This window comes from Lacerta agilis, chromosome 6 (genome assembly GCF_009819535.1).
Source record: "Lacerta agilis isolate rLacAgi1 chromosome 6, rLacAgi1.pri, whole genome shotgun sequence".
Classification (NCBI taxonomy): domain Eukaryota; kingdom Metazoa; phylum Chordata; class Lepidosauria; order Squamata; family Lacertidae; genus Lacerta; species Lacerta agilis.
Genome location: NC_046317.1, coordinates 55,874,782 through 55,946,671, shown reverse-complemented (window position 1 = coordinate 55,946,671; position 71,890 = coordinate 55,874,782). Strand labels below are relative to the sequence as shown.

The window sequence follows — 71,890 nt, the reverse complement described above, 5'->3', positions numbered from 1 at the left end:
ATTGATTCCGTAATAAGATGTGCGTACACAGCCTTTAATGTGCAATTTGAAAAACGCTGTTTCGAGTGAACTCAGCAAATGTGATCAAATCATCATCAAAGCAGATCTGGCAAGAATGTTATCTCCTTCAGTGCTGAAAATATATTATCCATAAATCAAAGCATATGACTGCTTTAGTCAACCTGGAAGTACACAATGATGGCAATCTCACCAAGCATAGTGGGACGTTAGGTTGTGTTGCAATGGTCAGATCTGATCAGATGTTTTTAAATTGATTTTGAATGTTACAAAAAGTCTCTCTCTCACACACTGCAAAACTCAAAAACGTTCCATGCAGCTTATTTACACAAGGCACCAGAGAAACCACAGATTAATAGCTGGAAGAAAGCACAGCTAGGTCTCAACCATCTTTGCAGCTCTGATGGGGTCTGTGTCAGCTTGGCAGCCTTACATGCAATCACCTCAAAATTTTCAGCCATAGACCCTGGGAGCTGCAGCCTACTGTCTTGTGTGGGGTTGGGATAGCACACATTTTCCCCACCTGGGGCATGCACACTCCTGTTATAATTCTGACACCAGAGGTCTTATCAACTGTTACTGATTGACTATTAATGATTTTTTTTCCCTTTCCCTCTCCTGACACTCATGCAAAACAAAAGACCCAGTGTAGTGCCTCTTGTTATGGGATATTATGCCGCTCTTCCATTTCAAGTTCAGCAAACCTGCATGGCCTTCTCAAGGCATATCTGCATGTCTCTTATATTGGTGATTAGATATGCTCAGACAAGACCTCTGATCTTGTAAACGATGAGATTTGAATCTAGCAGCTCAAGTTCTACAAGGTGTATCTAGGCTCAAGAGCTGAGTTCGTCAGACAGAATCAAGGCACCATCATTTGCATTTTTAAAAATAGATTGGCTAAGCCTCTGCCAGAGGTGGTTTTGGGTCTAATTAACCCTCCGTGCAGACACAGAGACTAGAAAACCTTTAACGCTTAAACAATTCTCGCATTAAAACCCAGCCTTTTCACCTGTCTGTTCCTCTATGAACAGAGCAAAGATTAGATCTGTTTGGGTATGGCAGACATATTTCACCCATTGCAACACTGCTGGCAGGGAACGACGTGTGCATGATGCAAGGCATGTGATTGCTCCGTTAAAATAAAAAAGGCAGGCAGAAGGCAGAGGTTAAGAATGCAGTTGGGGGGAGTGCAGTGCTGAAAAGCTAAAGGCCTGATCTCCCATGAGGTGAAGGTAAATCCCACAAGCAGCTTTTCATTCTTCGGCAACTCTATGCAGAGGTGCTAGGCATCTTTCCAGAATCAATAACATGTTAGCCAGGGGAGCAGCTTTACTTGAGTGCCTGATAAAGGTCTGGGACTTACGCAACAATCCCATCTCTATTCAAAAACAAACGTCTGCCACTTCCGTGTTTGAGTTGCAGGATTCTTTTTCCTGAACAGAAATGGCTTTTCAGAGTCCTGTGATTGACCTTTTAATATTTCCTTCACAGCTTCTGGGGATCTTGTATTCTAGTGCTTTTGGGTCATAGTGATGACTGTGGCTCCTTCCATCCTCACTGAGGTGAGTTCTGCTGGAGCACATTTCATGGCCAGAGACATATGGGAAGTCAGCTCAGCTCAGCTCTGGTCAATCCATGTTTGTCCTTCAATGAAATGGTTGTTTGGCATTCTGTGAAAGTTTATAGTAGGCCCTTGGAAATCTAAAAAGGAAGCAGCCTTTCCCAGTGGAGCCCAACCAGCCCCTAGGTATGTTTGGGAATGCAGGTCCCCCTTGATTATGTGGGGCTTACCATGTCTGAGCAGACAGCAAGCAGGAGGCGAAACAAGCAGTGGACCTGTTTCCATATTAGAGAGAGAGCCATTCTGACCTCTGTCCTATGATCCAAGTTCAGCAGTTGGTATTCTGAGCTGAAAAGCTGTATCTACATCGTGATAAATAAGGGTGAGAAATGCTTTAGTAACAATTTCTATTGCATGAAGCAGACTTTAGTCAATGAAAGCTTTTAGCATAACAACAACAGTACCACAAAACTCTGTTGTTTTGGGGAGGTGGTGTTTTTTTATTTGACTTTAATTGACCCAAGTTACTCCATGACACAGGGATCCTTGGTTTTACTGCAAGGTGTTCTGCCCAAGGTATGGGTCACTTTTTGAACATGTACAAAACCCTCACACCATTGGTATTAATTAAATTTATATACCACCTTTCTCTTCCAAGGTTCTCAAGGTGGTGTACTGTACATGGTTCTTATTCCTCCCCATTTCATCCTCACAACAACCCTAAGAGGTAGGTTAGGCTAAGAGGTGGTGACTAGGCTTTGCACCCACCCTGTATGATTCAGAGCGGCCCCTCCCTTTGATCCCCACTTCAGCTGTCATGTAGGGATGATTTGACCATAGCTGTCAACCTTCCTTTTTCTTGCATTAGGAAATGGCGCTGGAATAAGGGAATTTCCTGCAAAAAAGGGAAAGTTGACAGCTATGGATTTGACACCCCCTCCCCTTCCAAATAATCACTCACCCTTCTTCCCTGGCTGGGGGCCGGCACCATTTTGTGGTTCGCCTCAGGTGCCAAAATGTCTTGGTCCAGCTCTGCCTACATGTATGTATCAATGTGAGCACTGTTTATAATGGAAAAGCAGATTCACTCTGCCACAGAGTTTAGGTTTTAAGAACTACCAGTCCTTTTTTCATCTCGCTTTGCTCAGTTCTTCAGTTTCACTCATCGGCTTAGAGTGGCCCTCCATCTCCTACCCACTCCCCTTTCAAAATCTGCCACCTCAGTTGCACCAATTGATTGCGCCATGGGTGTTTCCAGAAGACCTGTTTATTGAGCATTCATCCTGATTTGTTTGCAGGGAGACTAGGTGATGTTGCCTTAAGCAAGCGTTAAATTGCGTAGTTGAGCGTTTGCTAGGCAAGCTCTCTCAATCAACTAACACTGCAAACCTGCATTGTTCAGCACCTGATTGAATTCCACCCCAAAATAGTGAGAGCCTGGAAGCATCCCAAATGATCTCTAGCAGATTTTGGGGGGTGGGGAGTGTTAAATCACGGGTGCAGTGTCTATACGATTTCAGCTCTTCATGTAATCAGCTCTGCGTAGTGATTCAGCATGCTAGCAAGGATATGCTAGGAGTCAAGTCTAACAAGAACAATCTCCTTTATCGCAGTAGGAACTTGACTGACTGGAGGGAAAGGGCGAGCTCCTTTTATACTCTCAGGAACAGGAGTTGGGGAAAGGATACATTTAGATTTTGGCGGGACCCAATCAGTGTAAGGATCCAAATTGTGCCAACAAGTTAACCAATAGCAACTGTCACGGCGCCCGTTTGAATCACCCTGGAGTGGGAAAGGTAGTTACAGAACTAGCAGTGAAACTCATGTATGCATATTAAACCAATACATAACAGGGAGCATTGTCCCTTTTTAGCATGTTGCTCAACAGTCCTATTATTCCAACATGGTAAGGCTGCTGTTCTAAAGGCATTTACTTAGTGGGGTGCTATCCCCGTTGAACAGAACAGAGCTTACTTCGAAGTAAAACTAGTTTGGGATTGTACTGTGAGAAAGATAAAAGAGGAGATCTTTGACAGGGCCAACCCTGGTCTATTAAGCATGAGTTGCAAAGGAAGTAGAATGCCCCCGTATTATTAATGAATAGCTTGAAATCGGAGCCGTCAGCCATCTCCCTCTGGGCAACGCCAAATCTGAAACGTAATCCAATTAATAAAGTCTAGCCGGCAGAGACCTTCTTTGTTCTTTGAGCAATCAGGTGAGAAACCTCAGCCCGCATTTACTTTCCCCCTTCCTCTGAATCTTTTTCGTCAGCTAGAGCTGATCCGGTAAGATCCAATCATCTTTAATTAGCCCTTTTGTTAACCAATGATTTTTTAAAAAATGATTAAATAATAATAATCAAACCGAAGGAGATCCATAGGGATGTCTTTATGTTACAAATGTAAAGAATTACAGAGTGGGAGTCAAAGGGAGTCAAATTCTCTTGGAAGAAGAATAAGCGGGTACTTGTTAACATGCTGAAGGTGAGAGACAATGAGGGCAGAGTCCTGGGACTGGAAGCATTTGCAAGAAACCCACAATCGGCTGACCCAGAAAGAGAAAAGATTCCCCTGAGATCAGTTCAATATGGCGGCAGTCCCTGCAGAGCCAGGCTGGGAACAACTCCGTACAAATGGCTCCGCTATGAATAAAGACACGGTGTAATGGAACACCATAATTTGTGCCACAAAAAGAAAGTCATAGGGGTGTTCCTTTTTTCGTTTCTCCCTAAACATCCAAGACGAGGCACTTTTCAGCCTGGCAGTGATCCAGCAGCAGTTAATTTGCCTCCCAGGGAAAGCCCAGCTCTAACCTTTCCCTTGACAATAAGTGCCAACAGTTGCATTTCTGTGGTTCCCTGGAGGTCTCCCCAGTTCTGCTTGGCCCGGTGCCAATCTAGGGTTTAAAGGGCACGAGGCATGCTGGTGACTGCAATGAGATTTGCATCCTTCTGTGTCAGAAACTTCACCTAGGAACTAGTAAAAAGTCATCACAGGTTCTTCTGTTTTTCCATAATTCTCTGGATGAGGCCTGATAACTGCAGGAGAGGCGTTTACATACTGTATCTTTAAAGCACATTTGAAGCACTTTCTTTCCCTCACAGAATTCTGGGCCCTGTAGCTTACTCCTCACAGAGTTACAATTCCCAGCAACCCTGAGTAAACTACAGCGTCCAGAATTCTTTGAGGGGCAAATGTACTTTGAATGTGCTTTCGAGGTATAGTATGTACCGTTATGTAACTCAGCGCTTTTCAGCTTCTTTCACTGAATAGATATGTACTGCAAAAAAAGCTCTCAATTCTCAAGCTGGCTTTTCTGACTCATTGAAATTAATAAACACAACTAAGTTAGGACCATTAATTACAGTGGGCCTACTCTGAGTGGAACTTAGATGACTGTCACCCATAGGGCCAGTTTGAGAAAGCAATTGGGCCGGATCCGGCCCACGGGCCTTAGGTTGCCTACCCCTGCTTTGCACCCTCAACCCTTACTTGTGTAGTCTCCTCTGCCCTGCATTGTGTTTGAGCAGGGGTCCCCAAACTAAGGCCCGGGGGCCAGATGCAGCCCAATCGCCTTCTAAATCCGGCCTGCGGACGGTCCAGGAATCAGCATGTTTTTACATGAGTAGAATGTGTCCTTTTATTTAAAATGCATCTCTGGGTTATTTGTGGGGCATAGGAATTTGTTCATATTTTTTTTCAAAATATAGTCCGTCCGTCCCCACAAGGTCTGAGGGACAGTGGACCTGCCCCCTGCTGAAAAAGTTTGCTCACCCCTGTGTTTGAGGAAGAACACAAGATAAAGGGATTTAAAAAGCAAACACAACCACTCCAAAATAAGTCATTGGGAGTCTACTTCAAATTTAATGTTTTATTCCCCACCCCACAGTATTGTTATTTGTAGCTCTTCTGAGAACCAGATTTGTAGGTTACATGGTGTTGTCAATAAAACGGTACATAGAGAAGAGGCAAGTTTAAGGTTTTCCCTGACATTTATTCTCCCATGCCTTTAGAAAATCTGGAAAAACTAGTCAGTGAGCCATTTAAACAAATGCCACATTGATGGCATGCAAATATGTGCAGAAAGCGCACATAAAGTCCCCATATCTGGAGATTTTGGATCTGGCAGTCCTTTTCCGGAAGGTGATGTAACTTGCCTTCATTCTCCAAGATCCTTGTGATTCACAGCAATAATGATAGGTTGGGGCATATAAGTGGTTGCCATGTGGCTAGTGTAATAGAGGCCTAACTGTTTTTAAAGTGTTGCTTATTTTTTTGCCTCTTGGCTGTTTTTCTAGCTCTGCCCCAGTCTAGTATGTACATTTTCAATGAATTGTGTGCAAATGAGTTGTGGTCTTGTGGGCTTTCCCCTCTTGCCCTTAGGTACCTTATGGGTATGTGTCAATTTTAGAGTCATTGCTGCACAGAAGTTAGAGTTTTGTGGGCCTTCCAGACTGGCTTAAAAAAAAAACACGTTTTTTGTGTGTGAGTTGGTGTATTCTACAACATGTCATTTACTCAATAAGAAATAGAATGCTCACCGGGAGGTACATATCCTTAAAAACAGCCCCCAAGCTGAATTGTCTTTCGATGACAGACTGCAAGAAGAAGAAGAAGAGTTTGGATTTGATATCCCGCTTTATCACTACCCGAAGGAGTCTCAAAGCGGCTAACATTCTCCTTTCCCTTCCTCCCCCACAACAAACACTCTGTGAGGTGAGTGGGGCTGAGAGACTTCAAAGAAGTGTGACTAGCCCAAGGTCACCCAGCAGCTGCATGTGGAGGAGCGGAGATGCGAACCCGGTTCACCAGATTACGAGTCTATCGCTCTTAACCACTACACCACACTGGCTCTCCAGATATTGTTGGACTACAATCCCCACCATCTCTGACCACTGGCCATTCTGGCTCCTGCACACCTTATCTGACCTATGGTAGCATGTGCACAGAATATGCATGGTGTACAGTAGTTACACCCAAGCACACCCTAAGTGCCCACACAGCAAAGGCAACTTGCACGATGTGATCCTTGTTCCACCCAAACCACTTCCATTCCTTCAGAGGACAAGTGGTATTGCTGTCCTGCGCTGCTTATAGGGGTCCCCGTCTCCAAGGAAGGTGCCGTTGTTTCCGGCACGACGGATTTCAACATAAAATAATTGTTTACATGAATTTGACTCCGAGTTCCCTTATCTGGGCGTCCTCTTCTGCAGATGTATAAGAATGGAGCAGCCACACTCACTAGCTCCAAGTGCCTTTCTGGCTCCCATGCCTCTCAACTGACACATTTAGGCAGAAGTTATTTCAGGGAACAGCTTTTTTCCTCACTGTCAGGGTGTGGCTTGCTGTTCCAACTCTAGTCTTTTGTCTCCCAAAACCTTAGTTTTTCTTCTCTCCATTCGCAGGTCGGTTTGCATTGAAAGACTGCTTAGGAAAAAAACCCAACTTTAAAAAAATGACTGGCTACTCTCTAGTTCTGCTGGGAGATTCCCACTGCTGCAAAGCATATATTTAATTTTTAATCTTTTGTATACTGCTTTGAATTGAGAATGATGTGGAGGGCAGTATAAAAAGTCTTACTTTTACTACTACTATTTATTTATTTATTTTTCTTCTATTATTATTATTATTATTATTATTATTATTATTATTATTATTATTATTATTATTATTAGCTGCAAGCTGTTCTGAGTTGCCCTGCAGGGTAAACCTGCTTCTGCAGCTGGCCCTACCATTAGGCAGAATGAGACGACTGCCTCAGGCAGCATATGCTGGGAGGTGGTGGTGCCCCTCAGCTCCCTCTCTCCTGAGCACCCTGACCATACTATTCTGTTGGTGAAGAGGGTATGCTATGCCCTCCATCTTTATAACTACCCTGCTGATCTCCCTCAGGGTTTGCCCTATAGAACTGAAGTAGGATTCAGCAGCCAGTTCAGTTTACTTTGTGTGGGTAGGTGTGCATGTGTGCCATTTTGTTCTTTGCCTCAGGCAGTGAAGTGTCTTGAGCCAGCCTTGTGTACATGTCAGTACATCAAATGCTGGATCAATGAGTTTCTCAGTCCTTAGACTTGCTCCTTCCTTCTTACAGCAAGTAGACTTTAGATAAGAGGCACATGTGTTTCTGCCTATGATGTATGTTGTGTGTGTGTGTGTGTGTGTGTGTGTGTGTGTGTGTGTGTGTGTATTCGTCAATGCCCATCATTGCCACATCCCAATCCCCAGAGAAATTATATATATTTATTTCCTGTTTCAAAATATATTTCCTGTTTCAAATTTATTTCTAATTTCTCTGGGGATGGGTGTGCCTGTTGGGCACTGACAAATAGGCACCCACAGAGGAATAGTTTTTTTCTGCTGCTCAACTTGAAACCAAACCAAAAGCTTGCAGATTCATCCCCCCCCCCCCCGCCCCAAACTTGCTCCAAAGATACATATGTGTTTTGAGGGCAGAAAAGGTACCGGTACTTTGAAATATTACATTGGTCTTCACTCATCCTGTATGACTGCTGCAAAACCATATACTGCAATTTACAAAGGATCTTCATTGGGGTGGGGGACCTGTGGTCTTCCAGGCGTTGCTGGACTACAACTCCCTTCATCCCTGACTGTTGCCCGTGCTGGCTGGGGCTGATGGGATTTGGAGTCTTCACAACATCTGAAGGGCCACAGGTCCTGTCCCATCCCTGATCTAGAGCCTATTGGGCTAAAATTCAGGAGAAGGGTCATTAGGCCTTGAGTTTTGTTTTCTAAAAAGACCTGTTAATTGATTTGCTGGCTGACCTTGATCAAGAGACTTAATTTCTTCTGGCTTTCTTACTCCTTGGTCAGCATTTGTATAGCAAGCTTCTCTGCTGTTTCCGATCACCATTGGTTCTTGGATCTCATTGCTGACACACTGACACACCACTCTGTCTTTGATGTTTGGGGCTGCAGTTCTGCGCACATTTACCTGGGAGCAAGTCCCACCGAATACGGTGGGACTTACTCCTGAGTAAACATGCACAGACTGGCACTGTGGGTGAAGGACGGCTCCTAGATTTAGCAGTGGACATAAGGCTTGCCTTTTGGGTTCTCAGTACTTTAAAAAGGAGCTTAAAAGTTCTCTAGTTAGTAAATCTGGGAAGAGGGAGGTTCAACTAGCATAATAACAGTGCTTCAGTCTCGGTTATAACCTTTAGTAGTGAAGCACTGATGTCTAAAAATAGGCTTCCAAACACATACTTAGGCTCCTGAATCAGTGCCCTAATTTTTCATAGCACCCAACAATCTTCACTGACTTGATTAGTAGCCTGTAGATTTTGCTACTTTTGGAGGAGATGGGAGTTCAGTATTAGTCTTCCCTTGATTTTTGGGTATTCTTGTCTCCTGATTACTCATTTTATGGGTGGGCTGTTTGAATTGAATTCGTCTGGAGACGAAGGGAAGTTAAGTCCAAGAGACACATGCATTGACAGTGTCAAGGACCTGGCTTTCTAAGTTCTGGGGGCATTTACAAATATCTTATTCTAATCTTTTAAGATGTTACGATGTACAGCAATTCTGAACCACAGTCATTAATTTGCTTTCCAATATTTACTAGAAACCAACTGGGGATCCAGAGTAAATGCAAGCCAGAATATTGTGTTCTCTGGGTGGTAGCTGACTTGAGTCATACTCCGTTCTTGACTGACTGATTGATTTCATAAGATTTATACACCGCTTGATTACTAATGACCTCAAAGCGGTTTACAAAAAAGATAATAAAATCAAGAAGAATTCACAACCATACTTTAGAACATACAAAATATAATATACAGTACTAAAACAGATTAAAATTACCCCAACCTTCCAAGCATCTGGGAAGGCTTTATTAAAGAAGAATGTTTACAGCAGGCGCAAAAAAGAGTTCAGTGAAAGTTCCTGCTTGATCTCAATAGGCAGATGCTGCCACACTAAACGATCTGAGTTCTTACAAATGTGGAACGGGTATTATGTGGCATCTGCAGTAGTGCCAGTTCTGCCATTCAAAGTGGTTGAGTGGGCACATGAGGAATAAGGCCCTCTTGTTAAGGGCTTTATATGCCAATAGCAGTGGCGGAGCTTCATGCTCCGGCACCGGGGGCGGGAAGCAGGTGGGGGCGTGGCTGGCGTGCGTTCTGGGGGCGTGGCGCACAGCACGGGGGGGGGGGGCAGCCGAGATGGAACCCTGCTGGGATCACGCTGCCCGGGGCGCCCTGCCCCCTACACCCCACCCTTCTTACGCCAGTGGCTAATAGTAACAGTTAGTTGTGAATAACATAAGGCATTGGAAATTTGTGATCAGATTTCCATCTCTGTACATTTCTGGTAACAAAAAACCCCCCAAAACCCTACCTGTATGTGTCTGTGTCTGAAATCTGCTTATCACAAAGAAAGGGACCACATTATGGCAGTTTGGTGACTGCAGCTTGCTGGGGCATGTCATTGTTAGATAATAGGGTAAATATGTGAAGACATCTAATCAGATGAGGAAACTGATGTGACCGTTACACTTCCTCTTCCTTGACTTCTTAGGCAGTTACAACTGTATTGTTTCTGACCACTGAAACGGCATTTTCCATAAATGTATACACGATAAGCACAATATTTCTGTTGTATTTTGCTTAGAATATGAAAGTCAGTAAACACAAAACTCCAAATGGAGACTTAAATGTTGAATCATAGAATTTTAGGGTTTAAAGGGATCCCAAGGGCCATCTAGTCCAACCCCTTGCAATGCAGGAATCACAGCTAATAACTATCCATGCAATGGAAAACACTCTGTGCTGGTTGAGCTTGGATGTTAGTGGCTATGAATGATCCAGTGTAATGATTCAAGGTTGATTTCAGTGTGACTTGTGCACATGCAACATGGCACTGGGCTGTGGCCATTAGGCTTGAAGCAAGTGGTTAAAATGTATGTCAGGCCATTAACAATATGGAATATGAGACCTTCGCTGTTGTCATGTGGAAACTCCTAACAGCTCAGGGTTTCCAGCCAACCATGTCCCTCCTTCAGGATATTCCATTCTGTTCCCCCTGCCCCTTTCCCAACATTCCATGAGTACTGGGCATGCTCATTTATCAGTGAGCTGGTTTCCTGGAGGGGTTGGGTTTTTTGCTAATACCTCCCCCATGTTTCTCAGTGGCTCTATTTTTTGGAGCACCACTCCTATGGGCACACACCACCTCAGTTTGTTATTAGAAGGGGTGATGGGTATTTTTCAGTAGAGTATAGCTGGGAAAATCTAATATATGGCCTGTAGACTGTCTTTAGAATCTTATTTTAACTGGTTTAGTAACAACTGAAAAGGAAGACAATTATTCAATAGCAGCAGCCCTTAAATAAGTCTTACAGCTTAAGTTTCTACTCATTCTTATTTCCATTCTGTCACTTACTCTTTCACCCTTGTGAGAATGTGTTCATGTTAGTAATTCCTTGCAGGTGGGCATTTTTAGACTTGGCTCACTGAAAAAATGCAAACTCCATCTGGAACTCAAAGTGCAGGAAAAGCAACTAACATCAACATTTATCTAACTACTTTTCTCTCACACAAAACAAATGATGCTTCCTGGTTAGAAATCTCTCCACACCAGTTTTGAACTCCTGTTATTTTTACAAATAGAATCGTGGTTTTTTTGTTTTTGGTTTTTTACAATTGCACAATGAGCAAGCACTTGGAGCTTCTAAAGGAAACAGTGCTGGCTTTTTGCACCCTTCAGTTGCCTACAAGGGCCATGCCAATGGATTTGTTCCCATTGGTTCAAGTGACTCTGAGTGCAGGTGTTCCACATGCTTTTTCCCATGCAGTGCGGGTTCCAGTCTGCAAGCAATTTGGACGGAACAGCTGTCCGGCATGGAAAACAAGGCGACTGTTGTGCAATCAATCCAAAATTAAATTAAAAGTGCAAGGGATGAGATGGTAAGTGAAGAGGAGGAGGCAATGATATCTTGCATTTGCAATATTTTAACTGTCCTTCATTTAGTGGGTACTACATTTGGCTAAAGTCCTGGCCCAGTCACAAGCGAGAATAAATTGGCTCAGCTCCACTGAATTGTATACTGTATATGTAAATGCTTGTCTAATTGGAGAACAGATGTTACCCTACCCCCAAATGCGTCTGTGCCTCTGTTTGCAAGCATTTGCGCAAACATCTACTTGGCCACACATATGTTCAGGGAATGTCCACGCAAATTTACATGGAGTTGCAACAAATTGCCCCTGTAGCATTCACAAATGATGCATGAGTGGCAGAAGATTGACAGGGCATTGCTCCATTCAAAGATGATTTTGCTGAACAGGCTGCTCGCCACCTCCCAAGGCGGTCTGTTGAACGCTTGAGCAGCTCTTACCATAAGGAAATTTCTTCCAATGTTTAGCCAAAATAGTGATGATATCATATCTAGCTAACAGCATTTCATTTGGCTGCCCAAAGTAACTTTGTGACACCAGTGCCATGGGCAACATCCTATGCAGGAAGGGGCATGGGCATCACAGAGAGAGAAACCCTATGCTCAGTGGGCCTTACTCCAAGGTAAATGTGCATAGTATTACTATCCTGATCCCCACTCTACTAGAATGGGCTTAAAATGGAGATAAGATACAAGGAATCTCCACTCACATACAGTGAGGGGGGAAAGTATTTGATCCCCTGCTAAATTTGCCCAAGATTTGACACTACACGGTCCCATCCACCGTCCCTTCAATGCAGTGAAGGTGTCCTGTCCTGTCCCCTTAGCAGAAAATCACCCCCATGTTTGATGGTGGGGATGGTGTTCTTGGGGTCATAGGCAGCATTCCTCCTCCTCCAAACACGGTGAGTTGAGTTGATGACAAAGAGCTCGATTTTGGTCTCATCTGACCACAACACTTTCACCCAGTTCTCCTCTGGGTCATTCAGATGTGCATTGGCAAACTGCAGACGGGCCTGTACATGTGCTGTCTTGAGCAAGGGGACCTTGCAGGCTCTGCAAGATTTCAGTCCTTCACGGCGTAGTGTGTTACCAACTGTTTTCATGGTGACTATGGTCCCAGCTGCCCTGAGATCATTGACAAGTTCCCCCCCGTGTAGTTCTGGGCTGCTTCATCACCATTCTCATGATCATTGCAACTCCACGAGATGAGATCTTGCATGGAGCCCCAGACCGAGGGAGGTTAACAGTTATTTTGTGTTTCTTCCATTTGTGAATTATTGCACCAACTGTTGCCACCTTCTCACCAAGCTGCTTGGCAATAGTCTTGTAGCCCAGTCCAGCCTTGTGCAGGTCTACAGTCTTGTCCCTGACATCCTTGGACAGCTCTTTAGTCTTGGTCATGGTGGCTACTTTGGAATCTGCTGGATTGATTGCTTCTGTCGACAGGTACTATAACAAGCTGGGATTACAGGTAAACCTCTCCCTTACAGCAGGTGCTTCTAATCTCAGCTCGTTACATACAGTGAAGATACCAGGTAGCCTGACATCTGGTTGGTTGATAGGGGAGCAAATACTTATTTCACTCATTATAATGCACATCAATCTCTGACTTTAATCTTCTGGGTTTCTGGGGTTTTTCCTGTTGTTATTCCATCTCTCACAGCTACAATAAACCTACCATTAAAATGATGGACTGGTCATTTCTTTGTCAGAGGACAAACGGGCAAATTTAGCAGGGGATCAGATACTTTCCCCCCTCACTGTCACTGGGTTAGAAAGTTCTTTCTCTACAGTATAGTAACCATCCACCTCACATCTTTAAGAAGGTGGATCCAGTCCATTGAGTTATTAAGAGAGTTATTAAGAGAGGCCATATGCTGGTTGTAGATTCCAAAGGAGGGAAGGACAGAAATGTTTGTGGTGCAGCAGCTCTCTTTACTTTCTCCTTCAATACCTGAACATCCAAAGGTTGAGTGATTTGCAAGTAATAAATAATCAACATCGTGTATGTTTGGAGACAATAGTTTAGCCTGTGAGAGAAGGCCATTTGAGATCCACTTAATCCAGGTGAAATTTGAATCCAGTGGTGTTTTTAAAATAAATGACACACTTTTTCTATTAAGTAATTCTGTCTATTTTCATTTAGGTTTTGGGCAGAGTGAAGAAAGTGGAGAAATTGCTCCCCTACCCCCATTTGTACAAGTAAGTTCCACTGAAATCAACCTTAGCTTTTCCCATCTGCCCCCTCCTTTCCATCAAGGAAATCTTTCACACTTTTCCTACGGGGTAGAATTGGGTGGCTGTAGTTGTAGTTGCCGTTAACAACTAATATTTGAAGGTCATCGTTCTGGGTCAAACCCTCTGGCTTCCAAAACCACCCCCAAAAGTAATAATAAAATGCTGGCAACCCTCATGCTAACAACAAAACATTAAGCCCAACATATCCTTAAATATCATGTTAAGTGAAGCTAGGGATTGCATCGCACTCTCATCCTACCTAGACCCATCGAAATGAATGGGTGTGGCTAACTCTGCTCCACTGATTTCAGTGGGTCTACTCGGAGTATAACTTAGTTGACCACCATAACGCTTGGATCGCAGCGCGTGTTCGGGGCGGGGCTGTTTAGCTACTGCAAAGTAGCTTCATTGAAACGAGTGGAAACTTCCTACGTTTCCCTCGACAGATGTATGTGTATATAATCTCGGTCTTTCCTTCCCTCCAGAAAACATCGCCGAACGCTCTCGGTCGCCGCGTCTCTTCCAATCGCCGCCTGGAAGCGTAGAGCCGGTAGGACCGGAGGAGAAGCCCCCGCCCTGCCCCGCCCCGCCCCCTCGACGATGCCTTGGGGTCGGGAGAAGCCCTTCTTCCGAACCCGACCAAATCCAACCTCACTCCACCCTGGCGGCCTTGGCGCATGCGCCTTGGGGCTGGCCAATTTAAAAGGCGGCAGAGCGACACACTGGCGGGTATTGAGCGCCTCTGCACAAATCCCGGCGCGGAGGGGGCCGAAGCGGAGAGGCGGCTTCGCCGGGGAAGGAGACATGCCGGCGGCGGCGGCGGCGCTGCTTCTATGCCAGGTACGCGAGGAGCACGTGCGCCTGTCTGGGCCGAGCCCCCTCCTGCCAAGTCCATGGGCATTCCCCACCACTTTTAAAGGCTGCAAAGCATCTTCTCCAGAAGTAGATACTGTAGTTGTCTTTGCCCTTGAATTGGAGGGGGGGGGAGGAGGTGGAAATCTCCGGGGATGCTAATTGCAGAGGGAGGGGGCGAGTGCAGAAGGGCAGCCCGGCGCTTCTCCGGAGTTTGGCGGGACGGGTCGGCTGCAGCCTGCAGGCGCTCCGCGTTTTCTCCGCGGTGGGCGGGCGGCTGCGTGGAGGGCGCGCCGGGAGAGGAGCAGCCGGCTCGGCCCGGGAGCCCAAGGCGGCCCAAGGCACGCAGCGCCTGCTCTGCAGAAGCCGCGAGGTTCTTGGGCGTGATAATGCCGGATCTCTCTTTTGGGAAATCTTCGTCTCCGGAAAAAGTTGAGATGGGGGCGGTGGGGGAGGAGGCGTGAGTCACACATTGAACCGCCGGGTGTTTATTTTGGTTGAACTCGCGGCAGCCTTCCCTGGTGACGGACGCGTCAAAGATTCCCTGCTATGCTGCTCCGATTTCCTGGTTGCCTTTAACCTGGAGCAGGTGGGGCTGAAGGGCGCCTCGTTCGAGCGGGGCGGGGCGGGGTGGCCCCCACCACCCCGTCGATGGGGATGTCGCCGGTGCCTGCTTTGCTCCTTTGACTGCTTAATAAGAGCCGGTCTGCTGGCTGGCCGATGGATCACCGTCTGCTCCGGATAAGCGGATCAACAAGCGAACTTCACCCTCCTAAGTCTTCCAGCCTTTCTGGAGCACGTGCGCTGCCAGCGGATCGACTTCTCTAAACAAGAAGTCAGGCTTGTGGGATGAGTTATCCCGGGAGCAGCGATAGGGCCGCTGAAGCTCGTCACTTGAGAGAGCCATGAGTTGATACAACCCAGTTGCCGGCTGTCCCGTATAGTCCAAACACCACGCTTTTAATAAGCTTGGCATGTGTCAAGGGAGAGAGTACAGATCCTTCATTCATTGGCAGCATATCCCTTACTCCCTACTCTGCAACACTGGTGATGCTGTTAAGGTTTCTGGGTGCAGAATGGGTAGCAACACAATGGTAGGATTTGGGGGGCCCTGGGTCCCGTCCCCCCCAACAATTGATGGACACAAAGCAGTGCTGGGCAGCTGGTGGTTTAAATTTTCCAGAGCGACTTTATGTCAGAGGAACTATGGGAAATTTAAATAGCAGCTAGCATTGGAGCCAAGTCTTAGGGGCTGAGGTCCTTTCCCCCCTCCAATAAAATATCTGAGGGGGTGCCCCCCAAGTTAATGGGCATTACCGTTCAGATGGTGTGTGCTCGCTGTGACTTGTGATCGATTATGCTGGGTGGGGCTTACCTGCCTCCCTCAATATTTTATTCAAGTTGGCATCCCTGGCAGCTGTAACCTACCGCCTAGTGTGCTGCTTGAAGCACTGAACTGATATCCGCCCCCCCCAAGTGGGAGGAAGGTAGGTGTTAGCATTGGGCCTTGCCACAGATTCCTGCATTGCAGGGGGTTGGACTAGATTACCCTTGGGGTCCCCTCCAACTTTATAATTCTAGGGTGCTGGGCCCCCAGCATCGGGCCAAAGATGCTAGGTGCTGGCACCAGTGCTGTGTATAACTGAAGTAACATCACTTACTATTTTGGGCCGTGTTTCCCCACTGCGCTTTTGAAAACTGTTTGAAAGCAGCTTTGGAACTGTGAATGGAATCTGAACGTGCCTTGTGCGAAGGCACCCATGTCCAGGGTGGGGGCGCAAGGGCAGGAATGGACCCTTGAATCATGAGGAACACATGTTGGCTGCGGAGGAACCCCACCTCACTTTTTTATTTACAAAGTCAAGGTCTGAGCACATCCTGCCAGGCAAAAGATTGCCACACAATGGGAACTGGCTGTTGACTATTTCTCTAGTTGATTACCCATGTTTCTCTGTCAAACACAAAACTCCTGGGAGGATTTCATCATGTTTGTACCACAGACAGACAACATGTAGCTCAGATTATGCAACTTGTCCTGCTGTTAAGATCCTTTTCCTAATAGTTAATCAAACTCTTATCTTGACATAACTTGTGTTCCCATAGGCAATGAGTAAGCAACTGTTCTCTGTCTTTTTGAAACAGAACAGCTATTGACTGTAGAGAATAAGAATAATTCAGCTGTGCACTTTTTATGTAGTATTACAAGCTTTTGCAATTTCTGTGCTCCCTTTTTCACCTTTGCCTGTAGAATACCACTGTGTAAATCAAGTTTGCACTCTCCAGTATCAGTCAAAGCTAATCCAATAAAAGCTATTGCCTTAATTTCCTTCTTTTTCTAGCTTTGGGGAGCCTGAGTAATAGATTCTAAGTAGCACTAAGCCTTTATGACAGGATGGGATATAACCCTAGTGTTTTAGTTAGGATTATCTGAGATACGGCGCACCTGCTAACGCAAGCACAGAGCAGTAGTTTAGTGCAATGATGATGGAAAGTGCAAATATTTGAGTAATGGGTAAGCTTACATGTTTAGTTCAGAACCAGTGTGCTGATGTTCTATTTGACTCCCTCGTAAAACTCCTTTCTTTGCAGTTCTTCAATATCTGTGCACTTCCTCTTCTGGGTGAAGTACAGAAACTCTTGGAAACTACAGTAGCCTGAGTAACGGCTGTGGTTCCTGGTTCCTAACACACTCTGAGGGACAAATTCATTGATGATGAATGCAAAGGAAGTTCAGGCATGCTGCCACATCAGCACCCCTTTGTGTGGTGCGCATGGAATTGCTGTGCTTTTTCCACATGTGATACTCCTCTCCACACACCCCTCCCTTTTCTGTAGGGAAACTTTATATAGGGACTAGCAGTTTTGCTTTGTTTAAATTCTGTGGTTCCGTTCTCCTTTCAGAAGCTAGTGCATAACGTATTCTATGTGTGTGCGTTTTGGGGTGGGGGAACATGATCAAAAGGAGATTGTACTGCTATAGCTGTAAGGGATTGTTGAGAGAGCACTCTGAAATAGGCTGAGAAAGAGTGTTTTCAAGAAAGCTGCATGAATAGTTAAGAGCAGGTATTATTAAAATATTACTTCCCTGAGCCTCAGGATTAGTATTCCACATGTCAACATGGTATATTTTGTGCCTAGTGGTCAACTAAGAGACATTGGATTGAGGTTATAGTGATGTGCTCTAGGTGCTCATTACCGGTAATTAAGAAAATAAAATAAATTTTAATAATTATTAAATGTATATACCACTGTTCATCTGGGGATCACAGGGCGGTTTATAGTATATCATGCCCTTTGATGCTTATATATCCTTTGTCATTCTACAAATCTTCAGAAAATGTGACAGACAGCAGGACAGAATATGGAGACGTTTGAATAAGTGGTTTGATAAGGGTCCTCTTTCTTACCATGTGTGGCACAGTGTTTAACACAGCCCAGCTTATTTCTGACTGCTGTATTCTGTTACAAGTCTTAGTTTGCTTCAAAACAGGTAAAAAACCTAATGGTTAGCAGCTTTAGGACATACTCACAAAGCAGTCAGTTTAGAGCAAAATGCAGTTGTACATCTGTCTATAAAGGTGGCAAGCCTTTGATCACTGGTAATGTCTGTTCTATGATCAAGGCATAGTCTAGCATGATGTTTAAAGAGAGATTGTCCTTAAGACACAGCACGCCAGTATTTGTTTTAAAATCTGAAACATTTCTCATGTTTTGATAGAGGCTCAAGCTGCCTCGTCCCCTAGATATGTAAATACTTTTAATAAAGCAAGCATAGTTGGATAAAGTACCGGTAGCCTTGAAGGGCATTCTGTAGAATACATAGTTGCCACCACCCTAGTTGCATCTGGATTGGCTTCCTCTGACACACTTTACATGGAGTTGCCTTTGAAGAGTTGTAAGCAAGCTTCAGATGGTGCAGAGTGCAGCAGTTGGAGGTTTTGCTAGTTCTTTTGGAGCATGTGACTCCATTACTGTCTGTATCCATTGCTGGCTCCAGTCTTTTTCCAGACCTGTTTAAGGCCTTTATCCTCTGTGGCTCATAACCAGGATTCTTACAGGTTCACTTCTTCCTACCTAAACTTGCCCATCTAGTCAGGTGATTGGGAGCAGAGCCTTCTCCATATCTCCTGCCATAAGAAGCTGGGCTGTTGGTGATGCAAACGAGGGGCTTTTTCCAACATCATGGAACTTCCTGCCTAAGGAACTCTGCTTGGCTCCTTCACTGATAGCATTCAGTCGCCACCTAAAGACCATTTTAAATTTTCTGCAAGCCTGTGGCCTCACTTCCAGATTTTGTCTTCTGTCCTTTGTGTTTTTCTCCTCCTTCAGATTGTTTTATTTGCTGTGCCCTTGTTATTAGTTGTTGTTTTCAAGTTGCTGCTGTTGATCCTTGTATCTCATGTTAGTCGAAAGGGTCATGAGCTGGACAAGTGGGCTGTACATGCTTTAAATAAAATAAATAAATGGCAGGCAAGGGCCAGAAATCTGAATAGCCTCTATGATGCAATATGTAGCAAGATGCAGCTGTCTACCATGTTAAGACAACACCTTCATGAGAGCCTGGAAGCTTCCACTTAAAGTAAAGGACAAGTTGCCGCTGCCATGCTTGTGGGCAGAAACAAGAGGTGTGAGTGCTGTTTTCCAGCAGCTAGATATTAGGACCTGGTTCTTGCCCCTTCCTCCTTTTCTGCCTCATTGACTCCACTTCTCCTGTGCCAATGATTCATGCAAGGATTCCTCATTTTCTTCTTGCTTATGCAGCCTGTTCTCTGCCAAATTTCTAAATAAGCAAAATTTCAAATCTACTTCCCAGAATCAAGTACTGTATGCACTTTCCTGCAGCTATTGCTCAGTTGACTTCTCTGGTTGCTGCATTTGAGTTTTTAATTTTGAATGCGGCAGCCCCTCATTGTAGACATTTACACAAAGCCTGCTTATCAGCAGTATTTTAAGGTATTTTTCACACGTGAGGTACCTATAATGCACCTCAGATTTTGTCTAGAAGTTCCATTTTATTTATGGTTACTGTTTTAGAATATTGTGGTGATGGGCATAAATAGCATGGTGCAGAGCTCTTTTCCAGAGCATTGTATGTTAACAATCTTAAGTTCCAGTGGCCTCTCTTACTATTGCAAAAACTTCTTATATACAAGCAAAGCGAAGCTAATTTTTTTCTTGGTTTTTCAATGCCCGAGTTAGCAATATAATCTTGTAGGTTGCTTAACTTTTGACCACTGCTATAATGCAAGTAAACAAAATTCAGACTTCCTTACGTAAACTTCTAATTTGAAAGATGAAGAGATTGTCAAATGGCTGGAAGGCTCAGTTTCCTTCCTTGATGGTATTTGTTTCACTGCCATGGAGCTCTGCTGGGGCTGAATGTAGTATGTTTCATGCACTGCATTACTCCTGGTTGAATCTTGTCTGGGGGGGGGGGTCTGATCAGTTGACCCAATTGGATCAGTGAGGCTTTCCTCGTAGCTAAACTCAACCTGAGTTCTTCTGAAGCAGGGTTGAAAAAACACTTGTACAGTTTCCAAAGGGGAAGCCACATTAAGTCTGTGGTTGCAAAAACTATGATGATTCTTATGGCACCTTTAAGACTAGGGATGGGGAAGGGGATTGAATTCATGTCTCATTTAAAGCTGAATTTATCACATTCGCTTTTTTCAAAACAATATGCAAACGAAAAGAGAGCGCTATATCAAATTTCATGCTCATCCAAATTATGCTATGCAGTTTGCCAACTAAACAATGCTTACAAAAATGCATGCATTAAAGGAAAGTGTGCATAATTTTTTTACCTTATTTATTTGGTTTTTCAAATTAAAATTAAAAAGTGTGCATAAGAATTAATAATTTGGCAAAAATAGCACACAACAATGCATTATATTAGGGGAAATAGCTTGCAAAAATGTGTATGTTAGTCAAAACTGCACATAAAAATGTGCTTATTAGGAGGAATTCAGACCAAAATGCTGCTGAATTTTCATTAGGATTTAAAAATAATAATAATTCTCATATTGCTGCAAAATGTCATGGAGAACTAAATTTTAGTTCAGAAAGATGAGAACTGAATTTGACAGATGTGTCCATCCCTATTCAAGCCTTAACCAATTTATTAGGGCATAAGGCTTTTGTGGAATAGATTCACTTCATTGGATGCAATAAAGCACTGTTCTCAATTGGTTAGCATGTGTACATGAATATATAGGGTGTGTATACCTGAGTATATGGTGGGCATGTACACGAGTGTAGGAGGGAAATTGTAAGCATTGGGGTCAAAAGGCAATGAAATGCCTGAAAATCCAGGCTTAAATTTACGGAAAGCAAGCACAATGGCCATTCCCATTGGCAGTAAAAATCAATTATTACTTCTCTGAATAGGGGCTGTGCTTATCTTGCCTGCATTTAGGCTGCAGTCCTAAACACACTTGCAAGAGCCTCATTGAATCCAGAGGGACTTACACTTTTGAGTAAATATGCTTTCGGATTGCACTGCATATCTGTAATTGAAATGTCACAGACCGTGCTACTTGCCTTTCATTGCTATTTGATCCTGCTGTTTACTGTTCCTTCCCCATGCCTGAACCGGCATACTCACAATACCCGACAAGTGAGCATGATGCTTCATGCATCCAATGAAGTTGACTCTAGGCCCTGAGAGCTTGTGCCATACTAAAATTGCTAGTTTATAAGGTGCTGCAAGATTTTGTTTTCATTTTTAATAATTTTTATTGGTTTTTACACATATTTTCCAACATAACATCCATTTAAACATCATTTTGAATTTTTTGGCCATCACAGCCTAAGACTTCCTTCAACCTCGACTGATGGTTTTCTAAAGTCTTTCTAATTATGCATTTTGTTACTATAATTACTGCTATAAACTCAAATTTCCAATACATCTATTCTTAATTCTTTTCACAATAATTTATAATTACTCCTTACAAAACTTCTTTGAACCCTACAAGTGATGTCAATTGATTACAATTGCTTTCCAAATATATCGAAAACTTCTTCCATTCCTTTAGGAAAGTCTGGTCCTGCTGGTTCCAAATTTTCCCTGTTAGTCTCGCCATCTCAGCATAGTTCATCAGTTTCTCTTGCCACTCTTCTTGAGTTGCTATTTCTTCTTGTTTCCATCTTTGGGCTAATAGTATCCTTGCTGCAGTTACCGCATATAAAAACAATTTTTTCATCATTCTTATGAATTTCTGTACCCACCATACCCAATAGAAGGGCTTCTGGTTTCTTAAACAAATGTATATTTCAACATTTTTTATCTCATTATAAATCATTTCCCAGAAGTCCTTCATTTTCTTACATTCCCACCACATATGGTAAAAGGTACCCTCTTTTTCTTTACATTTCTGACAATGATTATCTGCTTTTTAGCTAATTTTGCTGGTGTTATATAGCATAAGGTGCTGCAAGATTTTGCTTCCATTTTAAAATTTGCAGAAACTGTTTAAAATGTCACTTTCTGTTGTTACCCGTCTTCAACTGATTCATTTATAATATTTATGAACCTTTCCCCATAGAGCAAACGAGAAGTTGATTTGTTTCAGCCCCTCTTGCGTGAGTGTTAGCTTTGGTCATGCCTAGACCTCTAGGTTCATCTTAAGTGGATTAGGTGGATATGTTCATTGGTAAAGCTGTAGAAAGCAAAGCGCTGAATGAGTGTACCATCAGTGAGGAAAGTGGTCTTTGGGGAGGGGTGTATATTATTGCTTTGCAGCTACCTTTATTGAAACTGCAGTAGATGAGAGCCAAGTACACCCATACTGCTTTGAAGGAAAACATGTACACAATGTGGCTTTGAGATGGTCTGTAGGAACCCCATCTCCTTGGCATGTATTTTCATTACATGAGGCTTAATTTGAGGCTGGGGGGGGGGGAAAATCTCTAAGCTGCAAGGCTTTGAAGACTTGGACACCCTGGTAAGGAACCAAATTCTTGGCTCTGTGGAACTACCCAAGAAATTGCTGTGTGTTCTTTATTCCTCCTCATCCTTTCTGCTAGTTTCTAGGAGGTCCTTCGAACTTGTGGCACCTTTGGTGTCTCTTCTCCTACCCAAATAGGATTCTGTTCCTGCTTTAAGTCTGAAAATATTTATTTTAACATTTTGCCAGTCTGAATATGAGAAAAGGCAGGCCCTGGGAAAATAAGGAACGGAATAGAAGGAACGCAGCTCAAATAGCATTTTTTTGTTTTGTTTGGGGAAGGCAGAGTGCGAGGACTGGAATATGTTCTTCAGCAAGCAGGTGCCAGGTCCGCAGGCACTCCATAAAAAAAACCCATCTCTTAATGCCTGTGTTGTGGCTGCATTCTGGTCGTAAAAGTATTTCCCACAAGGAGATTGAGCATAGAGGAGAAGCAGCTCCTTCGGTGAGATATGGCATTGACCTTCCTTGCTCTGGAAACAATCTCTGCTCCAGCTGTTTATAGTCAGAATCACCTGCTCTGGGTTGACTTGAACAAGCCATGGGGTTAATCATGCTAACTTCAATGAACCCCAGGCCTGTTTTTGCATGCAGCGCTCTGGTGATTTATGGTGTGATCTAACAGCTTAGAAAGCGGCCAAGCCCATGACATCCCCACTGGATTGTAGTGAGGCCTGCAGCAGAATCTGGAATTATGTGTGGCAGTTTCTAAAAATGGAATGTTCACGTTCCAAAAGTTCACTTAAAACTTTACATAGCTCAACAAATTTCTCTATTTTGAGTTCATAGGAGGTAGCTCATCTCCTCCCTATTGTGCTATGATGAGAGTCTCTGTACTGATACTGCTAACAAGTTAATGTACTGTATATCAGTGAACATGCATGCTGGATTTTAACCTCCTATGCAAATAAAACCTAAAGTTTTCAGTTAATTTGAACTTCAAAGGCCAAAATGGTTTTAAGGCCAAAACAACTTTCCTTGCTGCGATGTTGTCATGGCTGCCATCTAAGGATCAGAAGCTGCTGCTCCATTATGCCTTAATTATTCCTCTGTGCCACATTTTGAGAACCAACAGAGACCAAAGCTTGAGTGTTCCAGTTCCTGAGAACCTCTTCCTGGAGCAGTAAATCAAGTACAAACCTTGACTTCCACTTTTGGTTTGTTTGGACTGAAACAAATAACGAGTGCTGCTTCACACATAATGCTAAGTCAGTGCTCAGGGTTGTTGTTTTCCTCCTGGGGTGGGACAAGGAGGAGAGGGGCGGATCCAATTGAACAGCATGCACCAGCACACTGATCATTCACAGGAATCCAAACAACACAAACCAAGCATCTTTCTTTCCTTCCCACTTTTTAATCAGGACTGGCTCTCAAAACAACTATAACCTGTTATAGAGTTAACTTATAAGGTGTTGAGAATACATGATTGTGTGTTTATATATACACACAGGAAATGTGAACATTTGACGTGTGCTGCTGTTTGAGAAACAGAAATCGGAAATCCATTGGGCACAAAGAACTACTGTCTCAGTTCTTTGGATCCTGGCCCTGGCCTCACCTCCCTCTAAAGCAGCGGGTGGCCCTCTGAATGTTGTTGGATTACAACTCCCATCAGCCCTAACCATTGGTCACACTGTTTTAGGCTGAAGGGAGTTGGGAGCCCAATGACACCTGGAGGGTCCACAGGTTTCTCCACTCATCAGCAGTAGATCCAGGGCACAGAGGGGCATGCTGGAAGAACTTAAAATCCTTGAAGTGGAAGGAATGATGCTGCAGTGGACTCCCATTTTCAGTGGATGAATTTTCCCATCTGAATCACTTATTTTCTGCTGGTTGCATCCTTCTTAGAGTACCTTCATGTTGACACCTTCCATTTTATCCAAAACCTGACTTTTCTATGATGTCTTTGGCTTAACCCCAAGTACACGTAACTGCATTCGCTCATATTCATCATCTGCTGTTAGCTGTGCTTCGCCCCTTCATCCCACTGTTTCGCATCTCATGTTTTCTCTCCCTCTTGAAGCATTCAGATCATAAACTCCTTGGGGCAGGTATTTGTCTGTCTCTTCCCTCCTTCTCTTCCTTTCTTATTAGCTTTTACTTGATGAAGATACAAAGAGCAGGAAGAGGAAAACAAGCCAACTGTCATTCTGGTCTTCCATCGTGTTACATAATGAAGTTTCATAATAGCCAGGTGAAGTGGTTGCTGCAGAAGACAGTTCAGGGAAGAGTAGAGAAGCCAAATGGCAGTTTTACCCAGCCAAGCTGATGGAGGGACCTTCAGGATTACCCTGAAAAGCAATTTTAGAAAGCTGAACTTTTATTATTTATAAAGCACATAATACTTTAACCCCACTATTTCACCTCTCCTCAGCTGCAGTCAAGTGTGCTGAGTTACTGGGTGCATTGATAGTGCTGTACAAACAAGTTGGCCAACTCTGTTCTACTACATATTTGACCATCCTTGGTTGTGGAGAAAGTTGCAATCCTGTGCACATGGTCTCCAGAGTAAGTCCTACTAAACTTAATAGGCATTATTTCTCATTCACACACAGACGACACTGCCTGACAATGCGTTCATCAAGTGACAGTTATGCAAGTGTGAAGTGACCTTTGATTGTGATCTGTGTCTTGCACAATTATTTCCATTTTCATATGGAACGCAGGGGAAACATGACATAAAATACCCATTCAGATTAAATTCGGTGCATCTCTGTAGGGGGCACCTCATCTTTAACCCTGGCTAGTTTGAGAGCAGTTGTGGACATTGGTGGATGTCCTGGGGAAGGGTATCCCAAGGTTTTGCAGCAGTAAGTCAGACTGACCACCTCTGTCAGGGACAGTGAACCTGTGGCCCTCCAGACAGTGGCGGAGCTTCATGCTCTGGCACCGGCGTGGGGGGCAGAGAGCAGGTGGGGGCAGGGCTGGTGCGCGTCCCGGGAGTGTGGCTTGCCGCCTGCGGGGGCGTGGCGCCCAGTGCAGTTGGGGGGCAGCCACGATGGCACCCCACCGGGATTGCGCTGCCGGGGGTGGGGCGCTCCCCCCCTGCACTCCTCTTCCTCCGCCAGTGTCTCCAGATCTTGCTAGAATACAGCTCCAGTAATTCTTGACCATTGGTCATTCTTCTGGGAGTTGACATAAACTAACATCTGGAGGGTCACAGGTTCGTCACCCGTGCTCTGTAACGTTTTGCACGCTCTTACATACCATACAAAGTGAACTCAGTGACAAAACATTATGTGCTTTGTAAATGATGAAGTTCAGCTTTCCATATGCATGCTTGAGACTTAACCGTGGAGATGTCAGGACCCATTTGTGATTGGGGATAATCTGTTACCCAGCTACCCTTCCGCTTCACCTGTGTTTCCCATGAACTTTGATATGGTAAACGCAGCTAGAGGTGGGCAAACATCTCAACAAATGAAACATAAAGGGACATTGGGAGAGAAAGTGTGTCCTTGCAATTTCCAGAGGCTGTATGCAAGACTACTCTCAATTGCTACCCTGTCCATGTGACGCACCAGTAAGTGAGAACATTTATAACTGGCCTTGTTTGTTCTGTTTAGCCACGCTGTGTATCAACACAGGATTGTTTGTGTTACGAGTGTAGCAGACAAGATCAGCCTACAGAGGGACATGAGCCAATAATCTAATGCCGAACCCAACTCCTTTTACTTTTTTTTTTTTTTTTAAAAAAGATCCTTTATACTGTCCTCAAAGCAGGATCTGATCATCTGGCAGCCATGAAACCAGTTATCATCTCAGCTTCTCTGTGAGGCTAAACTGATGTGCCATTTGCAGAAGTGGATAACTGGGACCAAAAAAGGCTAAAATCATACCCAAAACTTTTGGCAGATGATTGGAATGATAAAGTCAACACCAAGCAGTTTTTAGCTTTGTGGGTGGCTTCAGGGAGAGCTGAAACCTTTGCCATGAATCTTTCATAAATCCCCAAATATTATTATTTAGTCCCATCAGTAAGTAGTAGTAATTGACTTATGGGCGCTGGTTAATAATTCCTATTAACGATAAGCCCGATGTGGTTTTAGGAGATTCACAAACTGGCTCTGAAAATACTGTAATGCTGGATTGTAGAAATAGTATTAAGTATTCATGGGAGCAAAGTAAGGCAGCCCTTTACAAATTATGTAACTTTCAATCCCGCTGTAGAGACAAGCCTTGTCTCTTTTCTTAGTTCACCATTTTTGTATGATCTTGCCAACCTGCTGCCCTCCAGATGTGTCAGGCAGACTACAACTCCCATCAGCCTCAACCAACATGGTGGTAGCTGAGGCTGATGGGGAATTCAGTTCAAAACATCTGGAGGGCATGAGATTGGCGAGGGCTTCAGATGAAAGTACCCAGTTCCTCCTTTTTGCAAATGATCTTTGTTTCTAATCTATTCTTTCTTTGGAGATTGTGAAGAGGGAACCTGTTGGCTATGGTCAAAGAAGACACACACACACAAACAGACACATGCACACACACACACACAAACACACAAACACACACACACACACGAGATGGCATTAAACTTCTCTGGAAGGGATATAAATAGCTGGAATTGCAGACCAGAAAATTGCCATGGGGGAAAATGCATTAGTTACCATGTGATGACAAAAAGGCCCATTAGTATTGTGTGTCTGTCTGTGTCTGGGATCCAAAGTGTATTCTCCGACTAGGAGCAAAAGGTCACGCTCTTAAGTTCAGTCAGAAAAAAAGTAATAAAATGTGGAGCCCTCTGTCATAGTCTCTTCAAAGCATCTTACAGTGGAGACTTTGAACACTGTTTTCCTCCTGTCTTTGCTATAACAGCGTGCATGTCAGATACGACTTTTCTGTTGGCATCAAAAAGCTGTCTCCCTATCCCAAGCTTGCAACTGTACTCCGCTTTGCCCTGTTAATGCTAGTACTCCATTGACTGGAGGGTTGGCTATGGCTTTTTCCAAAGAAGATGCTCTCTGTGGGTTCTCCTCCTCAGCAGGCTCAGAGCTGCTGCTGTGTCCTGGAATGCAATCCTGAACCCTGAAAAGCAGGTTTTTGGAATGGCTGTCACACAAGTCTGCTCCAACCCAGACCTCCCCTATCTAGCCAGTGGTGTGTTTGGACTTGGCAGGGGGAAATTTATGTTGGACCCATCCCATGGGAACTGCTCTATATTTTATCTCTTTAGATATCTGTTTCTGTATTGTACACACAAACGGTACCAAACTGTTCTTCCTTAGAGAAGAAACATTTAGAGAGATGCACTTCAGACACCCAAGGATTGCATTCCTTATACTGAAATTGTAAATGGCAGTGTTGGTACTGTATCCGAGAGGAGAAACAGATACAGGAGCTACAAGATGGTAAAGACCACATGACTACCTACAACTTGTATGTGCTTTAAAGAACATTGCATTTCTCTATCTAGCAGAGGGGTCTTCAAAGTGGAGGAAAATGAACTTTTAAGTACCAGAGACTTAATTTTTTGGAGGGGTTACTGTACATGTCCTCCAAATACAAGGTACTGTAATTTTTCTTAGTTTGGCTTCTGTTGACTCTGTACCTAGTGCACACCCTCAAAAGTAATCTTCAGTTTTGCTAATATAAATACTTTCATTTTTATCTTGTCTGGATGTCAGAAAGCTGAAGTCATCCTTGTGTTTTGACGAGGGTTAGAGACATAACCAAGTAACTGCTAATTTTATATCTTCAAAAATGGGGGAACAGCATTTTTGCTTCTTTGTCTTAGTAGCCCTGGGTGCATCTTGCAAATCTGTCTTTCCCCTAGTAAAGCTAATCCAATTATGACTGCATAACTCATCCTGCACTCCATTTTAAGACTGTTACAAACTGCAGACTTTGGGACGACAACATGCCCAACTTTTTCTCTCTCCAGCTTCCCCCCCCCCCCCGCCTAACCAACATCCATAGAGCATGATTAAAAGAGACCTGAATAATTTGAAAGCTTGCTTACTGTGTCATGACTCTATGACACACTGTGGCTTTGGGATTATTCCTTTTGCTACGTGCCTTTTGGGAACCTGAGAAAAAGTATTCTGGTTTCTAGGTCTTGCTTCTCCTCCGGCCCTCCAGATGTTTGGGACTACAGTTCCCATCATCCCTAGATAACAGGACCGGTGGTCAGGGATGATGGGAATTGTAGTCCCAAACATCTGGATGGCCGGAGTTTGCCTTTGCCTGCACTAGACACTAGTATTTCTCTTCTTTCCTTGTGTGGGATTGCCTACTGGAAATGCTTGAGTGCTAGAGTAAAGGCTGCACTTTTTGGGAGGTGCTTTTGGGATCCACGGCAGCTGTGCTTTCCAAACTGCCCCCCCCCCACGCATGAAGCACTTAAAAATTGGGCAGAGTCTTACAGAGTTTTCTGCCTGTTGCAGCAGCTGCATTAGATGCTATATGATTTTTAATTGTATTTTTATTCCATAGAATTCAGACTGTAATACAATAAAATGCAACATAATAGACAAAAGAAGCAATCTAAAAACAATTGAAAATCAAAATGAATACAGGCAACTCTTAATTTGCCTGCGTTTGCATGTGCAACTGTGTATGCACATGCTGTCTTTGGTACTGAAAGAGGTTGGAACGGGGGCGAGGCAGAATGGGGTGGGCATATGCGTGCTCCACTGACATATACACACAAAGACCCGGAACGTAAGGGGGTTGCCTGTGTTTAATGCGATACATGTGCAGTCTCCCATCTGCAACCACAAATCCACAGACACGCTGTAGACACCTGAATGAAGGCTGCAGATCTCTGTTGTTCGCAGACCACAGTTTGGGAACCTCTGTACTGCACATTATTTATAATAGCTTTGCTAAAAGTAAATGTTTCCCAAAACTGCTTCTTACCCTGATACCCTGTCTGCTATTAAAAAAAAAAAAAACCATGTGCACTACTATCACAAGATTCTTGCAGGTTCCCAGTATTCTGTGAGCCTTAGAAGAGACTCTGGGGTTGTGTCAGTTCCTGTGAACTGCACCTGTCCCTCAAATATGATTGTGTATATACATATTTCTTTTCTTGCATAGCAGTAATATTCATGTAGGAATGCAACCTTGCGTGAAGTGACCGTAAGCAAACTGAACTTCCTGAATGGGTGACCTGAATATGCAAATACTGGGTTGGCATTTTATAATTCCAAGGAACATAAACTCCGTAACATGTGTGGTTTTAGATTTCTGCTTTAGATAAGTTCACATTTCAGTTCCTTTTTCTAATTGCTATTGAAACGTTTCTCCTTCCTCTTATCATTACCCTCCCCTTTTCCTTCCTTGCTTGGATAAATAATAAAACCCTGACCGGCTCAGAAGGTAACTTAGGCCAAACAAGCATTAAAATGGACTAATTTCCTGTAGTATTTTCATACTAGTAACTAGGCTCTGAACGACAATTTTCTCCCTTTCTTCACCAAGGGAGGCTCACAGGATGATCAAAGAAGTCATACAAAATGGGGGCTACAGCCAACTGTTTGGATGAGGTCTGACTCCCGGAGTTCTTATCACATCTGCTTTGTGTGCAGAAGGTTCCATGTTCAATCCCCAGCGTCTTCAGATAGGGCTGGGAGAAACCCCTGTCTGAAACAATGGAGAACCATGACCTGCCAGCATCGGCAATACTGAGGTAGAGATGGACCAGTGATCTGACTTGGTATGAGGCAACTTCCTACGTTCCTTACATATGTGGGGTTGCAGAGGTGTGGCTTGGGAAGAGAAATCCTCAGCCAGAGGAATAATTTCCTGCATTTCCTGCTTGAAACCTCTTCACAGCAAAGTGTTGCTTGAATCAATAGGCGTTCCCCACTGTACATCTGGCTCAAAGGCTTGCATGCTGCCGGCTGGCAGCAGAAGAGAAAATGTCAATAATTGCCTTTGACAGCGTGACCACGCATGGTCACAAGGGTTTGCGATGCTGCTGTCTTCAGCCTGACCTTCCTGCAGCCTATTGCATTTTTCAGATTCTTGACACCATGGAGTGATGTTAAGCTGAGAAAGTCTCTGTCTCTGTCTAGAGCTGGGGTTGGGGGCAGAGCCTGAAATTCTTCAGATCATGTGCCCTCCAATTTCTGGTTAGCCTGAGTGTGAGATCAGACACTGAAGCTGACCTCTTTTTATCTATGACCTTGGTGACTTGGAATTGTACCCTCTAACTTTCTAGCAAGTGTGCATGAAGCGAGGGGCTGAAGGGGGCGGGGAAGGGTGGATAGGGTTTTGGAAAGCTTCTTTTCAGTAAGTTAAGTATTACTAACAAGTGTGGAGGGTTATAGCATTGAGAAGACCCCCATTAAACCATTAGAAGGTCCTAGGCTGACCTTGAGCATCTCATGCTCTCCATTAAGCCTGCCTTACTGGATTGTGATGAGAATTAGGCAAGGGCTGCCCATTCATGAGTCAAGGTGACGCAACTACATCAGGTGGCAAGATCCACGGGGGCAGCAAATTCAGCCTCCAAGGAATGCATTGCCCACCACAGCGATGGATACAGTGTGCTCTTTGGAGGCCAGATCTCCCACCTCCTTGGCAACGCCCCCCCCCCATGCCACTTCTACAGTGGGCTCTCGGAGAATAGGAGGTGCTGCTGGTCTCCTCTCACCCCTAGGGAGGAAATGCCAGGGGTTGCCCTCTGGGGTCTCTTGGGGTCTGCACCCACCTGGCGTGATTCAGAGCAGGCCCCTTTCCCCTGCAATGGCCTTTGATTCCTACTTCAGCCATCTGGTAAGTAGATGTTCACTCGCCCCCTTCTTCCCTGGTGGGCTGGGAGTGGTACCATTTTGTGGTTTGCCTTAGATGCCAAAATGTCTTGGGCCAGCCCTGTAATTAGGGTGGAGCTTGTATGCAGTCTGGTGCTCCTTGGAGGAAAGGAGGAATAAAAATGTACTAAGGCCGCATTCACACTATACATTTTCCTACTATAGTCATGGCTCCCCCCCCAAGAATTCTGGGAGCTGTGGTTTGTTAAGGGTTCTGAGAGTTGTTAGGAGACCTCTATCCTCCCCCCCCCCCCACAGTGGTTTAACAGTCAGTCGTTCTTCCCAGGGAGCTCTGCAGCGTAGCTCTATGAGGGGAATAGGCACCTTCTAACAACTAAATAAAAATAACAAATAATAATGGCTGTGACAGCCCAAGGCCCAAATGGAGCCCCCAAAAATTGCCCCTGCAAATTCACCCATCTGCAGTGCAGACCACATGTATCAGTTGTCAACTGGCCATGAGTCTGATGTGTCACTGATCTGTACATTTGGTAGGAAGTTGGAGTAAAGGAAATGTCATTTTCCCTCCCCACTTTCTCAAGTAACCTCTCAGGATACAGATTTATGACAATACCTTTTGAAGTGCTTTGATCTTGCAATTGGGCCCAGATTTTTAAAGTGGGTTGAAACAATCTAGACTTGAAAGCAAACATCTTCAGAGTGGGCACGGAGCGGAACGACAGAAGGCCTCTCCTCCTCGAATTCCTCTTGCATGCACCAGCTCTGCTTCCCTGGACAACCTCTTGATCCTTATCTTGGAAACTGGAAGTATTTGGTGCAAACTTAGATGCTGCTCATTTATTGGTGTTTTAGGAAAAACAAAAACCTCTTGCACAAAACGAAACAATCTTCCAGCATCGTGTGGGGAATTTGTGGGCGAAGCTCCCCCAATGGCATTTTTGGGGGGCACGCTGAGAGTTCTCTCTTGACAAGTTTGTGTCACTTAAATACAGGTTGCAGCTAAGCAAGGGATGGATCAGGGTGTCCCAGAGGTAACTGGTCCAGGCTGGGACTTTCCAAGAAGATGCAGAGGCCCTGAACTTGGCACTGCTTAGAAGGGAGGAAAAAACGCCTTTGGGCATTGCTGCATAATACATGACCCAACTCCTTGAAATGTGGACCCTTTCCCCCTAAATGAAGAAGGGGTAGGGAGGGGGTCAAAATATATTGTCAGCTCCTTTTCAGCGCTGCTGTTTTCTGTTACTGGATACAGAAAGGGGCTGAGGGAGGGGAGCGAAGCCACCTGTTGGATTTTGACACTTGGCGGGGGGGGGGGAGGCCATTGCCCTTTTCAACAGTGTCTGCCTGTCCTCTTTTTTGCCCTCCCTGCCTGTCTCCCTCCCGTCTCTCAGGGTTCTGTTTACAACCATCCCATTGTGGTTCTTGGGCTGGAAGCAGCTGGGTGGACTGTTTCAGGCTCAAGTGTAATTTCAGCTTCTTCAAAAGCCTTTAGAGGCCACCACCCCCTCTCCCCTCCCGCAATCCTGGCCGCTCTCCCCTCTGAAGAGGACAGCCACGCCAACAAGGGGATAATTTGATGGATTACTCTGCAGGGCTGAGAGGCTCTTGGCTAATCCCTTTTGTGTGTCTGTTGGACTAGACGCTCAGCAGAAGCCCTAGCCTCAGGCGGAGAAAAGGCTGCTCAGCAGGGTGGGTTTTACACACTGACATATAAATACAAGGGCTCTGGTCATGTGGTGCAGGGCTTTAATCCCTGCCCACTACCATGGCCTAGAGGTTAAAGGGGGGGCACCTGTTTGGGGCTGCTTTATGTTTTTCCCACTTGGTTTGATTTACATTTTTATTCTTCTGTTAATAATAACTTTGGGGGGGGGAAGAGAGCAGACAAGATGTTGGAGCTATGGGCATAGGCCGAGGGTGGGGCCCACGCCTGTCTTAATGCCCAGTGTGTCTGGAAACTCTGGCTGCTCATTTGACCAAGCGTTACGGTCGCCGAGTTGTTAGGAGATCCCCGTTTCCTGCAGAGAGTTGCAGTTCCCAGAGTAGCAGAACAACCATTCCCAGGGAATGGGTCAGCACCTTTCACAAACTACAGTTCCCAGGATCCTTTACGGGGGGGGGGAGTCATGACTGTTTAATGTGGGTATGGTATTGATTTAAATGTATAGTGCCAATGGGGATTAAGACTATACAGTACAGTAAAAATGAATGGATAGCCAATGCAGACTTTATGCCTAAAGCACACACTCCTGCTCTGCTTGACATTCGCCCTGATGAAGAGTTTTGGTGGAGTTGAAAGCTTTGTGGCGTTTTGGTTGGTCATTAATTCATAGTAAAGGGACTTTGGAAGTTTTTTTAAAAAAATAAAAATAAAAAATAAAAGCAGTGGTTTAACCCTTAGCCATGCATGCTAACATAGGCCATCTCTTTCTCTGCGTAGTTTATTTGGTGGGTTTCTTTCTGAGAAAAGCTTATTTATTTGGCCTGCAGAGGAGTGACAAATATCCCCCCAGGAGATGACATCATTGTTCCCGATGTAAAATACGTGGTGGAACTGTGTCCTTCCCTGTCCCTGCTACCATTACATCACTGTTCTCATCACCCTTGCGTCCTGCACTTTCCCCCACAGAGTTCAATTTGGCATGTGTATGAGGTGATTTTATTTTATCCCCACAGGTTAGGCTGAGAAATGGAGACTGCAAGGCCACCCAGTGAGCTGTGTGGCTGTTAGGGTTCTGAATCTGTGCCATAGCTTCTAGTACCTTTTACGAAAGAAGTCTTAGTTTCAGAAAAGGTGGGCTGCCATGCAAACCCTTACTGGTACCATAATCTGTTATTTTTGCCTCTGATTTTTTGGAGGGTCTTGTTTATTCACCATCACATTAGTACCAGACCCCTGACCTGTTTTATCTCCTCCTGCTGTGGTCATCTTTAATGCTTTTGATGAGGTATGCTGTGGAAAAATGAGGCGGTAGCCAGATCTTTCTCTCTCCCCCCCTTTTTCCCTCCAGTGCCCCCACTCATAAATCCTCATTCACTCCTGTTTGGGCAGCTTCAAAATGTTCCATCCAATGCTTGCCTTGCTTTTAATTGTTCAATTTTATTTATAACTCTTGTTTTGAAACAGAAATAGTTTTTGAATGGCTGTTACTGGCACTCCCCACCTCCATTCTGGTGAAAGTAGGCTGCTGAAAATCAAAATGGAATCTCAGTGCTATAAATGGCCATTTTTTATTTTGGAAAGTCAAAACAATTGACAGGTGGGTGTTGCTGTTGGTTGTCTTTTGGCAAAGATGTTAAGATTTACTGCACAATACAGTTTATGTTTACGAAGAGGAAAGACCCACTGTGTCAAATGGCATTTGTTTCCTAGTTAAGTATGGGGAGAATCGCAGCCTTAGAGTTTGTAAGCATGGTGTGCAAATGTGTGCTCAGAGCTGGATGCAGGTGTCTTTGGGGCTGCTATACACTGGGACGCGGGTGGCGCTGTGGTCTAAACAACAGAGCCTAGGGCTTGCCGATCAGAAGGTCGGCGGTTCAAATCCCTGCGATGGGGTGAGCTCAGTCCCTGCTCCTGCCAACCTAGCAGTTTGAAAGTACATCAAAGTGCAAGTAGATAAATAGGTACCGCTCCGGCAGGAAGGTAAATGGCGTTTCCGTGTGCTGCTCTGGTTCACCAGAAGCGGCTTAGTCATGCTGGCCACATGACCCAGAAGCTGTCTGTGGACAAACGCCAGCTCCCTTGGCCAGTAAAGCAAGATGAGCACCGCAACCCCAGAGTTGTCCGCGACTGGACTTAACAGTCAGGGGTCCCTTTACCTTTACCTTTATACACATGATACCATCCCCATAGCATCCCTGTCTCACACTATTTGTCAATCTAAAATCTCAATCTAAAGCTCATTCTCCTGCAATAGTTATAATCCACTTTGTGCCAAGAATGTACTTCTCAAGTGCTTGCTGCATATATGTGTACACAGAGAGCACTTTCAGATAACCTCCTATTGGAACAGGCCATGCCAGGGGATTTCAACCTTTTTGAGTCCACAGCTCCCTTGACCAACTACATTCCTTCTGCGGCACTCCTGTGGGGCTCAGGAGCCCAGTTATGTCACCCCTTGTCTGCAGAGCTGGCAGCCTCTCACCCTTTTTCGAACACCCCCCTCTTGTGGAGTGTTCCCTCAGCTTCCTCTCCCCTGTCCTTGGGAGTCCTCTGGGCAGCCGCTGCTGTGCCCCTGCCCCAAAGAGAGGTACCTCCTCACAGTGCCCCACAAGGGCCTGAGATTTTTATGTCCATTTCCAGCAGCAAGGGCTGACAGACTGGCTGGCTGGGCTCCCTTGCCCACTTGCTTGCTGACCCCAAAGCCGCCTCAGCTTCTGGTAACCAGCACCCCCTGGCCAACCCTAGAGGCACAATTTGCCTGGGGAGCTTGTAGCCAATGTCTGCTGCAACAAACAGCTGTGCAAGCCTTGGGGAGATGTGAGAGGGCATCACAGGAAGGGAGGGAAGGAAAGAAAGAGGGACAGAGGCCAGTGTTGCCCACGGCACCCCTGACCATCCTTCAAGACAGCACACTGGTTGAAATCCACTGGGCTATGCCATTCCCCATCACCATGTTTAACTTGTCCATGAATAAAGGCAGAATATGAGGCAGCATATTAACCTGTGACTGTGTACTGTACACTGTATACATATCCCCACCTGTATACACACCTAGTAGCTGCCACCTTAGAAGACGTCGTTGCGCAAAGGTGTGTACACTTGCAAACTGCTTTGTGGAAAAGCACACTGTGAAACAATGATCCCTGTGCATTTTAAGGCCCACATGTGTACAGAACCTTAAGTTAAATTCTCACGGAAGAACAGATAAATGCTTCCATTTGGCAACTGAATGCTGATTCGTAAATCTTGGAGAGGAGACTCTACATTTCCAGATTGCGAGGTTTCTTGGTTCTTTGCATTTGTACCCAGGGAAGCTTCTATATTCAAACCTATGTCTCTGCCTTCCGCTTTGGATAATAAGGGATTTCCAGCAGCATGTCATTAGCCTTGCTCCCTGGTATAAGGCCAGTAATGTAATCGAGGCCTCAGCTCACCGGAAACCTGGAGCTAATTCAGGGAGATGAAATGAAATAAATTACAACTGTGCTTCCACCCCTTCCCTGCTACAGAATACATTTTAGGAAGTGGGGGGGGAGGGTTGAAAGGGGGGGGGGGTCAGGTGAACTTTCCATTCCAACATACAAGATAGCCAGAATTACACCATGGTGTATTTTATATTCAGCCACTTGGTTCCAGATTTTCTGGTACATTGGCCTTAAATGCAAACAAATTGCTCTGCACGCGAGCCATATTCTAGTCAAGAGCGACAGTCTGGGCTAGAGATCAGGGACAAGGCTGGGGAAAAATTGAATTCCAGGCCCACAGACTGGAAAGGAAAGGGAATGACCATATAACAACTGCCCCACTCCTCCATTCATGATTGGGATCCAGCATGTATAAGCTTATTGGACTGTTACCCAAATAAAGGAGTACTAGTCAATTAATTACATGTGTTCTAGTTGGCTTTTAAGTCTATATATAACAGTGAACTTTTGAATGGGAAAGGAGCGTGTTTTTATATGATGAATGCATGTATTGAGGCAGGCACCGTGTTATAAGAGGTGTGAATGTGTCCGTGAAGAGAGAGAGAAGATTGTACTGAACCACCCTTCTCTCTCTTTTGGGGGGGAGGGGTGTAAATTATTCCATTAACTATAATTAACTATTTTTAAAAGAAACCAGTCACAGTATAATGCCCCTAGTTCAGCCTTTGCCAACCTGGTACCCTCCAGATGTTGTTTTGGGCTACAACTCCCATCAGCCCCGAGCCGGGTGGTTGAGGCTGATGGGAGTTGCAGTGCAAAACATTTGGAAGGTTGGCAAATGCTGCACTAGTAGTAGATCAGTAGCTGAGGGAACCTGTGAGCATTGGAGAGTATGAGCAGAACAGAGGTGGGGAGGAGGAGAGGATTTGCTGCAGTGAGAGGCCTTTGCCTTTTGGCCCATCACCTGCCACCCCATTGGCTCCAGTTTTCTGTCCTTCACAGTTAGGGGCTTTGTGCCCTCATGCTTTCCATGTGGGGAGGGCAGATTTGGATCATGGCTCGCATTTTTTAAATCTATCTTTTTTAAAAAAGAAAACAATGCATAGTTGCCAAGTCACACAATTTCACACGTTTATGTCCCACAATGTTTTATTTTAATTTTAAAAACCAAATTTGGTCCAATTTCGTACTCATAAAAATACCCGAAAGAGATGCCAGAATTTAATTTAACACAGCTGCCCTGAGGGAATTGCTGTACTTTGCGCTGGGATATATGTTTCAAAATTTGCACTGATGCCCTGCCTTTACTCCATTAATATTGGTTCAGATATTGCCCAGTTGTGGAGTACAGTCTTCATAAATGTATTGCTAACAGGCACCTTGTTTGGACTAATGATAAAACCACGGTTTATCATGACCGGAAACAAACCACAGTGAGCTGCGCTCCTTAAATGTAGGTAAACATTATGTCTGAATTATGACTGTGGTTAGTCATAATTATGGTAGTTGAAAGAAGACAACTTTGGGGAAGGGGTTGTACCTCAATGGTAGAGTGTCTGCTTTTCATGCAAAGGCCCCAGGTTCAACCTTTAGCATCTCCAGGTAAGCATAGTTAAGATTCATTGCTTTAGAGCTTAGGCACTTAGGCCTGGTTAGCACACAATGCTAAGCCAAACTATGGCTTAGCATGAATGAGCAAATGTGCTGGTGCACAATAAAAAATAAATGCCGCTGCTTTGCCCCTCTTCTGCTGTTTCCCTGTTACTGAGAGAACTTGAGCTCGTAGATTGTTTCACTCCAAACAAACCATGAACTGTAGCCAAAGCTTGTTCTTAGTTTACAATTCATGATTTATTTGGGGGGAGACAAACCATGAGCCTGCCTGGGTTCATGCACATTACTATGCCGAACCATGGCTTAGCTCCCAGTAGCATGGCAGCAGCAGGAGGCAGGGAGCTTCATGGCTGAGTGGGGATTCGAACCCTGCTCTTCCAGGTGCTAGTCCAACACTCCAATCATTACGCCACCCAGCAGTCACCTTGATCACTGAGCATGCTTTGTATACATTGGACTGTGTTAGGTGTGTCATTCCTCCCCCCCGCCAATATATTTTTCTGAAGACTTTCCTTGTGTGTAGATGTAACCATTTGGGGTACATGATGATCCACACTTGCCTCTGAACTTCAGATATAGAGTGAAGGTTCATGAATCCTATTATTGTGAGCCACCTTGAATAGACTGCAAAGTGAAAAAGCAGCATACAAATACTGTACTTTAAAAAGTTCCAGTTCTCAACAGATGCTGTTACAAGTAGGTAGCCGTGTTGGTCTGCCATAGTCAAAACAAAATAAAAAATAAAAAAATTCCTTCCAGCAGCACCATAGAGACCAACTAAGTTTGTTCCTGGAAGGAATTTTTTTTATTAAAAAAATTATTTTGTTTCAACAGATGCTGTATATGATAAAGGAATTAAGTGCATATTTGATGGTACAATACAGTTGGATACTAGCACAGTGTTAAATCCTATTCTTTTTCGGTGAAAGTAATTCCTATTGGAAGGATTTTCTTAATTTTGAATGATTTTGTCCCTGCCCAAGAACATTTTCTAAAAAATCCACTTGTGACTGGAAGCTGGAAAGTGTGTGTGTGTGTCTAAATGGGGAAGTGTTTTATCTGGACTTGGCAGCTGCTGTAGAATCCTCACTATCTTTTTTGCTCTGTCACTGTTGTCCAGTTTGCACATCCATGAGGAAAAAGAGCTGTTTTCCAGGACTTTGCCGAGTGAAATAGGAGGAGAGTTGTCCTGAAACTGCAGGAATGCTAAACATCCAGGCTTGTTTGATTGCCTGGCCATTATCAGAGCTGTGCTGTCCTCCCAGGCTGTGCTTTTAAACCTTCCCTTTGTCTAGCTTTCCCCCTTTAAATCAAGTTGAGGCCCAGCCCACTTACCTGGTTTCCAGGTGAGGAAGTTCTGATGAGTTTTTCTGTTGTTTCTTGGGGGGAAATGCAGTTCATTTTTCATCAGGTAGGGCTTGTGTATACTGTACTATGTATACTCTGTTCTCTCATGGGCGGGAGAAAGCAGACCGATCTCAGCTCTCTGCCTGATCTGTTTAGACACCAGTGACTATACTGCATTCATGGAAGGCAGTTGCTTATTTTTTATTAATAAAAGTGCATGTTGCATAAGAAAAATGCAAAGAGCAGATGGTTTACGGATGTATTCATAATTCACAGCTTAACAGAATATGCATTTAACGTAGCAAGATAACATCTGACCGTGGTTGTTTTTTTAATGGAATTCTTGGAGGGGATTTTAAACACTGGGAAAAATTGCATCTATTTACTTAGAGACAGTTTGAGTGGTGTGGAGGTTAGTTTCCATTGTACCATTAAATTTAGCATCTGTTTAGTAAGCTGGGCTAGTTAGTATACAGAATTTCACGATACACTCTTTGCCAGGAATGCTTACAGTCTGTGGGTGAATACAAGTCATTTACTGAGTGGCAGCTTGCCACAAGAGCCCCTTTCCAGTTGGGTTGGGATTCAGCTACAGGTCTTCCTGGTTGTCGTCCAACACACTAACCACTACACCACACTGCCTCTCCAAATAGGAACATATACCAAGCCAGACTAGTGGTCCATTTAGCTCAGCATTGTCAATTGTGCATTGATGGGCAGTGGCTTTTCAAGGCTTCAGATAAGGAGATGCAGCAGATTGAATTTGGGAACTTTTGCATGTCCTCTGCTTACGGGCTACAGTCCTTCCCGGTTATTTAGGGATATCTGTTTCTGTGCCTTACATGCAGACCTTTTTGCCCTTCATGACTTCCAATCCCTTTGCAGTCTCCACCCATCCACCCCAGTTTTCCACACTGCCAAAATACCCAAATCCGTCAACCAATTGTCTTTAAAAATAAGCAGGTGTGCACATGCTGGACTGAACTTTGGTGCGGAATTTGGCAGAATGTCTTTGACGCAGGGTTTCTGGAGATGGGTAGGTGGGCATGTGGCCAGCAAAGGTGTGAACAGGACAGCTTCATTACAGTGATGGGACCACGGCTTTATTTTCAGCATGGTGGGCTCCAAATGTATCTCTGCGGCTGGGACTCTTCCCCTATGCAGCATCTCATTTGACTGTGTGCCTACAGATCCGGTCTGCCGGCAAACCTGTTGTGGTGGAGATCAGTGGTTTATAATATATGCTTGTTCTCCGCAGGGACTATTATTTGTAGCCAAACTGGCACCTGCCAAATGCAGAGTATCAAATTATCATAACAGTTTCCTTCCTTCCGCCACAGTTTTTCCATACAACTGAGAAATAACCCGGGACAGCTCCACCCCATTCATTTAATGATTGGGGGCAATGCCCAAGTCATGCTGCTTGTTCTCCCTGCTAAGTTTGCACCTGAAACTGCAGTAAAAAGGAGCTTTTAGAAAATAAGCCACAGTTGTATTAGGAGCAGCACAACATTGGTTCTCCCTTGGATAGTTCTTCCTTTCTAGTTCTGTCCTAATTCAAACGGTCCCAGACCATAGCCTTAACTTGGCGTAGCAGCCAGATCTCTTGGCATCTATGAAACTTGGATGAAAACAGGGATAAACAGACCAGTTCCTATATTGGGGCTTGGAGTCAGTGAGTGCTGTACAGTGACATCGTACTGGGTGAGCTGCTCATGGAGTGCATAAGTGGGGCATAGTTTTTATTCCATGCCGGTTCTCTGCGGATGATATTGCATCACACTTCAGTACCAACTCTTCTGTTCTGAAGACAGCGCTCACAGTAACCTGTGCTGTCAAGGTGGGCTTTCCATTTCTGGGGCCCCCACAGTCCCATCCCGGGTAGGGAGGGCTCTTGTGCCTTTTTAACATCTGCGTGAGAAATTCAGCAGAATGAAGCATTGCTTTCCATGAAATGCAGGGATGGGGGCTTCACCTGTTGGATTACTGTCTGTAATGCTAGTGCGAAAGACTGAGGAGCCCTCCTGACAGGGAAAGCGGCAAAGTTGTCATTAGCACTGGGAGGCTTTTAAAGAAAGTCCTCTACTCTGTTTCGTGGCACAGTGATATTTCTGGAAAGAGAAGCATGTGGCACATTGTAAATGGAACACCAGTGTTGCATCTTCTACTCTCTCTGTAAAACTGGGTTTGACAGACTTCAGCTTTGTTTGTTTTTTACTAGAAACTCCAAGATCTGCCTACCACAAAGGCAGGAGCAACAGACCTTTAGCTCAGGGTTTCTTGGAGAACATTCTGAGTTTAGGAATTGGTTTGCAGTACTAATTGCTAATTTAAAAAAGCCATTTTGTTGGTGCTATTGTCAAACCATTGCTGATCCAGAAACCCTTGCTGATCTACTGCAAATCTACCAGTAGATCCTGATCTATCACCTTTTTATGCCTGCAATATACAGTAGTTTGCAATGTGGATTCTTTCGTGATGGCAACAGGAGGGGAAAAAAAGGCAGGGAGGGCTCCCAAACCAAATAGGATAGGTGTGCTGAGTATAGGTTAACTCCTCCTCCTTTCTGCAAACTAATGCACTACCTCTTAGAGTGGTGCACTCTCTGTGTCTGGGTCAGGCTCACTTTGTCGAAGAAGCTTTGTTTGAGGGGATGAAACCAATGTGCTGGGAGCTCACCTGTTGCCCTGCAGCCTCAGAAGAGAATCGGGTGAGTTTATTTTTCTGTGTTAGAGATAAGTGGTGGTTTTTCAGACGTTTTTGGAGGCTGGAATAGTATGATCCTGTTGCTTTCTTAACTGTGTGCTGTTTTCCTGTTTCATCCTGTTAATTCTTCTGATCTCCCCCCCCCCCCCCGAAGAGAGACACAAATGTTTTGAGAGAAGTCGAATTTCACATCCAAAGCTTGACGGTTGTGTGACATATAATTATTGAAATATCGCAGCAGGAAATTCTACTGGGGACACATTCCCCCCACCCCATAAACTACTATAGTAGGGGAAAGGAATTATGTGGTAGCCAGGAATTTCTCTTGGTTTCTGCCTGTTAACACATTCTTGTTTTCAATGTGTGCCAATGAATCCAGGCTAAAGGGAATGAATTTAGGCTTGCATGTGAGAGAGAACATCAGGATCCTAGATTTTGACTTGTCTGGTGTTTAGTATTGAAGCAAAGCAGAATAGTAGACATGTCATCTAGTCCAACCCTCTGCAATGCAGGAATCTTTTGCCCAATGTGGGGCTCGGACCCACGACCCTGAGATTAAGAGTCACATGCTCTACCGACTGAGCAATGCTATTGATCTTGGCGAGGGAGGTACAGAAACTGGAGAGACCTAGAAGATTGTCTAGTTCAGGCTTTACCACATTTCCCCCAATAATTACTATATGAATCAGTGTGCTACAGTATCTCAAATGTGTGTCCTCTAACCATCCCTGTCATCTGGTGAACTTGTTAAGAGAATTTAACAGGACTTAGTTAATGCGTAAGATCAAAAGTTCTCAACACATCCTTCATCACAGTCCGTGCTTTCATCTTCGGTTGAATCATATAGGACTGATGAATTAAAAGCGCTTGTGTGTGAAGTAATCTCATACCAGTGCTCCATCTAATCATTCTAATCAACAATGTAATTAGCAAAATGGTTTCATTTATATGTATGCAGGGGGGTATGTGGATGGGTGGGTTCATTTGCCGACTGAGTAAATCTTGCAGATGTGAAGAACTGACCCTTGCCAAGTGAGTTCACTACTCAGAATTATTAGAAAATAGTCAGTAGAGCATGAGACACTTAATCTCAGGGCCATGGGTTTGAGCCCCACATTAGGTGAAAGATTCCTGCAATCCAGGGGGTTGGGCTAGATGATCCCTTTGGTCTCATCCAACTCTACAAGTCTGTGATCCTGCAAGAAACACGGCTTTGGGGTGTTAATAGTTTTATCCTTTCCAGCTGGGGAAACTTCCTCTCATCTGCATGATGATATCTGCCCACATTCCAACCCTCTCCCTTCCGCAGTTAGTTAACAGTAAAGATGGGTTTCAATATTCGAGGAAGAAAAAAACACCATTGGGAGCAAGCATCTCCCTTTAGGAGACGAAGGATCTTCAGTTAGCTTCCATCCTCAAAGTGCGATGCGCTAACCATTCCCCTGTTTTGCTCTATGTAGCTTTGCATCTTCTCCCTCTACCTTGGTCATGATTTCCCCCCTAAGCATACGAAGTAAATGTGCTCTTCTGTAGTCTCATTAAAAACCATGAAGATGGGTAAGAGGTGAATGAATTGTTTGGAGAAGGGAAGGATGTCATGCATGAAAATGTCTGCACTGGTTATGTGTAGAATGAAGATGACAGCCCCATGAACTTCTCAACTCCGAGCAAAGCCTTTAAGGGCCATAATTGCTTCTCCGGGGAAAGGTTGGTGTGCCTGGGATACAGTTGTACACACAGGCTTTCTCCAAAGCCACATAAACATAGCTGTCAATCTTTCCCTTTTTGTGGGAAATTTCCTTATTATAGCATTGGGAAACAGCAGGGAGGGTTGACAGCTATGTATATAGCAGTAGGGAACAGCAGGGAGGGTTGACAGCTATGCACATAAATTTCAGGCAGTTAGCTAACTAATAGGAGTTGGCTTCTTCTGGGTTATTCCTCTGTATATACGATGACCTCAGAAGAAGTTTGAGAGGCGTGGGCCTTGTGGATTACCTGGATGCATCATGTAGCTGTTTGCCTTGGTTGGCTGTTGGAGAACGTAACTCAGTGACAGGCCTGTCATCACTTTCCCAGCTGAGGTAGGTAAGTCTTGATGTGGCAATGTCTCCAGAGAGTCTGCAGGGATAACGCCTTGCAAATGAGAGGGGCCGCCGGCTCAGTAAAGGCAGAACTCTTCATATTTTAGCACTTGAAAACTTCAGGCACCTTTTCCATGAACTGTTTCCCAAACCCCGAATGTTTGCGGTGTACAGTATCGTTGTCCCCCTTTTAAATTTTGTTTTAGAAAAGGCATAGGCAAACTCGGTCTGCCAGATGCTTTGGGACTACAACTCCCATGGTCCCTAGCTAACAGGACCAGTGGTCAGGGATGATGGGAATTGTAGTCCCAAAACATCTGGAGGGCAGAGTTTGCCTATGCCTGTTTTAGAAGTTTATCATTTGACTTTTAAGCTGAACATCACTGTGATGAGCCTGTGAGGATACTTTTCCTGAAAGGCTTTTAAAATACTTTAAATAAGTCAGTTAATAAAATTCAACATGGGCAGGTTTCATGATGATAACAAATGCTGGGGACTGGCCATTGGTTGAATTCTCCTGAACAAACCCATTGAGATGTCTGTGGTCTGCTCAAGAGAGGGATGCTTACTAAGTCACATGGGCTCTGCGTCATTGTGTGTCCCATTCTAGGAAATGGGACTACCTCAAGCTGTCTTAAAAGGGCTGTTTCCTGCCTGTTTTTAAGGGTGTTTCTCACTTGAGATTTCTATCCCTTTTATTAAACAACCCAGAGAGTCCAGAAAGGAAGAACAAACCTTAAATTTGAAAGAATACTGTATTCCTCTAAAGAAAAGGGAGTATCTGTGGGTACCAGATGCGTCTGATTCAGACGTTGTGGTTAAGTGACTTCAGAAACCACACCCCCCCCAGCTTTTTAGCATACCCTTTTAGAAGGCTGTAGAATTCTTATTTACAGTCTGCATCCCCATGACGAGGTGAGCTCCTGTTGTTTGGTCCCAGCTCCTGCCCACCTAGCAGTTCGAAGGCACGTCAAGTGCATGTAGATACATAGGTACCGCTCCAGCGGGAAGGTAAATGGCGTTTCCGTGCACTGCTTTGGTTCACCAGACTTGGAAGCTGTCTGCAGACAAACGCCGGCTCCCTCGGCCTATAGAGCGAGATGAGTGCTGCAACCCCAGAGTCGTAAAGGGTAAAGGGACCCCTGACCATTGGGTCCAGTTGCGGACAACTCTGGGGTTGTGGTGCTCATCTCGCTTTATTGGCCAAGGGAGCCGGCATACAGCTTCTGGATCATGTGGCCAGCGTGACTAAGCAGCTTCTGGCGAACCAGAGCAGCGCACGGAAACGCCGTTTACCTTCCCACCAGAGCGGTACCTATTTATCTACTTGCACTTTGACGTGCTTTGAAACTGCTAGGTTGGCAGGAGCAGGGACCGAGCAACGGGAGCTCACCCCGTTGCGGGGATTCAAACCGCCCACCTTCTGATCGGCAAGCCCTAGGCTCTGTGACCACAGTGCCACCCGCGTCCCTGTACCTATATAATAAGTCAGACTATTGGTTCATCTAGCTCTATACTGTCTACTCTGACTGGCAGCAGCTCTCCAGGATTTTGGGCAGGGATTTTTCCCAGGCCTACCTGGAGATACCAGGGATTGAACCTGAGACCTTCTGCATGCAAAGCAGATGTCCTACCCCTGAGCTGTATTCCTTCCACGTCTCCCTAACTCCAGTGGATTTTGACATAGAAGCACAAAAACTGTAAATGTCCATGATCTTTACATGCTGGTTCAGGAACTGGTACGATACGTTTGCCCCAGGTTTTTTTTTGGGGGGGGGGGGATATTTGAGTGCATGTGGTGCACACTGATTTTGGCCTGTAACAGAAGACTAAACTTGCTCATTGTGGAAAGTTTGCTTGTTCTTAGTCCCTTTATTAAGGGGAAACTGCTTTGCGGCCTACATATTATGGGTTATAGCCTCAGAGCTCCAGCAAAGACAAAGACAGTGGTTTAAGGATAAACTGCGTGTTAAAGGGATTCATTATGATGGAATATTACACTTCCAGTTTTATAGCAACAGGTAAGGCATGTCTTAGAGACAGTAGTGCCACCTACTGTTGTATTTTGGTGTTTCTCTTAACCTGTTTCTTAGCAAAGGTGGATTGTGTTTCAGGCACATGATGGTTAGGGTTAAAGTTCTCTCTCAAAAGAAGTGTGTGCTTATTTGTCTGCATGCTTCTTTGCTCTCTTATTATATACATGACTGAGCAGTAGCTTGGTAGAGAGGGAAAATGTTTGAAAGGCAAAATAAATAGCTCAGTGGCAGTAATTTGGGCATCAGATTAATCAGTATATTAACTACAATCAGTCTAGTGGGTTGGTTTTATTGGAGGATATGAAACGAAACAGTATGTTTCGTCCAGCTACGTGCCCCCATTTTGACAACCAGTACGAAGGTCTGGTGTGTTTTCTTTGCTGGGAAGGGATCAGGAAGAAGCTTTGAGTTTGAATGGGAGCAGCACTGGGAGAATGCCCTGGGAACAGTGGGTGTCACACACAGCTAGTTCCTCAAAGGACTGGGATGGGCACAGGTCTATGCAGCCAACTTTGCATAAAAGTTGTATATGCTAATTTATATATGTTTATCCGGGTTTAGGCCCAAAGCCATTCTGTAAGCAAAGCAAAGCAATGTTTTTAAAAGTGTGTGTGTGTGTGTGTGTGTGTGTGTGTGTGAAGGATCCAGGGCCCATCGCAAAAGACCTGAGGCTCAGGTTCTTGGTCAACCCCTTAAATACACTTCTGCCTTATTTTTATAAAACCTGTTTGGAAGGAGGAGGAAGCCTCAGTTCTTTCCCCCCTGGTTTTGCTAGCAGCACCTTCAGCAAAAAGCAAAAATTAAATAGAAACGCCTGCCTCCTTTGCTTCCACATAATTTACTTGTTCATGGCTCTTAATGATCATTCCCCTCCCACTCATTTCACTCAATATCCAGCATATACCACAGTATTCTATTTAGCAATTCCTAAGCAGCGCTGCTGTTCCAATAGAATACAGGTATGTAGTAATGACACTTCGCATCTTTCCTCTCCGCAACAAGTTCATTCTTCATGAATGAAAATGCAGTAGGTTGGAAACTTGCTAAGCTCAATCCTATATGTGTTTCTTCCGTATCAGACTTAAGGGTCCAGTGGCGCTTACCTGATCTCTGGGTGTTTGTATTCAGTGCTATTTTTCTAGAAATAGAGGTACCCGGTACTGGAATTCAACATGGATGCCTCCTTAGTTCTCTTATGATGGCAATAGAGCTCACCTGAGTGGTGCTAGAACTGAGTTCTGGCTGGGGTGGGGGAAAACACCTGGTTGCCAGAGGGTGGTGAATTTGGCTTGGTGCACTTTCCGCAGCTGTGTTTCTTTAAAAGTAAGTGCCTGTGAGTTCAGTGGGACTTACTCCCCAATAGGTGCAGAAAGTGTTATATACCCTTGCAGTGCCACCATGTCCATATTCACTTGGAAGCCTGTCCTACCTGAGTTTAATGTTTATGAATGTGTAAAACATAAGAATAGCTCTCTGTGATCAGCCCAAAGACCTATCATGCAACATCCTATTTCCCACGATGGCCAACTAGATGTTTCCTCTTTTAAAATCAAACTAGTGGCCATCACCACATTCCCAGGGCAGTGAATTTCGTAGATGAATCATACACTGTGTTTATACTTCCTCTTCTAAGTCCTGAATTTCCTGCCAGTTCGCTTCATTGGATGACCTCCAGGTCCAAGTATGATGAGAGATAGAGAGAGTCTTCTCTGTCCACTTTTTACACAACGTACATAATTTTATAAACCTCAGTCATGTCTGCTTTTACTCACATTTTTTTCTTTTAACTAAAAAGACTTGGATGTAAAGATGTTTTAGCTCCCACTACACTCCACACCACCTCACACCACCCCACCATTCTAGTTGTTGTTCTCTTCACTTGATTAATTTGAGATGTTATAGCTGGAACTGTACACAGTACACAGTGTGTGGCCACACCATAGAGTTGAGTTGTAAAAAGGCTTTACAATACAGTACTGGCAGTGCAGTGATCCTTTCGTAATGATTGCTAGCATGGATTTTGACTTTTCCATAGCTACTGAAAACTGAGTTCACATTTTCGCTGAGCTCTCCACCCTAACTCTGGATCTCGTTCTTGGTTTGTTGGGATTCTTTTGCCCAAATGTGCATTGTTTTCTATATTTACTCATGTTTGACTGCACTTCCCATTTTGTGGCCCATTCATCCAGTGACCTGTAGTGCTTTGAAGCATGGCAGATTGCTGATCCTTGCACTTCAAAATGCCAAGGAGGGCTCCTTGCAAGCCCCTTCAAAGATTAGCTGGCTATGGAGCTCCCCATGGGGAACTTAGTAGTGCAGCTGATTCCAGGGAGCTTGAGCTGAGCACCCATCAGCTGATAAGAGCTGACTTCAAACTCTGTTTTTCTGCTATTCCTGATGATGTCACGTATGACATCAGGTGTGGGGCAGGTGGGCATTGTGTGTGTGTTAACAGCCTTGTGGGCCAAATTGGGATCTGTGCCCAGCCTGAGAAGGCCCGTGAGCCAGAGATTCCCAACCCCTGATTTAGCCAGGTGGAGTAAGATCATTCTTTATTGGGAACAAAGAAGCTGCTGTTAAAACGTGTTTTGAAGGTGGGAAAGAGTTGCAATGAGGGTGAGCTACCCGGCGGAGGAGTTTGCTTTATGGTTTCATAGCAATCTAGCAGTATTTCTACTTCAGAAAATTTGCTACTGATGTATGTTATGCTCAGTTTCTCTCTCTCTCTCTTTCCTTCTGCAGAATGTGAAGCACTGGAAGATGTCCAGGCTATTAATCTTCTCATCCTGAGCCAAAACTCTCTTGATTTTTACCAGTGGGCAACATTTCAGAAGTTGTCCACTACTGGCTATAACATGGCTGCAGACCTTTTGCTACTGAGCTACAAAAGAAAACATAGGACTCTGAAATCCTGCTCTGGATCACCCTGAGGGGAACTGTGTTAGGTGTGCACAACTCTCTGATGCTGCGGTGCAACAGTGGCATGGCTCAGAGGGCCTGGGTCAGCATGCTCTTCCAGAACCGCAAAGCCCAGCTATTACTGGTCAACTCCCTGACTTTTGGCTTGGAAGTCTGTCTGGCTGCCGGCATCACTTACGTGCCACCTCTCTTGCTGGAAGTGGGAGTGGAGGAGAAGTTCATGACTATGGTTCTGGGTAGGTAGTATTATTGATGTTATTGTTAGATGGCCATTTTCTGTGTGAGATCTGCAGTAGTCCCTCTATGTATAACGCGTGCAACATGCCCGTTATTGTTGTATGTAGAGGGAGGGCCGCAATATGGTAATGACACCAGAGGACCTGCCAGGCAGGTTTAAGAGAGAACTAGATGGGTTTTCAGGGAATGGTGAATTCATTTTGGATACCAAACACGAGGGCTTCTAAGAATCTGAATTCCAGGAGGAAGAGAAGACAGTTTTAATTGTGTGCTGGAAACTGGGGCTTTATCTGCAGTGAAATGGAATCTCTAGGTATGGTGCACACTGTAATGCATGCCCACTTAGTGAAACTTGAGGCCTAGATTGCATGCCATGGTAAGTCACTAACTATGAGCAGTAGCCAAGGTTTATTCTGGTTTGGATAACACCCCCAGTGTGGTACAAAAGTAAAATAAATAAATAAATAAATGAATCAGGGAGCAGCAAAGTGGCTGAGAGCCTCTCCCTGGAAGCCTGCAGGTTTGTTTGTTTTTTAATTCTATGTTTTTATGTTTTAATCTGCCCTGGGGCTTTAGGATGAATTGCAGGGTGGGGGAAGTCTTCCTGGTAAGCCACAGTGTGACATGTGAACCAGGCCACTGACTGGTATGTGCAAAAAGATGAGGTCACAAGGTCAGAGGGTTCCAGGGGAGAGATTCTTGGTGTAGTCCCCCCCCCCCCTCCATGAGCCAAGCAGAATAAGGCCATGTTCACATGTCACAGTACAGTGGTACCTCAGGTTACAGAATCCGCTAACCGAGAAATAACGCTTCAGGTTAAGAACTTTGCTTCAGGATAAGAACAGAAATCGTGCCCTGGCGGCGCAGCGGGAGGCCCCATTAGCTAAAGTGGTGCTTCAGGTTAAGAACAGTTTCAGGTTAAGAACGGACCTCCAGAACGAATTAAGTTCTTAACCTGAGGTACCACTGTAAACCATAGTTATTGGTTTACCATGATGGATCCTGAGATGGTGCTCCCCTATCAAACCACCATTCCTGTAGGGCTCAGGGTGGTGTAGAGGGTTTCCCCCTCTCCATTTTATTCTCACAAAGCGCCCTGTGAGGTGGCTTAGACTGAGTAACAGTGACTGACCCAAGGTGACCCAGTGAGCCTCATGGCTGGGGGCGGGGCGGGTTGGAGCCCTGCTTTTCCAGGCCAAAGTTTGACTGAGCGTCTCCCCAGATTATGTGAGTGAACTCATGGGCCTATAGATTGACTATCTTGTCAACTTCTTCCGCCTGATGAAATGATGTTGTTTTCCTCTCCTTAATTCCAGGGATTGGGCCAGTTCTGGGCCTAGTGTTTGTGCCACTCATTGGTTCCGCCAGCGACCAGTGGCATAGCAGCTATGGCCGCCGCCGGCCCTTCATCTGGGTCCTGTGTCTGGGAGTTTTACTGAGCCTTCTGATCATCCCTCATGCACAGCGTCTGGCCAGCCTCATTGCCTTGGATACCCGCTCCCTGGAGATTGCCTTCCTTATAACGGGCATTGGCCTGCTTGACTTCTGTGGCCAAGTCTGCTTCACCCCCCTGGAGGCTCTTCTCTCCGATCTCTTCAAGGAGCCCGACAACTGCCGGCAGGCCTTCGCTATGTACTCCTTCATGGTTAGCCTGGGAGGCTGCATTGGATACCTGCTGCCGGCAATTGACTGGGACAGTAGCTTCCTGGCTCCTTACCTGGGGAGGCAGGAGGAGTGCCTCTTCAGCCTCCTCACCATCATCTTCCTCAGCTGCGTCTTGGCCACTGCCTTTGTCACGGAGGAGGTGGTAGCTCAGGTAGAAGTGCTGGCAGGCCCTGCAATGAAGGATTCCTCCAAGTCCCCGCCTCTGGCCTGCTGCTCTTGCTGGCTTCCAAAGAACTTTCTGAGGACCAGGCATCTGGTCCAGGCCTTCAGGAGCCTTTGCGCCTTAGCCCCACGCCTGCACGGAGTCTGCTGCCGCATCCCCAAGGTCATCCGGCAACTTTTCGTGGCCGAGTTCTGCAGCTGGATGGCACTCATGACCTTCATGCTGTTCTACACGGACTTTGTTGGGGAAGGACTGTATCAGGGAGTTCCCAGAGCTGAGCCAGGCACAGAAGCCAGGCGACACTATGATGAAGGTAATTTGATTTCTTCTGGGGGGGGGGAGGTGGTGGTGGGATAAATGCTTTGTGCTTATGTCCTTCCAATACAGCAAGTTTCAGACCCTTTGAATTATGCAACAGGAAAACTCTCTCTCCTACCTCTGATAACTTATGCAAGCAAAGCAGACTTTCATAAAGTTATCCTTTCTATTTAACTTCAAATTCTTGGTTCTTGCTTAACGTGGGATTCTTTGGGAAGGAGGCAGGAAGTGGAGGGAAAGAGGAATGGGTGGTGGAATGAGGCCAGCTGGTTTCAGTGTGGTCCTGTGATAGTGTTGGCTCTAGATCTGGGAAACCAAGTTCTAAAACCTTATTCAGCAGTGCAGTTCCTGAATTACCCTGGGTTAGTGATCATCCTTGTAGCCTGAATTCCCTTACTGTGTTATAAAGGAATCTTTCCCCCACCCCAAACATCTAAACTAAAGACATGTTAAAAAAAAGAAAGAACTGGGAGACGCATTGGCCTGTATAGTCATTTCTATGCGTGACAAAAGCAAAGTTGGGGGGTGGGAAATCTGTGGCCTTCTAGATGTCTTTTGTCATTGGCCATGTTAGTTGGGGCTGATGGAAGTTGGAGCCCCAACAACATATGAAGGGTTCCCTGTTCCTGGTGTATGTGATGTGAAAGAGAAGACCTCAAAAGCATACGATGTGCTAGCCACATGCAACTTAAGAATATCTTTCTGCAACCTGCCGTTTTTGGTAATCTTTTGCAATATGGTGCCCTGTGCTAGACCAAAATTTGATGCCCCCCAAATGGATCTTTTCAATTGTAGATCTTTGCAATTTTGTGTCCTCTTGGCTTGGCACATTGTGCGGTGAACCGTCCACGATGCCCTATATCTGGCACTGATCCTATGAAACACCCCCTTGGGTGGTGGTGGTGGGGAAAGACAGCTAAGGAGTGTAGCTTACCATTCTCGTTTGTACAACAGAGTTGCAGGTGTGCCTTCTACAGAGTAATACCAGACCAGAGTACTACTGAACTAGGTCCACAGTAGGACCAAGTAGAGTAGTAATGACTGAATCTTGGACGGAAGTATATTTATTATCTTGCAAACCAAGACCATTTTTGCAATGAAGGGGACAGAGCCAGGGACCTCACACTGTATGTACAAAGCTGTACAGCTTTTTAATTGCACTTAACTAAAGCATGAAATCTAGCTGCCGTCCTCCAGCACATAAAGTCACTCATACGGAGCATATTCTCTGCTTGGTAAATTTATTTGCTGACCTGGGCTCCTTTGGGAAGAAAGATGGTATATCAGATTAATAATGAATAAGCAAAATTGCCTTTCATAAGAGCAGCTTTGGACATTATTTTGCCATGAAAGCTCCCTGTGGAGGTTAATAAGGAAATCTGGAGTGTTAGCATCTCAAAAGCAATTCAGCATTTCTTCTGCAGACTTCCCCAAGCTGGTATTCTCCAGACATTTTAAACTACAACTCCCATCAGCTCCAGCTAGATTCCCTTTTATGTTGCATGGACTTTGGCTATCTCTGGCTTTGCTCCTTGCTGGTCTCTAATGTGCTGCCCTCCAGATCTTACTGGGGCACAACAGCTATCATCACTGGCTACGTTGGCTCTGGCCAAAGGGAGTTCTGAGCAAACATCACCCAGAGAACACCTGTTGGCAACCCCTGATCTATTGCCTCCTCTTCTTAGCTTAAAAAGGTACTTTGGCAATAGGCTTTCTTGAATCCTTCTGCTAAAGCTACTTGGCCCCTTGCCTACCTGTTGTTCCCATATAATAGTTCATTTCAAGGTCTGGGTGACCCAGCTTAAATGTAAGTAATATTTAACATTTATATCCTGGTGGTGCCTTTGAGGCTCTGCAGAATTGGAGGGTCAATTGTGTACACACAATGATGCTCAACAATCTCAGAGCTGTGGCCAATGTCAAGTTGTTTGATAGGAAATGCATAAAGGAAAGTCCAAGTCTTCAGAGGACATTGTCCTATAAATTAATAAACAAATCTGTGGATGTCTTGGACTATACTTACCTCCTTAAGTGAACACGTTGACAAATCCTGTAACTGAAGTCTACTTAGGCCTGATTTATTGCTTGTAGGTCATCTGTTGGTTCTGCCAAGAGGAGTGACAGATGTCTTCTGGACTCTGTGTTGGCCCTTCCATAGCTACTGAAGCATATTTCGTTTTTTAATGCATTCATATTGTTATCCTGCCCCCACCTCTTACTTGTGAAATGAGAACTTCTATACTGGAACAGTTAAGAAACACTTCTTAAAAATTGATAAGACAGAAAGCTGACCTAGCATTCAATGTAATGAATCCAAATAAGAACTCTGGCCAATAACTCTTTGGCAATAAGAACTCCAACTTCTTTTACGATTACATTATGGCCAAATGGTCTGAAACTTTTGCGTATTCCGCAGATGAAAAAGAGAAAATATTTGGTTCCTTACCTTCTCTCACAAATGATACTTCTACCAAATTCAATAATGACTGGAACACCTTTCTTAACATTTCAAAGAGACTAACCAGATATAACTTACATGCTAGACTGATGGCTGATTACACTAAGGCCCAGAAAAAATGGCCAGAGTTCTTATTTGGATTCATTACAGTGTATTTGACCTAGCATTCAAAGCATTGCAGCTATTTGCCTTTATGAACCTGGTTATCTTGTTCATCTGGCCCCTGGTTCTTCTCCATTTCACCCAATGTACAAACGTCTCTTCTCAGGGATTCGAATGGGTAGCCTGGGCCTCTTTCTCCAGTGCATAATCTCCATCATCTTCTCGACAATCATGGACCGGATGGTGAAGCAGTTTGGGACACGAATGGTCTACCTAGCCAGTGTGGCCTTATTCCCGTTGATGGCCATCATCATGTGCTTCTCTCAGAGTGTTGTCATCGTCACTGTTTCTGCCGCCCTGACAGGTTTCCCTTTCTCAGTGCTGCAGATCTTGCCGTACACACTGGCATCGCTTTATCATCATGAAAAACAGGTGGGGATGTGTATGTGTGTGTGAGAGAGAGAGAAAGTCCAGAGAGTCTTGACCAAAGTGGTTTTAATGGGGCATAACAACTGTTTGATTCATGTCTCTGAGCCATTTACATCTTGGGGTAGATCAGCCTTCGTGAGCTCCCATTGTTCAGTCCCAGCTGCTGCCCACCTAGCAGTTCGAAAGCACGTCACAGTGCAAGTAGATAAATAGGTACTGCTCTGGCGAGAAGGTAAACGACGTTTCCGTGCGCTGCTCTGGTTCACCAGAAGTGGCTTAGTCATGCTAGCCACATGACCCAGAAACTGTCTGCGGACAAACGCCAGCTCCCTCAGCCTATAGAGCGAGATGAGCACCGCAACCCCAGAGTCGTCCGCGACTGGACCTAATGGTCAGGGGTACCTTTACCTTTTAGTGGTAGCAAAGATTGAATAATCCGTTGGTTTTTAAAGCAGGAGTGGGGAACATTTGGCCCTCCAGATGTTTCTGAGCTCCTACTTCCGTCAGCCCTAGCAACCAAGGACAATGGTCAGGGATGATGGCAGCTTCCTTTTATAGCCAGATTCTCATTGTCCTTGATGGGGTGCTTCCAGCCTGGGCATCAAACATGGCCCTCTATTTCTATTTATCAGGACCTTGGGATTCTCACTTGCCAAAACCCCCTCCCCAGGCAACACCATCATTGGTCTTGCTCTGTGCCCTCTTAATGGGCTTTTGCCTGTCTAGAAGGTCACCCTGGGCTGTGATATGGGATAATGACTCTTGCTTGCTTAAATGGAGGAGTGTGTATACAGTCGTACCTCGGAAGTCGAACAGAATCCATTCGACTTCCAAAACGTTCGGGAACCAAGGCACGGCTTCTGCGACAGACATTTGGGTTCCAAAGAATGTTCACAAACCGGAACAATCACTTCCGGGTTTGCTGTGTTTGGGAGCCAAAATGTTCGTCTCGCAAGGTGTTCCACTTTTAAGGTATGACTGTATGTGGAAATCTCTGAATTTTGTGCTGACAGGATGTTTACTTAGCTCTGCGTTGGATGCAAGCCATAATCCAGTGTTTTAATAAATCTAAGTGTGTTACACTCTCACTATAACCGTGTTATACAGTTGTTACAATGCTTACATGTCACTGTATTACCTAATTGTCATGCTATTAAGTGATGTAATTACAGTATCGCATCTTGTTCAGGTTGTGCTGGAGGCAGATGTCCTTCTCTTTACTCTTGGGAGGCTGTTACTGCTCTCTAAGCTTCTTTCTCCTTTGACTGTTCTCAACCCTTTGTGTCTATTTCCTTTGTTTGTTTCTGCTTTGCCTCTTTTCCCAAGTGAGTTGTTCAGTCGTTCAGTCGTGTCCGACTCTTCGTGACCCCATGGACCAGAGCATGCCAGGCACGCCTATCCTTCACTGCCTCCCGCAGTTTGGCCAAACTCGTTAGTAGCTTCGAGAATACTGTCCAACCATCTCATCCTCTGTCGTCCCCTTCTCCTTGTGCCCTCCATAACAACTGCTAGCCCAGTGTTGTGAGAGCCTTCAGACTGAACATCTCTGAAGTGTCATGCTCACAAGCCGTGTCAGATACTACACTTGATCTTAGCCAAAGGGCCAAGTAGTGATACAAGCCGTGTCAGTCAGTTGCATTTCACGCACTCCGTTGAATCATGCTGAAAATACCATTGAGCAAGGAACACTATCATTTTTTTCTAACTGTTTGACTTCAGGTAGCACCTGTTTGATGCAGTTGGTGAAACACTCTTAAAAGACACCGTTCCCCCTCCCTCTGTTCTCCAAATGGTTATGGATCTATTTGGACTTTGGAGTTGGTCTTAGCTAGGGAAAGATTATATTGTCCCTTACTCCTTGCTATAAGTCCTTGTCCCTACAGACAGATGCTGCTCACCAACTCAGCCACCGTCTTCTATAGTCTGGGTCGTCTTCAATTTCTGCTAATGATGTGTCCAAAGAGGAGAAGCACATTGTTGCTGCTGCTGCAGCAGCCACAAAAGTGCTGCCTTCTACAAGGTGTTGCTCTGTACACTCACTAGCCCTGTTCTAACTTCCCAGCCCTTAAACGGGTTGTATTTTCCATGTGTTTGGAACTGAGGTGAACTCCCATTTCCATCAAGCACTGGTCATTTTCTGCCTAGTTTGTAGCAAATTTCACATTCTGTTGCTCCCAATGTTTTTGTAGGGTTGCAATATAGCATCTTACCCTCCCCCTTTCCCCCCTGTCTATTTCAGATATACTTGCCCAAATATAAAAGTAAAGAAGAAGATGCAGCTCAGCTGGAGAAGAAACACGGCTTCCTCAAGAGCCACCTTCCTGGACAAAAAGTGACCTACCAGAATGGACACGGCGGAAGCCTTTTCTCCCCGCCTGTTGCAGGATCTGCTCTGTGCGTCAGCTCGCCCTGTGAGGTCTCTCTCATCATGATGGTGGGAGACTCGGACACTGCAGCAGCAGCAAGCAGAGGCATCTGTTCAGACTTGGCCATCCTGGACAGTGCATTCCTCCTTTCTCAGGTCATTCCCTCCCTCCTCATGGGCTCCCTTGTCCAGTTCACACAGTCGGTTACCGCTTACATGGCATCAGCTACTGGCTTTGGGCTCGTGGCCATTTATTTTGCAACCAAAGTGATCTTCGACAAAAGTGACATGGCCAAGTACTCTGTGTAGGATGGGGAAAGGCTGCTGAGGGAATTTCGCACATTGAAACGGGTCAATCAAGAAGATTCAAGTGGTGCACATTGCGGCCTCTTTCTCCCTGCCAGGTTGTGCTGTAATGAGACATGTGCAAAAGAAAAGAAAGAAAAAGAAACCTGGCTCCCTCTGGTTGAAGGAAAAGCAGTACTAGGCTGATCTCAGGGTATCTAATGAAAGGGAGTCTGGTATACTGTTGTCTGTTTCTCCCTAATGCCTTCATTGAAGTGCCTCTGCACAGAAGCCCACAACAGACGCTTGCGGGTGTGAAAAGGAAAATGCCATCCTTTCTACAACAGGGTACTTGCTCCGATAGCTTTCTCACATGGCGTGGCGGGATGGTGACACAGTGCAGGGAGGGACCAAAGCTGTAATTAACCTCACTTCTTAAGCCCCTGCTCACACCATTGCAAATGGGGAGGGGGTGGGGGCTGAGCTGCATTTGCTGGACTCTGTCACCAGTGCTGTGTGGCCTGCCAGCCCCAACCCCATGCTGTCTGAAGCAAGGGAGCCTGCTTGGCACAGACGTGGACACAATTGCCCTCACAAGCCAATAGGACTTCAGTTAGGCCTTTAATACATTGCTGTTGCTTGGTCTTTGTGCGGGAATACTGAGTCGTCATGCCCATCTAACATTTTGGGTATTGGTGTGAACTGGGGGGGGGGATTTGTGAAGGAGATTGTGAATGGGCACATCTGTAGAAACAACCCCCCGCATAGTAGCTGTTCCAGATGTGCTGCAGGTCGGAACCCAAGATCAAGGTGGTATAAATAAACTGAGCAGGGCTCCGTAGGAGGGGGCTTGTTTAGCAGAGGATGCTGCGGTTGAGCTGGCAGCAAGTCTGCAGTGGCGTGACGGAAATGAAAACCTTGGTCATCATCCGATACTTTCCCCTGTGTATGCCCCAAATAGAGCTTGCTGTTTGTGCAAACAGAGAGGCTCGCATAAACTTAGGTTGAAGAACATGCTCCTCTGGGGGACCTGGCTTTAAGTACTGACTGGCGCAAACACATTACACTACCTTCCACTGTGCAGTCCTGAAAAAAGAGGCCTAGTGTGCCAGCAAGGTTGAAAAAATATAAATCTTGCTCCTGTTAAGGTGGTGATGTGGCCAGCCTGGTTGTGCTAAAGGGCTCTGTGTTGTTGTTTTTTAAAGCACACCACCCAACTGTGTTTTTGTATACCACAAGGCAGGCTCCAGGCAGAGGTTTTTTTCCCAGTGTGTGATCCAGTATTTCTACCACCCAGATAGTGTAGAGGGTCTCCCTCGGCTGAGCAAGCTCCTCTCTTTTAAAACATATTCTGTAGCTGTTGTCGCTGCTGCAAAGCAGTTTTCAATGAGCCATGTAGCTTGAGGCTGTTTGCAGAGCACCACGCAGTGCAGCCAGCTGTAACTTAAGAGAGCGTGGAAACTGCACATCCAGTACAGAAAAAGTTCAGGGAACGTAAAACTGTGTGATTGATTGAGAAGCCAAACCCCTATCCCCCAAAGTAAGATACCCTGTCTATTGGATTCAGGAAAATTTGAATGAAAAAAAGTTGCTGCAACTATCTCAGGACCAAACTTGATATGATGTTAATTATGTGAATTCAATTAAGGTGTGCTTTGTGGGGGATGGAGTGGGTGGGATTTTGTTACTAGCAGCCTCAAAGAAGCCTGTACAGTCTCTGGAAGGACCACTGTCTGGTGTGGTCCTAACAAAAATTACCCCTCTAAAGCTCCTTATTTGTATGTCAGTGGAAACCTCTACTAGTGCCACAGGGAGCCTCTACTGGCACCAAAAACAAATTTCTAGAACAGGAGAAAAGCATCCTGTTCTCCCAGTTGTCTACCAGATGCCCACAGGAAGCCTGAAAACAGGACTTGAGCACAGTAGCACTCTTTCCTTATACTAGCCACCCCTGGGAGTTGTAGTTCAGGGCCAAAGTTCTCCGCAACTTGGGCAGGGAGAGGCTTTGACACACTCTTCTCCAGTCCTGGATAACCCCATCTGTCTGAGTTAAGTGTGTGGTGGTCTTCACCTGCATCCAGCTGCTCTACGTAGGAGCGTGTCGACCAGAGCGAAGGGGACATTTTCTTTAATTTGCCTCTTCCACATTCTTACTCAGCCTATGGACTCACCTAGTTGCTCTTGGCCTTGGCCTAACATAAAGAAACGGAGCAGCAGTTCTCACCAGTGGCTGAGGGCAGTTCCTGCTCAGGGTTTGGGAGGATGGGAAGGTTTGTCTTACAAGCAGCAACCCTCCCAACACCTGTGACACCTCTCCTCTCCCAGCTATTCTACAAACCCTCTAGAGGATCCTCGTTGATAGCTTAGGAACCCAGCATCTAGGTCAGGAATTTTCAGTCTTTTGAAATAAAGGACCCACCTTAAGCCTTAATGCGCAACGGAGGACCCACTCCTTAACATTTTCCCATTGCATTTGGTTCTGCTGCTCTCGTGACCCAACTTAATTCAGGCTGTGACCCAGGAGGGAGTCCCAACTCAACAGCTGAAGACTAGGAAGTCTAGGAAATGTGAGTGGTGCTAGCCAGGAAGCAGGTATAGAGGACAAGTGCAAGCTGGGAAGTGGGAGAGGCTCCACTCCATCTCCAGTGTTAGGGGGAGGGGTGTGTATGTGTGTGTAAGATGTGCACACAGCACTGTCTGGTGCACCCCTTCTAAGAAGAATGGCATGCTGTTACTGGGCAAGTAAGGGCGACGACTGTGCTTGGAAACTGGCATGAGTACAAATTGGAATAAATCAGATCAAAGTTTCCTCCTGGGGAATTGCGCATTATGGGTGTGGTCCGAGTGACGGTTACAGATTACTATGTAGAAAAAAGTGTGAAGCTGTTGGTCCTCAAGGACACTGGCATCTGCAGCTAACAAGAAGCGAGCAAAGTTAAGGGCTTGAGGGATGAGGGATGTGGGGACCATAAGGGCTGAGTTGAATCTCCCAAGTAGAGCTTGTTGCCCAAAACCTAAGCTTGAGCCAAAATGATACCTAAAAGCAGAGTCTTGCACTCTTCAGCACTTGCAAGTATATCAGATATGGGGACTAGAGAAATGTCACTTGTGCCTGTATTCTGCAATATGAAACTTTGAAGCTGTGTGCCATCCTCTTTGAGCCTCTTCAGTTTCCTGTTTCCTGGAAGCAATGAAATTTCTGTGGTTGCGCAGCTGGAAAAGAATATGTTGAAACTTAAATCTGCCCAGGCTGCTGCTTTCTACCTTTTTTTTGTCTTAATTTGAGAGGGAAGAGAATGTTGCTGCTTCTAACCCTGCCCCAAGATGGATTAGAAGAATTTTACAGTTGGAAAGGACGCTGCCTAGTCCAACACTGTCCAGTGCAGGAATCTTGCACTGCTGCATCCCTGGCAGAAGGTTGCCCAGTCTCTGCTTAAACGCCTCCTGTGAGGGAGACCATTCTACCTCCCAGTCTGTTCTGGGCATCCACCAGCTCCAGTGATCGGCAGTGTTATATTCGGCAACCACCCACGAACCTTCATCCCCTAGCAAATAGCCAGCTCTAAATAAGCACAGTTGTTAGGAACGCTCTCTTTTTACACTTGATATGGATCACTGAAGAATCCATCCATCCATTGGGCAATGGATGGACACATCCCTACTATTGCTGTATGGCCAGCGTTAGCTCAGATACATATGGGGTCCATTTTGCAAGCTTTCTTAGAGATCAGTTGGGTGGCAAGTTCTGACTCCTATGTTACTGATGTGCTTCATCTGTCCTCCCCTCCCCACCCTTCAGCTTTATTTAAAGGGAATTTATTATCATTGTTTGGGCCAGTGATTGGATGGTGCCTTTACTTCTCGATAAGAGATTCCTTTGGATCATTTGTTTTGGGGGAATGTATCTCCAATTCTGTGTCTTGCAAAGCACTGTCTACAAACAAATTTGTGATTCTATTTATTTAGGGAAGTAAATATTTTGTACAGTTTATGTGCAGGGGGTATTAAAGTCTATTAAGGAGTGGAAACCTTTAAGCAAAGTGTATGTGTTTGTTTCTTAAATTAACAGATGTCGAGTTCTTTTTTTTTAATTATTAAAAACAATTTGTATACCGCTTAACTACAATGTCTCTAAGCAGTATACAAGAAATAAAATACAAAAAGGGTGAAAATCAGATAAAACTATAAAATCTGACTTTAGCCAAAATGCCTGCTGGCAGAACAAAACAAAACAAAACAACAAAAATCAGTAGACACTGGAGGACCTCAACTGGAAGAGAGCTTCACAAATTTGGGTCCATGTGGTGGATACAAGCCATGCACCCTAGTCATTGGGGACCACTAACAGTGACTCCCCCAAAGACCTCAGTGATCAGGCAGGGATATAAGGGATTATGTGGTCCTTGAGGCACCCTGGACCCAAGTTGTTAAGGACCTTATAAATTCATACAAGGATATTGAACCTGACCTAGTAGCATATGGGCAACCAGTGCAAGCTTTTGAACACTGCTGGCAATAGTCTTTCCCCATCAATAGTTTACCTGCAGCATTTGGCACCAATTAGAGCCTCTGGACCAGGCCCAAGAGTAGACCCTCATAGAGCACATGACCATAATCAAGTCTCGAGTTACTAATGCGTGAATCACTGTGGCCGCACTACCCCTTTCCAAGAATGGCTGTAGTTGATGCACAAACTGTAGGTGGTAAAAGGCACTAGAATGGACCCAGGAGCTTCCCGGAAATCTAAGCCTGTTATTTCAGTGGGAGTGCAACCCCATTCAGAACAGACTAATACCCTTGGTGGAAAGAATGGGCCTACCACTGCTTTGTAGAACTGCTGTGGATAATTCTAGATTACACACACACACATACACACACACACACACACACAGAGAGAGAGAGAGAGAGAGAGAGAGAGAGAATGGGTGGGGAACCTTCTGTCTGCATTCTTCTTTGCACAGCTTTTGGGGGTGGGGTCCACATGCCAGGGGTAGTGCAGCCAGAGCTGAAAGTGGGTGGAGACAGACATGACTCTTCCATTTTGTGCTGTAGGTTACATTCCAGCCGTACACATCCATGCATAAGAAATGGAAGAAGGGAAATCGCGAAGAAAGAGTGTACATGAGTAGCCAACAGTTGCAGGGTGAAGGTCAGGTGGGCTGAAGCTCAGAATGAGAGAGGTTAAAAATGAGATTACAGGCTTATTCAGCTATGTTCGAAGCAAGACCAAGAATGTGCAAGTAGTAGGTCCTCTGCATGGAGAAGGAGAAATGCTATTGGGTGACAGAGACGGCAGAACTGCGCAACGTCTATTTGACCCCTTCACCCAAAAGGAAAGCAGTGCCCATGCTCATGATAACAGAAACTATGCAAGGAGGGAGGTGAAGCCCAAGTTAGAAAAAGAGGGAGTATGAGAACACCTAGATACTTTAAACGAATCCAGATTTCAAGGGCCTGGTGAGCTGCACCCAAGGGTACTGAAGGAGCTTGCAGATGTAATCTCAGATCTTTGAGAATTACTGGAGAACAGGTGAGCTCCCTGGGGACTGTTCTACCCATCTTCAAAAAAAAAGGGGGGGGGGAGATCCAGGTAACTACCAACTTATAGCTTGATGTCAATACCAGGAAGGGTCCTAGAACAGATAATTAAACAGTTGGTCTTTAATCACTTAGAAAAGGATGCTGTGATTACTAAGCCCCAGCATGTGTTTCCTCCAAAATAAGCCATGACAGACAGCTCTACAATTCTATGATTCTACAATCCTTCATCCAGGTAAGTAGGAGAACTACACAGTTCAAAGATGCATTCCAGCCAGGCAAAGATGCTCAAGGAAGTCACTGAGCAGGGGCAGTGAAAGGTGTGGCCTACAGAGAAAAGGAATGGTCTAGTAAAGGTAAAGGTAAAGTACCCCTGACTGTTAGGTCCAGTCACGGACAACTCTGGGGTTGCGGCGCTCGTCTCCTTCTGTAGGCTGGGGGAGCTGGCGTTTGTCCGCAGACAGCTTCTGGGTCATGTGGCCAGCATGACTAAGCCACTTCTGGTGAACCAGAGCAGCGCACAGAAACGTTGATTACCTTCCCGCCGGAGTGGTACCTGTTTATCTACTTGCACTTTGATGTGCTTTCGAACTGCTAGGTTGGCAGGAGCAGGGACTGAGCAACGGGAGCTCACCCCATCGCGGGGATTCAAACTGCCGACCTTCTGATCGGCAAGCCCTAGGCTCAGTGGTTTAAATTACAGCGCCACCTGCGTCCCTTTGGACTAGACACAGTGGTCAGCAAACTTTTTCAGCCATGGGCCGGTCCACTGTCCCTCAGACCTTGTGGGGGACCGGACTATATTTTGAAAAAAAATATGAACGAATTCCTATGCCCCGCAAATAACCCAGAGATGCATTTTAAATAAAAGGACACATTTTACTCATGTAAAAACACGCTGATTCCTGGACCACATTTAGAAGGTGATTGGGCCGCATCCGGCCCCCGGGCCTTAGTTTGGGGACCCCTGGACTAGAAAATGGCCTAGAGAGAGCCACAAATCTGGCCCACATGCCAGAGGCTCCTCACCACTGGCATAAACACACGCATGTGAAAAACTGAGCTCAGTATTTTCTTTGCTAAAGCTTCTATACGGAATTCTATCAGCAGGCTTCCCAGAGAACTACATTGGGGTGGGGGGTGGGGGTGAGGGTGGCAGATTTTAATTTTACCCACCACTGAATATTCATGCCTGGGGGTGTGTGGAACCACCCACTGATTGCTGCCTGTCATGCAGCTGTTGGCACAAGGTCAGAAAGCCAAAAGTGTACACAAACAGATCAAGACAATAGGAAGTAGAAGATACCAAAACACGTTTGCCTCAATAAAATAACCTTTGGCCTCTCTTATGAATACCCAGAATTTGCTCAGGCAAGGATGGTGAATTGTTTTTCTTCCTGAGATTTTATATTAACCTAATTTCTACTGCAACGCTGAATTAAGAAAGAAGTTGCAGGATCATCCTTTGAGGCTATTTCTGAATTTGCAAGTATAAAATCATAGAATGGTAGAGTTGGATGGAACTGAGGGTCATCTAGGTTCAACTCCCTGCAATGCAGGAAGCTCAACTAAAGCACCCATGACAGATGGCCACCCAACTGCTTAAAAACCTCCAAGGAAAGAGAGCCCACAATCTCCTGAGGGAGTCCGTTCCATTGCTGAACATCTCTTGCTGTCAGAAAGTTCTTCCTGATGTTTAGTCAGTCTCCTTTCTTTCTTGTAACTTGAATCCATTGGTTCAAGTTCTACACTTGAAAATAAGATTGTTCCATGCGACAGCCCTTTAGATATCTCAAGGTGACTATCAGATCTGCTCTCAGTCTCTGTTTTTCCAGGCTAAACATACCCAGCTCCCTCAACTGTTCCTCATAAGGCTTGGTTTCCAGACCCTTGTTCATCTTGGTGGCCTTCCTCTGCAAAGGATCTGGTTGCAAAAATAAAGGCTTTATGAACAGAAATCTGACCAACACTTATCTAGTATGGTAACCCTAGGCCCCAGCACTGATAAATATTGAAGACAATGGGAATAGGGGATGTAGTACCAGATATAATATAGAGTAGTAGAGATGAGTATGTGCAAAGGGTTCTGCTTTAACAGGTAATGTCGCACTTAAAACTTTTTTAAAGGTCTTAATAGTATTGTATGCCAATGAGCATAAAGAAAATGTACATCCCCCCCAGGTGATGCTGTCACTAATAAGCTCTTAGCTGCCTGTATGCTGGGAGTGTAGCATTTATCTTGTCAAAAGCTGAGCATATCTTCAAAGCCATTAAAGAAATTAGTGGAACAACAACAAACCATTGGCTGAGGAGTGGCTTAAAGTGTGGAATGCTATGCTGTTGAATAAACTAACAGTAGTAATTAGATATAAATTAGGGGGAAATCTCAGCTATAAATGATGATTTTGAGAAATGGAAGGAGGAACTACTTTAGGGCATGCTTCCATTTATTTAAGCATTTAAAAAGGAGGAACAGCCCAAGAGCCCTGCCTGAGAAATTTGGCAACCGACCCATTGATACAGGCCCATGCAACCTTAGGCTTGGAAATAAATCTGGTTTGTTTCCACTGCTTCGGTTGCAGACCAACTTCCTTTGGCAACAGGTACCTGTTGGGGAAAGTGGTACAGTGAGGGCTGAACCTTCAGGCTGAAGTCCAGTGTCCCACAGTCTAGCTCTCCCCCCTCACATTAGTACCCAGTGTGGCAGATTATGGGGGTAGCAGCAAACAAGTCCTATGTCAGCACCTAGACCCAAGTGGGCATATTTTTAAAATATATTTTGTAGACAGGAGGTGACCAGCCAGTTATGTACATTTACTATGTTTACTATATGTTTTTTATAGTATTTCTAGTTTAAAATATATATTGGATATTGGCCAACAGAGTAGTTCCTTGAACCAGTCACAGTATCTCAGCCTAACCTACCCCACAGGGTTGTTGTGATGATGAACTGGGGAAGAGGATGACTCTACTATATTCAGCCAGGAGCTCTGGCCAGCTTCAGTGCTGGTGGCCTTGCTTTTTTAACTAAGGTGTTTTTGACTTTTCAACTCATCAAAAACTGAGGCTGATACACATCCTGTCCAGTAGGTGGTGCTATAAGATGTTGTAAAATCTAGAAAGCAGCACCGTGGTTAGGATTTTACTTTAACTGAAGTCCCTTTATTTTGTGGATTTCAGCTAGTCCTCTGGTTACTGTCAGTGCATCAGTCCCTTCTATGTATACCTGAAGGAGCGTCTCCACCCCCATCGTTCTACCCGGACACTGAGGTCCAGCGCTGAGGGCCTTCTGGCGGTTCCCTCGCTGCGAGAAGCCAAGTTACAGGGAACCAGGCAGAGGGCCTTCTCGGTAGTGGCACCCGCCCTGTGGAACACCCTCCCACCAGATGTCAAAGAGAAAACCAACTACCAGACTTTTAGGAGACATCTGAACCAGGCAGAGGGCCTTCTCGGTAGTGGCACCTTCCCTGTGGAACACCCTCCCACCAGATGTCAAAGAGAAAACCAACTACCAGACTTTTAGGAGACATCTGAAAGCAGCCCTGTTTAGGGAAGCTTTTAATGTTTAATATATTATTGCATTTTAATATTCTGTTGGAAGCCGCCCACAGTGACTAGGGAAACCCAGCCAGATGGGCGGGGTTTAAAGAAATTATTATTATTATTATTATTATTATTATTATTATTATTATTATTATTATTAAACTTTTGGTCACTAATCTCAGTTTAGTGATCCAGCAATTCCCACTCTGGAAAAAGCTGCTGCCAGCTTGTTAAACCTGTGATGGAGTCTTTGCTCACCAATGTGATCCTCCCCTTGTTTCTCTAACATACAAGAATAATCATAGGTTTCTCTCGGTCTAGGTAAGCCGCTACACCACTTTTTGATTATTCTGGATGGTTGGTAATTAATTAATTACTTTAACAGATTCATATGCCACTCTTCAAAGCTTCAAGGGCAACTAATAATAAAATATAACAACAGCAAACTTGGTTCTCTTTGTGGGTCCTTAGGCAGCAGCATCAGTACACAAGATAAAAATAGCTGCAGACTCAGGAACATCCCAAGGTTTCCAGAACTACAAAAAAACACCTTCCTGAGCAGGAGTGGGGAACTGTGGTCCTCAAGATGTTGCCAGATTCTTAGCACAGCTAAACAGCCAATACCTTTTTTCCAGGGAACTATGGGAACTGTAGCTCTCTCGGGGGGGGGGAAAGGTCTCCTAACAGCTCTCAGCACCCTTAACAAACTACAGTTCCCAGGATTCTTTGAGGGAAACCAGTACTGTTTAAAGTGGTATGATACTGCTTTAAACGTTGTAGTGCAAATGGGGCACCAGAGAAGTTTTTTCTTCCATATTGACAAGACATGTTGCCAGGCTGGCAGCCTTGAAATAACGGAAGTTTTTAAGCCCTCTTCAAGGTATCCGCCTTTGTTTATCTCTTCCCCAGCATTCCCACACATCATGGCTGAGCATCACAGAAAAGTTGTACTCTGCAGAGGGCAATGCCTGTGGTTTTGCTAAGAAAGATGGAGTTGCTAGTTCTCCAAGTTGCAGATTGGCAGGGACAAATTCAACAGGTGCATCTCCAGGATGGCAAAAGGGGCAGCCCTAGGAATTATTTGTGTCGTACAGCTATTCACCATGTGAATTTGATACATTAAACCGAGAATCAGCCCCATGCTACATGATTACATGCTGTGAAACCTACAGCCATCGAATCACAGTACTGTAGAGTTGGAAGGGACTCCATCTAGTCCAAGCCCCTGCCATATAGGGCAGGTGAGAAACTTTCAAAGTAATAATAATTCCACATTAATGTTTACTATTGAAATCTTCTTAATTTCATTAATATCACAGTCATGCTATTATTTTGTTTCCATTTCATATTCCCTTTGTCTGCATACCTACACCTACAGTTGACATTCCCAGGGTGGCTTACTTTTTAAAAAACAACAACAAATAAATCAAAAACCACAATATCAAAAATAGGCTTCAGCCTATTTAGTCCCATTGATGTCAATAGCGCAACTGCTTGTAAGTTACTGCCTTGGAGAAAATGGGCCAAAAGTAAAAGCTTCAGGCCATTAAAACTCATGGCTGTTCCCTGTCTTGGGGGCACTACCTGTTAAAACATGCAATTTCACTGTGGCAGAAATCTGGGCAGTTCCCTAAATAAATTAAAGGAAGATCAGGCATGCCGGCAGCTTGCAGAAGAGAAGTTAATGATGGCAACTTCTCATTACTATTCCTAGTCAGCTAATTAACTGCAAGTTAATGCAAGCACCTAAAGCCTTCTGGGGAGAAAGGGGTAATGGTAGTGATCATGCTGGATCATGCTCTAGGGAGGAGAAAGTACAACTGCCATGGTGAATGAATTAAAGAACTTCATCCTGTCATGTGTGGCATGAGATATAACAGTCCTCTGTTGACAGGATGCTTGATTTCCCTTTCAGATCAGGGGCAGTCAGTGTGGTGCCCTGAAACACCCGCCATCCCTGACCATTGGTCATGCTGGCTGGAGCTGATGGGAGTTGGAGGCCAACATTTCGAAGGGACTACCTCTACTCCAGATGTTGCTGGATCCCAACTTCCACCAGCCCCAGGCACCATGACCAATGATCAGGGAAGATGGGAGTTGTATTCCAACATCTCTAGAGAACATTAGGGTTCCTTCTGGATGAAGGCTGTTCATTGAGCATTCGTCCTGATTTGTTCCCACAGAGTTTGCAAGGGTGCTGGATGATGTTGCATCACTCACACCATTATTCCATTATATTCCATTGCATTTCTCCTACTGTTACTTAACAACTGTGAGTGCCCTACATTACAGCACTGTTGCCCATTAGGCCTAACACAGAAGGAAGACTTACCAGAGGCCAGTTTGCAGAGGACCAGGGCCTGACCAAGACATTTTGCTGCCTGAGGTGAAGGGAATTGGTGGGCCACATGCCCCAAACTCCCATGCAAAAACTGATTGGGACATCACGTGAGGGCAGCAAGTTTGTTTAGGAGGTGCAGGGCACTCACAGTTGTTCTCAAACACCTTACCACTAGTTCTCGCCCTCCAGCGACTGCCACCTAAGGCAGCCACCCTGCCCTACCTAATGGTAGGGCTGATCTTGTGAGAACTCTCTCAAAGCTGCACTTGCCAAAAAGGGTCTGACCCCCCTTATTTATTGCTTGTATTTATTTATATCCCACCTTTCTTCCAAGATACTCAAGGTGGCATACATAGTTCTCCTTCCTATTTTATCTTCACAGCAGCCCTGTGTGCTGGGTTAGGCTGACAGGCATTGGTTGGCCCAAGGTCAAACAGTCAACTTCATGGCCGAGTAAGGATTTAAACACGGGGCTCCCAACACTCTGACCACTACACCACACTGTGATGACCCCATGGCTATTGTTTTAGAAGGCTACCAGGAAGGGTGAGGTATATGGGTGGCCTCATACTTTCCACCCCACATAATCCAGGAGAATTGTTTGGAATCCTATTTGGAAGTTGAATCACAGAAGAGATGCTCTGGCAAGGACTGAACACCACTGACAAAAGTGTTCCTCACTGTGTGATAGTCTGCTCAGTTTCCTCAGCAAGAGAATTTTGTATTGTCTGCAGAATCAAGTCACCAAACAACAAAGCTTTTTCAGAGGGTTTCTAGATGGCCTCATATTTGGAGGGGGGGGGGATGTTGAGGGTGGCGCTTCTCCAAGAAAGCAAAAATAAAAATCATATGGGGTATAAATATAGACTAATAATAATGGTGATACATAGTGTCCCCAACTTTGCCTGTCATTTAATAAATGCTTAAGACATACATCCAGCATGCCTAGTTTTCTCCCCATTTTTCCAACTGCACACTAAGAAAACTTTGCCTTAAATTGATGATCTGATATGCAATAGCAATATGGTATGTTCGAAGTTCTCAAAATTAATGGAAATGAACAGCACCAATAAGCATGTGACCAATTAACGGCACCATGCTGTGCTGTGTATATTGCACACTGGACTACTCATAATACAATGCTGAACCGCTTTGAGGTTTCCTTGTGTGGTTTCTACAATCAAGTGGAATATACCGGTAAATTTAATGAAATAAATAAACTATTGTGCACCCATGATGATGTGCAGATCATATAATAAACTGCAGGTGATCTTCTCACCTTCTAAGTATACCATTTCATTCATTCATTTAAAAAAAAATAATTGTTGATTTTTAACTTACATTGGACATATTTTTTGGAAACACATGCACCCCTGAGATCTTCGCATACCTAGGTCTGGGGAGGCACACACACCGGGTTGAGAAACACAGATATAACTAAATTGTAGAATATCTTGCCTTGATTCAGAAGGTTTGCACGCTATCAGACTTGGTTTTCTTGATGGGATTTCAGCAGAGCTGAGCAAGGGAAGGACTTCCCCCAATGAAATCCACTACCCATACCGGGACTTCCGGTTAGGTGCCGGTCAATGGCGGACGGGAGCCTGACAGCTCCGTCCTCCATAAGGCTATAGGGATTACCGTGCCTGCGCCACGGGTCCCTTAAAGCCACGGGAAGAGCGTCCCGTGGACCGTCTGCCTCGTGGGTCCCAGATGCGCCGTCTTTGCTCCTGATCGACCCTCGTAAGGGGGTAAATCAGGCGAGCGAAGCGCCGGTGCGGGGCTGAAGAGGTGACTGCCTTTGGAGGAACAAAGCAGCGATCCCGCCAGACTTGAGCATCCGACACTTCCGATGAAGAAGTTTTAAAAGGAACTCTGTAAGTAGTACTTTGGAACTGATTTAAGACTTTTAAAGAATAATAACTTACAGAGGAAAGATTAAAGGAAGCCTGCTCCCTTTGAACTGTTTACCGGAGCTGGGTAGCGCTAAAAGATCAAAGCCGCGACTAACGGAAAAGTTTTGCGAACTCTGCTAAACTTTTTAAAAGTGGATTAAAAGTTGTTTTAAGGATGTTTAAAGACCTAAAAATGAGAAATATGGCAAAAGAAGACACCGCTCTCCCTCAGGATTAGGATTCCGGGTCGGTAGCGGGCTGCAGTAATTTGTTGCCATTTTCTCTTGTTACTGTGTCAGTGACTGTTTACCAGTGGAGACTTTTTAGCTATTTTGTGGCCAGCTACAACGTAAAATAAAGTTTTGGTGGTAACACTGCAAGGGAAACATAATTTCTGACTTGGATTATAAAAGGACTAACTTCTTTTTGACTGAAAACTAAGGACTTTTAAAAATTGTGAACTCTGTGCCTAAAAGTTAAACTGCTGGATTTGTGTGGAACTCCTGGCTCAGCAGTCTCTTTGTTCTCAGGAGAGAATTGCTGGCCACCTGGTGTTTATTTTTAAGACTGTTGGCTTTCTGCTGTGAATGTCTGGGACGGTTACCACAGCAACCACAGCAACTGGAGTGACCTTGAGATTACAATTGCAGAGCTCACAGGATATGCATGAGAGCACTAGATCAAAAACATCTAGCTCTGCACAGAGAAAAGGCTCTATTTCCCTAACTTTACAAGAGCAGATGGAGAAATTAACTGCTACTGTAGCAGAAATAGCAGAAGGACTTAAATGTGTGACTGAGGGGTTGAAGCAAACACAGGCCTCAGTTAATACAATTACTACATCGGTTAATGCCTCAGTTAACTCTGCAATAGAGAAACTCCAAGTAGACCTAAAAGCAGATATAAAAAAATTCTACAGACACCTTGGAGAGATCAATTGGCCAAATTGAAGAAAATGTAAGAAAGAACAGAGATGAAATAAATAAATTGGCACAGGAGGTAACAACGTTAAAAAAAGACTCTGAGGAATTTAAAGTGGTCAAGGAAAAAATTAAGAAAGTGGAACAGAAATTGGACAAAATTGACTTGGAGAATTTGGAGGGAATTGGCACACGACAAAGAACTGTAGAAGAATCTCTTGCTTTTCTTCAACTCCACCAGAGAGAGGGGAACCTTCGTCTCAGGGGTCTTCCAGAATTGGAAGGAGAAGACCTAAAAGCCTTTATTATACAGCAATTTTCGTCATATTGGGAATTGGAAGAAGTAAACGTCGCAGCACGCATAGTGAAAGCCTTCAGATTTGGGCCTAGAGGGTCCAGAGGGAAGAAAAGCAGCAAAACAGTCAGTGACTGTTTGCTGGTATTGCACGATAGAAACGACAGAGATTTCTTTCTGGACCTACACTATAGAAACAACCTGGTGGTGCAGTGGAGCAAAGTCATTTTTTATAAGGATATCCCCAGATTTTTTTTGGACAAAAGAATTCCATACAACGACTTGGTTGCAGAAC

At 44.9% G+C, this 71,890-nt stretch overlaps 1 protein-coding gene across 2 annotated transcripts; it reads left to right on the top strand.

Annotated features, from left to right (window-relative positions):
* Positions 1-14,393: 14,393 nt before the first annotated feature.
* On the top strand, positions 14,394-57,695 carry LOC117048693 (solute carrier family 45 member 3-like). Of its 2 annotated transcripts, none has more exons than XM_033152845.1 (5): positions 14,394-14,572; positions 48,865-49,277; positions 50,595-51,419; positions 54,151-54,416; positions 56,653-57,695. In XM_033152845.1, the coding sequence occupies exons 2-5, from the start codon at positions 49,085-49,087 to the stop codon at positions 57,085-57,087; spliced, it is 1,719 nt and encodes a 572-aa protein (XP_033008736.1). In that variant the 5' UTR covers positions 14,394-14,572; positions 48,865-49,084; the 3' UTR covers positions 57,088-57,695. The 2 variants fall into 2 exon arrangements, with proteins under 2 accessions (XP_033008736.1, XP_033008735.1); XM_033152844.1 differs by lacking the exon at positions 14,394-14,572 and adding an exon at positions 41,665-42,006.
* Positions 57,696-71,890: the final 14,195 nt, after the last annotated feature.

What these genes read in the sequence shown, in the direction of transcription:
- LOC117048693 (XM_033152845.1), top strand. Translation starts at nt 49,085, where the DNA reads ATGCTGCGGTGCAACAGTGGCATGGCTCAGAGGGCCTGGGTCAGCATG. An exon ending in CAGGCGACACTATGATGAAG is followed by an intron (nt 51,420 to 54,150) that starts GTAATTTGATTT and finishes GTCTCTTCTCAG; the next exon opens with GGATTCGAATGGGTAGCCTG. An exon ending in TTTATCATCATGAAAAACAG is followed by an intron (nt 54,417 to 56,652) that starts GTGGGGATGTGT and finishes TGTCTATTTCAG; the next exon opens with ATATACTTGCCCAAATATAA.